Genomic DNA, 55,761 nt, shown 5'->3' on the forward strand with positions numbered 1-55,761 from the left:
CCATCATTACTGGTTCATTCAGAACCACCTGCTGATTAAAGGATCATCTGGGTCAACCAGGCTTCATTTTCCTCTTCTTTTGCACTCAGTTCTGACCACTTTGGTCATGTCGTCTCATCAGAGACACAGCCAGAGAACATCTCTGATGACATCACGATCACGAGCGTGAAGTGGCCCGCACAACTGTGAGAGCATAAACGCCTGCGGTGATAGAGACAGGAGCGAGGGGCATCCTGATACGTCAATGGTTTAAGCCCCGGACTGGGTACGGACATGGACAGGGATGCTTGTCACTTTTCACTGTGTCGTTTTGGATTATTGATTACTGATCTGATGTCACAAACATGTGAAACATCTAAATACGTTCACAGGTTGGTGTAAAATAGGAGTGCGGTTGGGCTGCTGGAGCCTCACTTTCTTCCCTCTGTCAGCGACTTCTTAAAAAGGCTGAAAGAGTCGAGGTTTCATGCTGCTTATTTGTCTCAAAAACTCTGTGAACTCTGTGGCACCTCATTACTACACCGTCTCCCTGCTGAGGTTTGGCCTAGTCGAACGAGAGGCAGAGGGGAAGAGGGTGTCAGCAGCACACGGGGAGCCTTCTGAAATTTGAATATGTGATAGACACACCTAGCGGGAATAGATGTCTGGGTCTTCTGGGACAAATGCTCTGACAGATATTATGTTAGAGGAGGAACTTTCTTCTTCGTGTTTGGGTCTCTGTTTCTCTGGGGAACCTTCGCTTGTACAGTTTGTGTTCATAGAGGTGAGTGCACTCGGAGCTAAACCAGTTTTTTCCAGCATTGAGGCGCCAGAATAAACAAACAGGCATAAACATGTGTTTGACTTGCTTTCATTGGTTCCCATGTTAAACAGATATTTGGTGCATCTGTGTCAGAACTAAAGAAGTTCAAATGTTTTCATAATATCTGCTTTATTGTTCATCCTAAAAAAGGACTTAATGAAATTAACAGAAGAGACCTTCTGTCACCTACACCCACCTGCAGCCGCTCAAGACTCTTAATTAAGTGATTATGTAGAAATATGGCTGCTTCAGGACGCCGGCGCCTTTTTTCTCACAGAAACAGGAACTTCAGCATCTGCTGGCACTCGATCGTGTCCCTGTCCAGTTTCAATTTCATTCAGACAAAATTCTCCAACTGCATTGATATTTTCTTCTTTCTTGCTCTTCATTAAAATTTATGACAACAAACACAAGAATGAAATGATGAAACACCTTCCAAGTCAGGTAAACATTTCCACAGAAGCCATTTCATTTAGTTTATTACAGCGATGCTGCTGAATTATTAAAAGTGAGCATCTGTCAGTGGTGCAGCATGTTGAGGGGCTTTAGAGCCCTTCATGCTTCAACGACACGTGTGCAGGATGGAGGTGGAGGTGTGTGAGACAGACGGTATCAAAGACCAATGGAGTGAAAAGCAAAGCTGAGGCAGAAGTGCCTAAACCTGCATGCTCCCCTCATGTCCAGCAGGGGGCGACTCTGCTGGTTGTAAAAAGACTTCAGGTTGCAAGGAGAAGGCTCCTTTTTGTAAAAACTGTCATTAAAGGAGAGACAGAGGAGCATTGTCCACTTTATGTTCACTGGCTAACAATCAACGAATCAGAGAGCAGTATCCAGTTTGTCAGTCAGCTCCACCCCTCACCTTCTAAACACCTAGACAATGATAGGAAATCACTCAGCCTGGGGTTTCATAGCACAACAGTTTTTTAGAGGTAACAGAGGCAGAGGTGAGTAGTCAGGCTCATTTCTACCTGTGCAGGTTTCTACAGTAGAATCACCGTGACGACCGCTCAAAAGTCTGTTTAAGATGGTTTCATCATCTTTGCTTTGAGTTCATAGGTAAAAACAAAAACAAACTGTAGCCTCAGGTTTATACTGTTAACTGATAATTATGAGACAGTTTCATTTTATGGAGTAATGACAAAATAATGTGGCAAAGAGGGTAACTAATTACTTATCGAGGTGAGTAATAAAGTAACATACTGCATATTACTTTTAAGAAAAGTAAGGAGTAATCTGTAATAGTAACAACTGTCGCCACATGGTGTTTTCTCAGGTGTCCACCATGTTTGGTACCAGGTCTAATGACTCCCTGCTTCAGTCTCCTTCAAAACTGTGTTTAGGACCCAAGGAGACTTTCACGCAGCTTATTTATGGTTTCGTTTGGTAGTAGAAAATAAATGAATGCGTTTCACCTGTTATATCGGTTAAATCTATCATAGCCTTGGATGTGCAGACTGTGGAAGTTCAAATGAAAGTCATGTTTGTAAAATGTGCCATGGCTTTATGTTATCCACTGAAATGTTTTCGAATCATTAAAGAATCAGATATTTATCATCAGTAAATCAGAGCCGAGCTGGCCTCCATGATAAGACGCCTGTGCCAACATCTGTTTTCGGAAAAGCAGAGGAAGCGTTTCTCCACTCGAGCTCCCATAAATCCACGAAGACAGAGCCCATCATTCAGTCCTTTCCTCTCTGAGTAAAGCATAAACACATTAAGCATAAATCATTTTCTCTGACTTCTAGTATTTTTTCAGCTCATTGTCTGTGCCGCTGTAATTCTCAGCTGTTTGACGGGTTTTCTGGCTGCTTCGTTTCAGCAGCAAAGATGTTGAAAGACTCATTCAGGAGCTTTCAGAAAATCCTGGAGGGCAAACCAAATGCTTTCAGCACCGGCCAAATCGACAAGATTCTCTACAAATAAACAACCCACAATGCAACCCACAAACAGTCTCTGCAGAACACATGTTTGATGGTCTGAGCACATCAGCAGGTCCTTAAATACAACACTCTACTTTCAACCTCATTTCTGAAAAAATGGCATAAAGTATGAGACAGAAATGTGATGTTGATCGGTGTACCTGTCGTGCATCAGCTGACCCGCCCGTCCCTGCAGGTCAGACGATGGAGTTTGATCTCTGCTAGAAAAATCGGTGACAGAAACAAAAGGAGAGACAGCCAAATTAGAGAGAAACGAACAGCTGACATTTCTACTTCAACACACCAGGAATAAGAAAGGAGCGCTGAGCTGTTTGCTGCCGTGACATCTTTCATTCATGTGACAGCGTTTGGGTCTTTTTCTTATCTCGTCCTCTTTCATTGCTCTTTTCTCCTCTCGTCTCTCCCGCTCAGTGTAATTTCAGCTTTTCAAACTTCCCACTGCCCTGCAGCTGCTTTCTCATTTGTCCAAATCCTCAGAAACAGACTGTTCATCTTTAAATGCTTCCCAGTCCTCTACAGAAGATTGGCAGAGGGGGTTTATGGGTATTTATCATGCCCGGTGGAGTGGTTGGGTAATCACTTTAAAGCTCAGTGTAATCTATCACATCGATTCATACGGCTTTCCAAGTAGCACAACGTTATCTCCTCATTGCCATGTTTCCTCTTTATCTGCTCCTTCTCTTTGCTTTCAGTTTGCTGCAGAGGTTAATAATGTCCTTGCTGTTTCTGGGCGAGATAACGCTCGTCAGTATTGGGCAGCAAGGACGGGGAGAGGGGATTTTTAATTCTGCCAACGAAAAAGGAAAACATAACTGATTACATTTGTCTCCTGTTGAAGGACTGAGCTGCTTTCATGTGTTTCAGGAAGTCCTGTTCTGACCACATGCTAAACAACTGCCTTTCAACACAAAATTCACTTTGGAGGAGATAATGAAGCTGCAAGAATCAGACCAGCAGGCCCAGAAGTCAGCGAAGATTTTGCTGGTGGCCAGAAATAGCATGTGCAGTGAACAAGTGCACACACTTAGGGTGGTTTGTGCTGATTTGTCCCCTAAAAAACTCCCCCTTGGTGCTGTGTTCGGGCCTGGATGTCTACGGATGTTCTTGGATGTCTCCAACATGAAAGTTGGAGACACTGAAGGTGATGTTTCAGGGGAGGTGGTCAGAGCTCCATATCCCGGTGGTTTTCTTAAACCTACAGCTGAACACAGCCAAACTCAAATTAGGTGCGGTTTTCTTACAGGTGGAGCTGCTTATTGAAATAAAAATAAAAAGAAGACATTAAAAAATATCCTGATCCTGTGAAACACTTCAGCACAAAACTCTATGGACTGACTGAGGCTGTGATCTGCAGCGCCTCACCAACACTGAGCCTGCTCAGGTCTGACTAATGATTTCCACACCTGGGTTAGCTGGCTTTGTGGATTTTGCCCAGTTTGTGCTGAGAATCCATAAATCAGGGGTCTCAAACTCGTGGCCCGAGGGCCACACTCTTGAACCTTCCTCCTGCTGCCGTCTCCGTTTGAGCTGCCGCAGAAACATTTACAGGCATTTTAGATAAAGTTATTTCAGTAAAGCTTTTCTCGGATCTCTGTGTTCTCGCATCCGACCGAGGCTGTGGCAAGACCTCACGAAAGAGAAGAACAAGAACACGATGCCAATGACGTTCCAGCGTGACACACAATCAACGGTCTCACACACAAAGCAACACAGTTAATCAGAAGAGCTGCTTTCCATCTGCTTCGTTAAACATGTTAACTCTCTTCACTGCTTTGATCCCAGCCAACACACTGACATTAAAGAACCATCAGGCTGTTTCTTTCAGTCCTGAATGGAAAATCAAAGATGTCCTCCTTAAACCCGGTGTACAAGAATTGATTCATAATCTTCTTTTAACATTTAGAACATAATTAAAACACATAAAAAGGATATATTTTGACTCAGTGGGGACTCTGTTCGTCTGAAGTTTGTTCACTCACTGAGCTGAGTGATCACAGCTTTATGATAATGATCTGATTATTGTGACAGTCCGTCCATAATCATGTGCTCACATGAAATAAGCTGCTCTGTGTTCGTAGAGAGGACGTACCTTTATTGACCAAAGCACTTGCAGATGTTGTTTTGTTTGTTACATTAATCTGACGGATATTTCTGTTTTTTAAAGACACGTTGTGGCTGTACCGCGAATGCAAATGCAAACAGCATCAGCATGTGTCCAGAAATCGTCTCACCATCACACAGCGCTTTTCAAGTCTTTTACAGTTTTTCTCGATTGGTTTGGCTCATTTCTTGAAACCGAGATGACATTCCCAAAATAACATGGACAAATCTCCAAACCACCTTGCAATTGTTCACAACAGAATGTCATTTTTCATTGGTTTTATCAAATTGCAAATGCTTTAGTACATGTCTCAAGTGACTCTGTGCTTCTTTTCAAATGATTATGTACAAGTAGCTACAGTTAGCACAATGAGCCCACATTTAGCACATTTTCCAAATAAATAGATCTTGGCGATCTAAACTGATTAGTTGATTTTTCAGTGAAATGGTTACTCACTCCAAAACATATCAGCATGGTTTCATTGTGTAAGTCATCATATGCACAATTGTCTGTTCAACTGTCAAAATTAGTCAAAGATATAATACCATGAAAGAATATCTTGGAACATTTGATAAAGTTATGACAGTACTTGACAATCAATCAGGTGAAATTAGAACTAACGAAGGAGCAGTTTCCCACATCTCAGATGACCAATCAAACAGGTTGTTTAGATACCTGACAGGTGTTGTCTATGATTATGACTGCTGCCAAAAGTATATAGACAGAGCTTGGCCCGGGGCCAGTTTCATTTGCAGTGTGAACATGGAAGCACCTCGCCAAGTACAACAGCAACTTCCTGCTCGAGGAAGAGGAGGAAGAAGAAGAGGAAGAGGAGGAGTGAGAATGCGTGGAGGAATAGGGGGAAGAGGCCGAGGAGCACGGAGGCACCATGATGTCCCAGATGAAATCCGGGCCACCCTTATTGACCACGTTATAAACCATCGCCTCAGAATGGCAGAGGCAGGTCGCCGAGTGCAGCCTAATGTGCCTCGGTCTACAGTCTCCTCCATCATCCAAACCTTTCGCAGGGAAAACAGGTACAGAACTATGCTATTGAACTATTCAGTGTTGGTGTGTGTGTAGGCCTAGAGTACTGTAATATCTTCATGTGATGTTATATGATACTATAAAAATGACAAAGAAAAAAAAATGGAGAAAATACTGTGAATAGTATTCCAGTCACTGTGCAGTGCATCACACTTTTAGTACCATAAAACAGCAGTACAATTACATTGGTAACTCATTTTGTAAAAAATTTACAGTGTTGACCTTTGACTTGTATGTCTAGGATTGGACGACAGCCTTAAGTGGGTGGCAGAAGAAAACTTCTAAATGAACAGCAAGAACGAGAAATATGCAACATGGTCATTGCAAATAATGCCATCACACTGAGACAGATTCGTAATGCAATCCTGCTAGACAATGTAATGTTCCAAAATATAAACTCTATCAGCATCTCCACAATAGACCGGGTATTGAAGAAACATCAGATGACCATGAAACAGATTTACAGGGTACCATTTGAGAGAAACTCTGACAGAGTGAAAGAGCTGCGGTACCAGTATGTCATGTAAGTCAACTACTGGTTGTCTATCATTGTAACACTATTACAGTAAGACATGGTTACCACTGTTTTTTTTGTTTTGCGTTATCCTTTTTACCTTCAGAATCCAGCTTTGTGTGACTAGAGCATTTTGCCTAGAAATTGTCTTCAGTTTTCCACTCCCTGTTTTTACAGTACTTTAGATCCTCCCTGCAGTATCTGTCTCTACTTGACTGATTAGATATATTTCTATTCTATTGTAGAGAATAATGGCATTAGAAGGCAACGAAACCCCTCACATCCTAGTGTTCGTTGATGAAGCTGGCTTCAACCTGGCCAAAGGTCGAAGGCGTGGCCGTAACATCATTGGCCACCGAGCCACTGTGGATGTCCCAGGCCAGCGAGGAGCAAATATAACAATGTGTGCCGCTATATCAGAAAGAGGTGTGGCCACACACATTCCCAGTTTAGGGCCCTACAATACACAAAAGCTCCTCAATTTTTTGGACCACCTTTATACTGATCTGATCCCAGAAAATGAGAGAGGTGAAGAAGGACCTCAGCTACCACATTATGTCATTGTGTGGGATAATGTGAACTTCCACCGCGGCCCACGCATCAGAACCTGGTTCACCACCCATCCCCGGATGCTAATGGAGTTTCTTCCACCTTACTCTCCTTTCCTAAATCCAATTGAGGAGTTTTTTTCAGCTTGGAGGTGGAGGGTGTATGAGCATCAGGCTCAAGACCAGAGGGCCCTGCTGCATGCAATGGATGCTGCATGTGAGGACATCACAGGGGATCAATGTAGGGGATGGTTGAGACATTCACGCCGTTTCTTCCCTCGCTGCATCGCAAGAGAAAATATCCGTTGCGATGTGGATGAGAATTTATGGCCTGACAGAGAGCAGCGCGTCGATGGCCAGGGGGATGAGGATGGTGGCCAGGAAAGAGAGGGTGACAATGGCGACCACTGAAAATATTACTGTACTATAGTTCTGAAACTTTATTTACAGTATGGTAGGCTAGAGGTTTTTTTGGGTTTTTTTGTTTTTTGTTTGTGTTTATAACTGTTCACATTTACAGAATCCTGTATATGTTTTCTTTTCACAGTATGTTCTCTAATGTTAACATTTCTTTGTACGAATAAAAATGTTTACAGTTTCCTTGAGTATGAGTGGTTTATTGGAGGCTGATTTTACTGTAAAATCTTTTAGTTTTATTCATAGTGGTATTCTGTTGCTAGACCTGTGCCTCAGTGACAAAACGTCTAAGCATTTTGACTTGCAGTGCTTAAACAATGCCGAAGGTATAATGCATTTTGGGGGCATTGACTATTTATATGAGAAGGATATTTAGTTTTGACACATGGATAAACTCTTTTGGGAGAGATATGAGCTTTTGCAGGGGATCCATGGTGTTGTGCTAAACCATCCAGGTTATTTTGACAAAAGCACTAAATGAATGCACATGTGCCAAGGCAATTGAGAAGGATCTGTGCTATTTTGACTGTACTGACCTTTTATATGGGAAAGGAATCTGCTTTTGAAGCATGGACGAAGAGTTTGGGGAAAGATATTTGATTTTGCTAGTGAGCTATAATGTTGGGCAGGACTGTAAGACTGTTTGGCCAAATGACCTTATGGTTTTGAGAATGTCATCTCGGTTTCAAGAAATGAGCCAAACCAATCGAGAAAAACTGTAATCCAGCAATGCATGATTTTATCCACTGGATGGATGGACGGATGGATGGACGGATGGATGGATGGATGGACGGACGGACGGACGGACGGATGGATGGATGGATGATGGACGAATGGATGGATGGATGGATGGACGGATGGACAGACAGACGGATGAATAGATGGATGAATGGATGGATGGATGCATTGACTGATGGATGGATGGATGGATGGATGGACGGATGGACAGACAGACGGATGAATAGATGGATGAATGGATGGATGGATGCATTGACTGATGGATGGATGGATTTGATCCCGTCACCATGACTACAGACACCGGACTTTAAATTGGATCTGCATAGGCTGATTTTAATTGCACTGAATCTTCATAAAAACAAGTGAGAGAGGACGCTGAGAGATTAGAGGGTTTATCGTGTCTTCTGGGAGCCCAGGTGAGTCATTCTTTATTGACACACAGAGCCGCAGGTTAAAAAAGAAAAGGGCGAGACACCAGAGGCAGTATCAGAGAGAGCAGCTGCTGTCTGTCTGTCAGAAGCTGCAGATCAATCAGCTCTGCTCTGAGGACTCAGAGCAGATCAATCAGCTCTGCTCTGAGGACTCAGATAAAACTCTTTATTGTGATGTCATTCAGTCATGCTGAGAAACTGGTTCACCTGTCCTGTTCTTTGATGGTAATGTGTCGTTAGAGGCATCCTCTCATCACTGCATGTGAACACTTGATTATATGCAGACCGATCTGGGCATTTAGTGCACAACAAACAGAGAAATGTGACATACTTCAGATAAACTCTGAAAAAAATCTGGCATTAATAAGAAAAACCTGAGAAAACCAAGGTTTCCACACAGTGTGTCTGTAAATTTTACTCAGCACGTTTAAAATATGACGCATATATGAAGTGTGTCTGCATGGAAGCTGGTAGAAATATACCAAGCTGCAGCCACACAAAGTGGGCTCAGTCCCAGCTTTCAATCAGCTCACTCCCAGCAGCCTGAAAGACTATTACCCTACTGGGCGTGGACACCCCACTTTGTGAAGAGCATAACTCGAGAACAAAGCAAAGCAGGATTTTTCAAATTAATACCGTAGGTGCGTCTCCTAAAAATCTCAGACGAGTCTGAAAATCTTGTTAACTAGAGAACGAGGTCACCTGGAGTTTTGAAAATGTGCTACTGGTGTGCTTGCACAGGAAGGATCATCCAGGCCTCTCTCACACTCGGGACTTTGGCAGCCTTCATATGGTTCGTGCATTTTTTATTTTGCAGGTCTCTCAGCGACCCACTATGATATGAAGCTTTACCAATGCCAAGTCTCTTGATTAATGAAGTTCAAAACTTTTTCCCAGGGGGTGCTGATGGCTGCCCGATGAGTGCACGAGTCCTCTTCAAAGGCATCTTTGTGAAATCCGGTCAATAACATGTGAACCAAAGCATGAGGACAATATACTGCACACATTTATCTTCATGTTGGAGATGCTTTTGTTGGATTCTTTTATTTAGTCGTGCCTCCCTTAAGTCACCTTTAATCCTGTTGTCAAGACTCCATCTCTATGTTTAGCTAGTGACTTCCTGTTTTATTTTGGTAGTCTTAGGTTTACTTCCCCTGTTTTTGTAAGCTTGATTAGCTTCAGCTGTTTCCTGTTACCTTGGTGTGTCTCTCAATTGCACAGCCTAGGCTTGTCAAATCATCTGTCTCCCTGTATGTTAATTTAAAATGAAACACTCAGCACTGAAACAGTGACTTTAACGTAACCAGGTACATGAAGAAGTAAGAATAAAAGTATTAACTGTCCCAATTAATGTCATCGAGCTGTTTGTTAACAGCGATGCTTTCTTTTAACCTCCAAAACCATCACCACACACACTAAATTTGGAGAGTTTGGTGACAGCCAGCTTCATGAGAGCTCTCGTTTGGAATAACTGAGACTAAACTTTATGTAACCACTGTTTACAGTGTTTGGCATTTGACCTTTTCTGGTGTAACGCTCCAGTTTATACGTGTGCAGTCATCCATCAGACGCTGACAGTTAAACAGTGAACGCTATCTCAGTGCAGCAGAGGGCCGGTATCACTGGACAATGCTGGCCTTAGGTTCAGAGTGTGTGTGTTTGTGCGTATGTCTGTGTGTGTGTTTAATTCCCAGGGATACCTGGTCGCAGGGATTTCGATCGTTTCATTCGGTCCAAGCAAAAGCGTTATCTAAGCTGCACAGATGAACAGTGGAGCGCTGCAGACATGGAAGGTGCTGAAGAGATAAAAACAATAGAAGTAAATAGAAATGTGCAACGATGAGTTTTATTTTTGCACGCGGCCTTTGAAGGAGTCATCTCTGTATGTCTCATTCCTCACACTTTCATCCCAAATCTGACTTCGATGTGGTTTTTAGCTCCAAATCTGGGGACTGCGTGTCGGTGGGTAAAATTAGACCGTCACCTCGGTCATGATTAGAGATTACGCTGCAATCAGGCCATGCACTAATGATTTCCAATTCTCGGTCTCAGATGATTTTAAAGGGAAATGGGGATGACATTAAAGAGCCAGTGTGGGTTTTTTAGTGCATAATGAATATGAGTCGATTATAAAGTTTAGTGAATGAGTCCGTGGTGCGTTTGGAGGAAGCTGCTGGCATTTAAAGCTAAATTTGATTTGTAATTATATAATTATGAGATTTGACTGGAGACATGTTCAGAGCTCAGTGTCAGCTTTTTTTCCAAATTACTGTCCTCTCAGGAGGCCTAGATATGTAAACCATATTTTATTTCTCGCTCCATTGCTGAGTTCAGATGGTTTTGATGTATTTCAACTTTAGATTTGATGCATTGAGAGATGGAGACGGGCAGGCAGGTGACCGTCAAAGGCAAAGCCTGCACAAGTGTCCAGAACAGCTTCAGCGTGCCCTAACATCAGCTCTCCAAGTGGAGCATTGGTGATCGTCTAGAAATCTAGAAGAGTCTGCCACACTCTTCAGGTTTGTTGTAGCATGAAGGACGCGACGACTGCTTGCTCTCACTTTACATTCGTGGACCACATTTGATGTGAACTATTAGATAATAACATAATAACCTATGAAACACATTTTTGTGTGAAAATGTTCACTCATAAGGAAAAGTCAGTTTGCAGCTGACCTGCAGATACTGACCTAACTGAGAAAAACAGCTGGAATGTAGTCAAATCTACAGCAGCTGCACCTCTAGAGTTTGAGCTAAAAACAGCAGTCAGTATTTCTTTATGGAAAATATATTACAGGTGGAAGCTAATTTAACTTTTCTATAGTGTCTGTGTCTTTTTTTTTTTCAATAGATTTCAATGTCAATAGTAACAACAGTCTGTCCACATAGAGAGACAAAAACAAACAAACACAACACACACACAAAACAAAACACAAATGACACTCTATGTCTCTTTGTCTTCACTGCAGGCACTATTTTAATAGCTTTTTATTGTGTGTGTTTTATGTGCATGCTTTTATTTTGAAAATTTAGCATCACATCATACCTGCATGTTTTCCAATCAAGAAAAAAGTTCTGATAACTTTATGCATTTTTGGTCAAACTAAAAACTTTACCTTCACCACACTGTTAACTGAAACGTGCATGTGAAATCTTTGTTAACCAGCTAAACCAGGTTTAATCCACATGTCTATTGTATTTCTTCGTGAAAGTAAGAAAGAAACGATGGAGCTCTGAGCCGTTCGGCTGACCTTTGCGGGTGGTTTACAGCCTGGACAGACCTGTAGCAGCTCCACCTGGACCGCAGGACCCTGAGCTGTATGTAGACTCTTATCTCTTATCTGGATCTTAAATAGTTTGGAGTAACCTGAGATGTAAGCAGAAACACCCCGGTAGCATGTACTGTAGGATAGCAGATACAGTCAAGAGACGAAGCACAGTTCAAACCAAAAAAACAGAAAAAAGCAAATAGTTGTATAAACAGTGGGCCCATGGCCTCCGTCACATAAACACACTGAGGTTTGAGTTTACTTGCTGAGCTGTGAACCATTTTTAGCGGTGCAATCCCTGCAAGCATCTCCTGGATCAGCTGACCTGCACGGTGACCACAGGTAACGCTTACCAAACACTGAGGTTTACTCTAAAAAAAGACCTGTCTGTGATTTTAAATGACAGACTGGATCCTCCAGACCCAGCCTGACGATGTCTGAAGGTGAACAGTTTCATCACGTAGATAAAGCGTGGACGTATAAATTCCAGAGTGACCCCGCCCTGCCGCTCTGTGGTCCTGTCACGTCCACACCATCCTCTCAGCCTCTGGCTCCGAACGATGCTTTTCGTAAGTCAGCGTACTGACACGGGCTGCAGAGACTTGCCTTTGGCCCTCAGAGGACTGCTGCGACAGCTCTGCTCCCATTACTTACACGGTTTACACGTGAGCTACAGATGTGTACAGCTGTGGTCTGAGACATCAGGAGTCCAGAGATAACTGAAGAGCAAAACTGAATTCATGTGTGCAGGAAACTTGGGATCACTTTGCTCCTCAGACACTTTAACACAGTCGCGTCCACTCCGCCTCTGCTTCAGGCTCGTCCTCGTCTGCAGAAGGTGAAGCTGCTCAGAGCTGGAAACAGGAAGCTCAGAGGGTGATTCGTTTGATCTGTTTCACCTGCTTGCTGTGTGTCTGTGCACTAACATAGAAGTTTTAAAGTCCATTCGTTACTTTTCATGTTATAATGTTGGACACAAGATCTTCACTTTGATCCTGGTTTGTAGGAGAGGCTGAATCCACAGACCAGAAATAAACTAGATTATTGTTCAAATGATTGTTTTAATATTCTGTTGTGGGAAATCATATTTTTCATGTTTTTCTTTCTGCCCCCGGGTAATCTAAAGGGTCAGTCCACCCAAATCACTCAGCAACGCACCCGTTTGCTCGTTAACTTGGAACTGCAGGATTTTTAAAATGAATCAGAGTAATTGTGTTTGATCTCGGGGTGACAGGAATATATTACCAGTTTTTACACTGCCCTCTATTTCATCACCGATCTGTGGAAACGGATGTGTGAGATCTTGAATGAAGGGAGCAGGCTGCTAAAGTTTAACACGGAGAGTGAAACATGGAAATCAGCGGCATGTAAAAATGTGTTTTCCATAAATATTTGAGCTGTTTTCCTGTTTTGATTCAGCGCCCTCCTCTTCCTCCCCGCCGCTGCTCCTCACTCGTTCACTTCACAAGGACACACCACTGAACCACAAAGCCATCTGGCTCCGTGTAATCTACTTCAGAACAGGCCGATCTGATGCAGTTTAGACAGATGTAAAATGGTCCAAATCAGACGAGGAAGCCAAACAACATGAGAGGGTCATTTCACAGAGAAACACAGCGAGCAGCCGTGGCCTCGGGGCTCAGATGCCAGCTTGTGACCAGAAGGTCGCCAATGAAATCCCCCGATCTGCACAAGATGGGAAAGGGGAGCGTCCAGTCCCAGAGGATGCTGCAGTGCAGAAATTAGCACTCGGATTAAAGTCAGAGGAAAAAAGAGGAACGCTTCGACTCAACTGTTTGACTGGCGGATGATCTGATATCCTCGTGTTGGTGTTGTTCCCAGACCATCATGAAAATGTTTTTCCAGGTTCAACATTGCAAGTGACCAATCACATTGTTGTGACGTTATTCTTTGCGCGCCAAGCCATTCGTGCATTTATGAAATTCCAATGTTGCAAGGACAATATCAATTCTGCTTACTGTTTATTAAAGGGTTACGGTTAGGGTTAGGGTCAGGGTCAGGGTCCGTTGATCGGTGGACAGAGGCGGTTTCTCGCAGCTTAAGTACAGTTTTTTGTTTTACGCCGGTTTTTCCCGAAGTCGCAAAAGTATGACGTCACAACATTCTGATTGGTCACTTGCAATGTTGATCCTGGAACAACATTTAGTATGATGATCTGGGAACAACACCAACACGAGGAAATCAGATCGTGCTTGACTGGCAGCAAGCGTGTGTGCAAACAGAAAAGACTGACACAGAGGAGAGACGAGTACAGAACGAGACTGAGCAGACTCCGGTCTGTTTCTGGCAGCATGCCAGAGGATTTCCAGGTCACCGCGTCTTCCACAGCGATGGGAGTATGATGAGAAATGAAGGTGAAGTAATAATCAGCATCCCCGCTGCTGTCTGGAGAAGTGATACCTCCAGACTGATGCTTGCATTCCTCAGAGATTTAACCTCTGAGGTCATGTGACATTCATACACAGAAAACCTTCATGTAGATTTTTACACCTGAGATCATTCAGAAAAAAAAAAATAAATTACCAAAGTCCTGAATTCAGGGTGAAAACCAAGATCGTTCCTTTCCAAACGTCTGTCAGTGTCTGTGCTGACAGCGGGTACAGTCTACTCTAGGGGTCCCCAATCCCGGTGTCCTGCAGGTTTTAGATCTCACCCTGGGTCAACACACCTGAATCACAGGATTAGTTCTTTACTAGGCCTCTGGAGAACTTCAAGACATGTTAAGAAGGTAATTTATCCATTTAAATCAGCTGTGATGGATCAAGGACACATCTAAAACCTGCAGGGACACCGGCCCTCGTGGACTGGGATTGGGACCCCTGGTCTACGCCCTCTCTGGCAGCCACATTTCTTTAAACAGTCAGTGAGGTGCTGGTTGTGTCTGACTGATGGGGAATTTCTGACTTTTGTTGTGTGCAGGTGTGTTGCTTGTGCAATACTGATGTGCAGAAAAGCTCCACACACTCAGCAACAGCCCAAAACGTTTTGGCTGATGGTGTGTAACCTCTAAACACTGATGGGAAACTGTGTTTTTGTGGCTTACAGTTGAGCTGGAACGCTCAGACGTGACCTGGTGAAATCCTATTCCTCCACGGGGCATGCCTGCTCCCCACATTGTTTCAGTCCAATAAAAACCGGGGCAGAGTGCTGTTAAACACCAGCTTCAATGTTTTTTGACAGACCGGTGAGTCACCAAGCAGCAGAGGAGCTGCCGTGGCATTTACGGTCTGATGGAGGTGGAGAGAGAGCCAGACAGAAAACTCTGAAGCTGGACTCCTCGTTTAATCGAGTTTGGTCTCACATTATGAGATGCTCTGCTTATGGGTGACTCAGGCAGACGTGCACTCAGATGACGGGCGTTTTTGATTTGATGGTGTTGCCCTTTTCTGTTTTCTTCAGTTGTCTGTATATGCTGTGATCTTATTCTCCTCCTAATTTCTGGTAACTCTGGTACATGTTCATGTCAAATATAGCCGAGGTTTCTATTTAAACACAAAAAGATTCAAACGCAGGACACAGTCAAGGGATTTAAAGCTTTCATACTCAGGTCGAGTCTCCTCGCAGCAGATGAGTTTCTCCTCATTTTCTCCAGGAAAGAGTTCCAGGTTTCCAAGCAGGTGAGCAAGTGAAGGCAGGCGGGGTGAGACGGGGTAAGGCAGGTCGCAATGAACAATCACCAACAGTTGTCCTGAGAGGAAGGAGGAGACGGGCAGGTAAGCACAGGACTCAGGTCTGCAAACACACAGGTAAGTTTTCACAGAGTAGTAAGCTGTACAGCAGCTCTCTAACTACAGTTAGACACCCTAACCCTAACTACAGTTAGAGAGCTGCTGGATTCCTCTCCTTAAATGGTGCATGTTGCTGCATGGGGATGGTTACTTTCAAATGTAATAGGCTACAGATTACTAGTTACTTTGTCAAAAAGCTAAATACTGGTGCACCTACATTCTGATTACTTTTCAAACAAATGAATTATCATGTTTTTTAGCTTGTTTGTTTAATTTTTATTCCTCGGTGGAAATAAATTCCTGCACTGGCATATGATTATGATCCAGAAGGAGTCACTGCTAAAAGATGCTCCTGATCTTTGAGAACTTTCTTCTGCTCTCACCTTTTCTCACCTATCCCACCTGCTGATGTGAGCCCTGAATGTTTAACCAGAATCCACTTTGTGAAGGTTCCTGCAGTGAATTATCTGAAACAGATTAAACATAACGCTGGCTTCCGCTCCACTACATCACAGACATGAAGCTGCTGCAGTGTATTCAGACCCTGATGGATCCATCACACTGATGATCACAGCTGCTCAGAGAACACAAACCAGCTTTAGTCTTCAGACTGGGACTCTTGCAGTAAAAATCATTTGGTTGTAGTTTTTTAAAAGTGTAGGTAAGCCAGTGTAAGAGTCATCTGTAGATGAATTAGGATTAATATTAATGTAATGTGTCTTTTACTCAATTGTGCAATACTATTATTCATCTGTTTTATTTTATTTTTTATTTTTCATTTTATTCTATTCATGTGCACTCATTTTTTTCTTTTCTTTCCTCCTGCCGCAGTGAGCATGTTCATGACAAAAGAATTTCCCTCAGGATAAATAAAGTTCTTATCTTATCTTAAATGTGTTCTTCAGAACTGAAAATTTCACGTACCTATCATCTGTATGTAGTTGGAGTGCGTGTAAATATTCACAGAATGAATGTAACATTTGCATGGTTTCATTAAATACATTACATTTATAGAGTAAAGTTTCCATGAGGGGCACAGGGGGAAACTTATTCCAGATTTGACTAATATTGTTAATTACAACCCGTGGTTTGACAGAGTGTAATGGAAACGCACTAAAACTACAACTCTGTTCTTCTCTGTAAAGCTAAAATCGTCATTGTTTTCAGCCTGACTGAAGAATACAAACCTTCACATGACCGCAGTCTGTTATTAAATTCCGGCAGTCTGTCTCCATCTAGTGTACGAGTAATAGAAAAACAACGTCATCGCTGATTGGCTTAAATTGCGATGTGCTCGTTTCTGATTGGCTAGCAAAATCTTTACCGTCTACAAAAACCTTCCGTATGGGAACGCGGACAGCTTAACGTTTCATCTTCGTCATTATATTTTATTGTATCTCACCAATCAAAGCCTTTGTACCTGTTTGGTTTTATATTTAATGAGTGCAAATTTCAAAGCATGGAGAATGACGCCGAACAATCGTCGGGGTGATTATAAATGTGGCATTTTGTTGTTTCAGTCCGGATGAGAACAGCGGACGGACTAGTTTATGGAGTTTAGAGGAAGAAGCTTGGCGGTGAGAGTTTCTCTCGGTGCTGTTCGGGTAAAATGGGAGGCTGCAGAGCGTTTCGGGGCTCAGCGTTGCTCCTCGTGCTGCTGGAGCTCTCTCTGGTCTGCTGTGACATCACGGACGGAAACGCGGAGCACCTGAAGCGGGAGCACTCGTTAACGAAGCCGTACCAAGGTAGGGGCGTTAGCCCGGGAGCTAGCCCGCAGACTCGGGGACGTCTCCGCGGCTTCTCGGGCCCAGCGGAGGCTCCGAGCCGCCTGCATGTACACTCATCTTACATTGCATGTTTACGGGCTTTTAAAGACCGTGTGGCAGAGTGTCCTCCTGCGGGGTTAAAAGCCCCAAAACATTCGCTAGTGGGGAGCTGGAAGATCGATAGTTCCTGACAGGAAAACACACCAAATATGACTCACTTGTATCAGGTAGCTACACACAGATTATTAAATGATAGGCTGCAGTCAGCATGAACTAGTTTCTTCGCATCGCTAAGGTTAGAGATTTGCGCAAGTGAAGAAAATCTGTCCTACATATTTGTGTAATGGCGCACTGCGAGACATATCCTAGCATGTCTGCTTCATCGCATGGAAATATTAATATTCACAGAAACGGGAACAAATCGAAGATCGTCTCGGTGAATACTAAAATCGTTCTGCATGTCTGAGGCTGCTTTTAATCGAGTAATTCGGACTTCACTGAAGAAAGTCTGCTGATATGCTGATATTTACTGGATCTGAGCATGTTCACCTGTGTACAGTCTCTCTCTCTCTCTCTCTCTCTCTCTCTCTCTCTCTCTCTCTCACACACACACACACACCAGTCTGTGGTCACTCAGGTTCATGTGCAGATTTATTCTCAGGCAGGATCGATCTTCTGGTGGGCAGGTGTAAGATGACAGGTGCTTTGAGTGCTCAGAGTAGCAGTGTCCTTTATAAGAAGCAGGAGACACCTAACTGCTTGTCAGAGCTGCTTCATGCTGATCTCCCTCCACATCTGAGTTTTTACTTCAGCGGCTCTCCTGCAGCCACGCTTCATTTGGCCTGCCAGTATCTGTCAGCTGCCTCAGCAATGTACGTGAGGAACATGGTCCACTCAGACTCGCTGTCCTTCAGAATGCTGTTGAGGTTCTGCTGGCGCTGGGAATTGTAGATCCCAAGGACCAGGACCTCTGCCAGATGCTCACAGCATACCCTGACTATGTATATGGGTATGAGCATCCTCCCCCACCACCTGATCCAACTCAGCACCAGGCGGTGATCAGGTGACAGGTCAACTCCTTCCTTCAGCCAAGTGTCCAGAACATACGCCCCAGATCTGATGATACGATTACAGAACCAATCACGGACCTGCAACGTAGGGCGCCCTGGTGCCACATGCACTTACGGACATGTTTAAACATGGTGTTCAGCACAGACACACCGTTTTAGCACACAGGTCCAGTGACAGATCGGGCTGTTCCTCCTGATCATACTGCTTCAGCGCACAGCTGCCCTTCAGGTGACTGATTCCAGAGCCCATGAAGTGCTCTAACATGAGTCAGACACATTATAGCTGACCCCTACAGCGCCTCCTGCAGACAGCGATGCTGCAACCGATTAAATAAATAAATAATTCTGCATATCATCAGCAAACAGTTGATTTTCCTTTCCAAGTTTATCAGGCGCGTGTTAGTTAGTTCTTCTACAAAATCAGCTCCACCCTCCCTGTTGAGCGTGTAAGGATGTCTGATTACAGAGTTCAACCAGGAGTCAAGAGTCTGAATGTGTGGGAAGCACACAGTTTAGAGAAAGTGTCTGAATGTTGTATAGAGTACTTTGAGTAATCTAGGTACCTAGGAAAGTGTTATATAAGAGTCAGTCCATTCACTGTCTGAACAGAGTTTTGTCATGTTACTTTTGCACTGTTTTGCATGTTCTGACAACTGGCAAACATTCCCACCTATGGACAATTTAGAGTTTGCAGTTAACCTACCCCCACTAACTGCATGTCTTTGCACTGTGGGAGGAAGCCCGAGAACCCATGCACGGGAAGAACATGCAAACTCCACACAGAAAGACCCCGGCCTAATGGTGGAATCAAACTCAGTACCTTCTTGCTGTGAGGCAACAGTGCTAACCACCGTGCCGCCCTTGTTTGAATTAGTGGGTAAATAAACACTGGGATGATTATCCAAGATCATTCTTTGTCACCTTCCAGTTATTCCATAACACTTGATCTCCAGAACATCACCTTGCTGTGGTGAAAAGTTATTAAACCAACACATTCTGTTGATCCCTGAGCCGGGGTTGTAATGATAAAAGTTGGAAATCTGGACGAATTATTCACCTCTGTCATTTATTCTTCTCGCTGCCTCCTCAGATATCTGATCACTCATCCTGTCCTCTCTTATCCCTCCTTTTCCTCCCTTCTCTTCAGTAGCCTCATCTCCTTAATTTTCTTCACGGTTCTTCTCCTGCATGTCCATTTTTCTCCTCTCTCCTGCCTTTCTTGTCCTTTCCACTTGATTCATCCTCTCCAACTTTTCGTCTTTCTCCCTCTCTCCAGTGTCCTTTTTTCCTTCCTTTTCAATGATTCTCCTCTTCATTGCCCTTTTCTTTCCTCCTCCTGTCCCATCAGGTCTCTTATCTCTCAGATTTTCTCCTCTCGACTGCATCCTTCTCTTCTCTCCTGAGGGTAAATGATTCACCTCTTTTCTCCATTTTTCTGCTCTCCCTCTCCATCTACCCTGATCACTGGTGTTACACTTCATCACCACATCTACACAAGCCCGACAGATTACCTTCATTCCTAACCTGCAAACTCTTCTTTCAGCTGCTCGTGCTGAAAAAGAAGCAGAGATTTTATATGTAAAGTAATTTCAGAGTTGGGCTGCTCTGCTCAGGTCTCAGAGGGACTGTTCAAACATGGGTGGAAGCGCAGTGTATCAGCGTCAAGGGTTACTGGCTGACTGCCCAAACGCTACCTGTTCAGCTCATTTTCTGGCTCTGAAACTGTGCGCTGTGTCCAGCAATCAGTTTGATTGAGTCAGACTGTCCTGTTTGATCTCAGGTTCAGAACATCAGCAGAGCTCAAACTTTTCTGAGAACAGTCCCATTGGGCCGGAGCAAACCACACAAAGCTGCTTCATTCATGAATCTCATACATCTGCCCTTCATTAGCACTGCAGACGCAAATGCTCATCTCAAATATTCACGAGTAACAGCTCCAGTACAAAATGCTCTTACTGCAGGAAAAACATGTGGACATATCTGCAAGTTCACTCACAGGTTTCAGAAGAAACTCTGACGTGCTTTTTTATAGGCTAGCCTGGAGGTTAGCCTCACCCTGGATTCATTAGCAAAAACAACTCAATTGGATTTTGCATTATTGCTAAAAAAATGCACTGTGGATAAAAATCTTCAGGATATGTTTGTTCAGGGAGATTAGGCTAACTTTAGGCTGTGGTCACATGACTTCCATGATGCTAAGTTTCATCTCATTAAGCCTCCTACTCTCTGGGATCTGCAAAACCTTTATGAGTCCGGTATTTAATAGACATGCGCACAAATACCATGACCATGCACAGTGTGGGGGTTCAAATCGCCCAGCTTCACCCAGGGTGGAGTGTGCATGAATGAATTGAATTGCGCCCTGTGGAGTTTTACTTTTCTCCACTAAAACACAGTTCAAGGATCTTTACTGCACAGCAAATAAAATATTATTTTTTTATGCTCAAGCTAGCAACGCTTAAGTAGAGTAAATTTGGAGTGGAGTCAGGGCTATGCCAGGTTTTCTGCTTCCTTCAGACCTCTAATGTGACCATGAGCTGTGGTCATACAGCTGTGAGGATACAAGGGCCAGAAACGAATCCTCTAAAAGGTGTCCTAGCTCATCCTCAAAGGCCAGGTGAGGAGCTCTGTCAGAGCCGGCTGACTTGCTGGACACCACCTTCCCAGATAGCAAAATTGGTATGGCCCGGATCTGGCCCACACAACGTGCTTACAAATGGCTCACAAAGAATGACTTCCCTTTGGTGGCCCAGATCTGGTTTGCAAGAGGTGGCCCACACATGGGCCACCACAAAGCCAGTTGCAGACATACTGCCAGAATATCTTACTATTCGTCACTGATTGAAGAAAATAAGAACAACCCCAGGTTTCTCTTCAGCACTGTAGCCAGGCTGACAAAAAGTCAGAGCTCTTTTGAGCCAACCATCCCTTTAACGTTAACTAGTAATGACTTCATGAACTTCTTCACAAATAAAATTTTTATCATTAGAATAATCATCCCACAGATGTAATATTATCTACAGCTACTCTTAGTACCATTGATGTTAAGTTAGACTCTTTTTCTCCAATTGATCTTTCTGAGTTAACTTCAATAATTACTTCCTCCAAACCATCAACGCGTCTTTTAGACCCCATTCCTACAAAACTGCTCAAAGAAGTCCTGCCATTAATTAATTCTTCGATCTTAAATATGATCAACCTATCTCTAATAATCGGCTATGTACCACAGGCCTTCAAGTTGGCTGTAGTTAAACCTTTACTCAAAAAGCCATCTCTAGACCCAGCAGTCTTAGCTAATTATAGGCCAATCTCCAACTTTCCTTTCATATCAAAAATCCTTGAAAGAGTAGTTGTCAAACAGCTAACCGATCATCTGCAGAGGAATGGCTTATTTGAAGAGTTTCAGTCAGGTTTCAGAGCTCATCACAGCACAGAAACAGCTTTAGTGAAGGTTACAAATGATTATTTGGGGTCGGGAGACCCAAGATGGCGCCGGTGTACTTGGCTTGCCATCCGTCTCGCCGCTTTTTACCCTCCCTTTTTCCCTTACCTTCCCTTATGGACCTCGGCACTGTGTTTTTTTTTATCTTTATTTTTCTAGTCTTATGTTTATCTAGTGGTTGTGGACTGATTACATATGACAGGCAAACACTTTTAAATCTTCGTTCTTTTCATTCGTTTCGGGCCGACCCCTGCTGGAGTGTGGGCAGCGCTAACTTACCACAACTGGATTCGTCCTGCGGCTTCTCCTACCTACCGCTTCCTAGTCTCCACAAGAAACGCTACAGGAAGCGGGGAAGACGGAGTGGCCGTCGCGTCCGTCTCAGGGCCTTTCTCAGAGCCAGAATTACGGACCATGTACATGTTAATCTGGACACGCCATCATTTTTTCCCTCCTCCCTGGATTGCCCGGACGCTAAACTGCTTACTTGTCGCTGGATTTACCCGGCTGATCACCAAGCATCTGCCCGCTCTGCGACACGCTTTCCTACTCGGATTTGGATAACATCGCGCCGACGGGGAGTTTGTCGAAGCAATCTATGCTCTTCACTCTGCCTCGTGCTTCTAGAGGTGACTTAGTACCCTGGCCACGGATGGCACTGCTTAATGTCAGGTCGCTGGTAAATAAGACCTTTATTTTAAATGACTTATTCTCTACTAGTGGCCTTGATGTTTTATTCCTTACAGAAACCTGGATTCGCCCTGGTGAGCTCATTCCTTTCTCTGAACTTCTTCCTTTGGACTGTGCCTTTTTTAGTTCACCGAGGCTTTCTGGTAGGGGAGGTGGTTTAGCCTCGGTTTTTAAAAACGTATATATAATGTTCGGCAACTTTCCTCACCTAACTTTGCTAGTTTTGAAGTCCAGTTATTGGAGATGACTGCTTCCATGACCACTTTATGTGTGTTGGTCTATCGACCGCCCAAATATAACAAGTGTTTTATCTCGGACTTTGCCAACTTCTTGGGTTCCGTTCTTTTTAAATATGATTCTGTTCTTATTCTTGGTGATTTTAACATACACATCTGTTGTAAGGATGACCTGCTTGCTAAAGACTTTCTTGCTTTAATGGACTCTTTTAACCTCCTTCAATGGGTAAATGAACCAACCCACGTTAAAGGCCATATTTTGGACTTGGTCTTTACGTATGGCCTGGATATTTGTATTAAGGATATAAATGACGCTGGGATTTCAGATCATTTTCTAATTTCCTTTGATATTGGCTTATCTGCCGCTGGACTGCAGCCTGGAGCTCTTTCTCGTCCGCTACGCATACTCAGCTCTGAAGCTGTGTCAAAGTTTGCTGTGTCTTTTTTAGATTTCGCGCCTATAATTCCTGACTGCTGCTCAGTTCGCTCATCTGATGGTTATGCTGATACTTTGCTATCATTATTTTCATCTACCTCTGATTTGGCTGTACCTGATGACTGTTCTCTCTGTTCGGTTGATGGTTGTGCTAATATCCTGTTATCTGTTTGTTCTTTTATTCTTGATTCTGTTGCTCCCATCAAAATGAAGCGCCCTAGAACCTACTCTCATTGCTGGCTAAATGATACTACACATGCCTTACGACGTGTCTGTCGCCGTGATGAGAGGAGGTGGAAAAAAGATAAACTTCAGGTTTCTTATGATATGTTACGGACCAGCCGCTCACAGTTTCAAACTGCTGCTAGAATGGCTAAGGCATCTTTTCTTTCCAAAGTCATTGTGGCTAATGGTCATAACCCCCGTATGCTATTTAAAATTTTTAATTCTGTTGTTAATCCCTGTCCTGATATGCCTTTACTGTATTCACAAGCTCTTTGTGAGCGTTTTCAAATTCTTTTTTTTAGATAAGGTTTCATCCCTTAAGCTTTCCTCTTCGTCTGCCTCTTATCCTGTCTTTTCCTCTGAGTGTAATTCAACTTTTCATCAATTTGAGCCCGTGTCGCTTTCGACTCTGAAGCAGCTGGTTGATCAACTGAAAAACACCAATGCTGTGTTTGATATTCTTCCATCACGCATTGTTAAGGGCTGCTTTGATGTAATTGGACCGAGCATTTTATTCTTAATGAATTTTTCTCTACTCTCTGGATCTGTCCCACTGGCCTTTAAGCATGCTGTAGTCCAGCCTATTCTGAAAAAGAAGAATCTTGATTGTTATGATCTTTTGAACTATCGACCAATCTCTAAGCTTCCGTTTCTGTCCAAGATCCTGGAGCGACTAGTTCTCTCTCAGCTTCAGGCATACTTAGATGCGAACAACATTGCAGAGAAATTTCAGTCTGCCTTTAAGCCACGGCATAGCACTGAAACGGCCTTGCTTAGAGTTCTCAATGACCTATTTGTAAGCACTGACTCTGGACGCTCTGTGGTCCTGGTTTTATTGGACCTTTCCTCTGCTTTTGATATGGTTGATCATAACATTCTTCTACTAAGACTTGAGCATACTGTGGGTATAAGAGGCACTGCCCTCAACTGGTTTAAATCTTATCTTGCTGACAGGTCTTTTTCGGTTAATTTGGGCAACTTCTCATCTTCCTCGGTACCTGTACGCTGTGGTGTGCCTCAAGGATCTGTATTAGGCCCTATTCTCTTTTCGCTATATCTGCTCCCTCTTGGAGCAATTTTTGAGAAGTATAATATTGCCTTTCATTGCTATGCTGATGATATACAGATTTATTTTGAGATTACTGACGATCTTGCTATGTCTTTTCACTATTTTCGTGAATGCATGCGTGAGGTTAAAGGTTGGTTCAAGAGTAATTCTCTTGTCCTGAACGAAAAGAAAACGGAGATCGTGGTGTTTGATAGTAAAATCCCCCGCGACCAACTGTGTGCTGCTCTGATGCCTTTTGCTAGCTCTCCTTCTGATTATGCCAGTAATTTGGGCATACTACTGGATAGCTCGCTTAAATTTGACAAGCAAGTGTCTGCTGTTGTGAGGTCTAGTTTTAATCAGCTGCGCCTCATTTCTAAGGCTAAGCGCTATATTCCGCACATTGACCTGGAAAAACTCATTCACGCATTCGTGACTTCCAGGTTGGACTACTGCAACTCTCTTTATATTGGCCTTTCCTCCACCCTTCTCGTTAGATTGCAGACTGTCCAGAATGCGGCGGCACGCCTTTTGACAGGTAGCAGGAAGTTTTCTTCCATCACTCCTGTTCTTGCTGGCTTGCACTGGCTTCCAATTAAATACCGTTTTCAATTTAAAATATTACTTTTCACCTACAAAACCATTAATAACTTGGCGCCGAGCTACCTCAATGAGCTTCTCAGGTTACACACTCCTGTCAGAGCACTTAGATCTGCTACCCAAATTCTTCTGGAGCAACCTCGTTCTCGGCTGAAGTCTCGTGGTGACCACGCGTTTGCTGTAGCTGCCCCGGTCTTATGGAACAATTCAATTCAATTCAATTTTATTTATATAGCGCCAAATCACAACAAAAGTCGCCTCAAGGCGCTTCATAGATACAGAGAAAAACCCAACAATCATATGACCCCCTATGAGCAAGCACTTTGGCGACAGTGGGAAGGAAAAACTCCCTTTTAACAGGAAGAAACCTCCGGCAGAACCAGGCTCAGGGAGGGGCGGCCATCTGCTGCGACCGGTTGGGGTGAGAGAAGGAAGACAGGATAAAAGACATGCTGTGGAAGAGAGACAGAGGTTAATAACAGATATGATTCAATGCAGAGAGGTCTATTAATACATAGTGAGTGAGAAAGGTGACTGGAAAGGAAAAACTCAATGCATCATGGGAATCCCCCGGCAGCCTACGTCTATTGCAGCATAACTAAGGGAGGATTCAGGGTCACCTGGTCCAGCCCTAACTATATGCTTTAGCAAAAAGGAAAGTTTTAAGCCTAATCTTAAAAGTAGAGATAGTTTCTGTCTCCCGAATCCAAACTGGAAGCTGGTTCCACAGAAGAGGGGCCTGAAAACTGAAGGCTCTGCCTCCCATTCTACTTTTAAATACTCTAGGAACAACAAGTAGGCCTGCAGAGCGAGAGCGAAGTGCTCTAATAGGGTGATATGGTACTACAAGGTCATTAAGATAAGATGGGGCCTGATTATTTAAGACCTTGTATGTGAGGAGCAGGATTTTGAATTCAATTCTGGATTTAACAGGAAGCCAATGAAGGGAAGCCAAAACAGGAGAAATATGCTCTCTCCTTCTAGTCCCTGTCAGTACTCTTGCTGCAGCATTTTGGATTAGCTGAAGGCTTTTCAGTGAGTTTTTTGGACATCCTAATAATAATGAATTACAGTAGTCCAGCCTGGAAGTAATAAATGCATGAACTAGTTTTTCAGCGTCACTCTGAGACAGGATATTTCTAATTTTAGAGATGTTGCGCAAATGGAAGAAAGCAGTCTTACATATTTGTTTAATATGTGCGTTGAAGGACATGTCCTGGTCAAAAATGACTCCAAGGTTCCTCACAGCGTTACTGGAGGCCAAGGTAATGCCATCCAGAGTATGAATCTGGTTAGATACCATATTTCTAAGATTTTCAGGGCCGAGTACAATAACCTCAGTTTTATCTGAATTAAGAAGCAGAAAGTTAGCGGCCATCCAGGTCTTTATGTCTTTAAGACATTCCTGCAGTTTAACTAATTGGTGTGTGTTATCTGGCTTCATGGACAGATAGAGCTGGGTGTCATCTGCATAGCAGTGAAAATGTATGCTATGTCTTCTAATGATGCTGCCTAAGGGAAGCATGTATAATGTAAACAGAATTGGTCCTAGCACTGAACCCTGTGGAACTCCATAATTAACCTCAGTGGGTGAAGAGGACTCTCCATTTACATGCACAAATTGGAGTCTATTAGATAGATATGATACAAACCACTGCAGTGCAGTACCTGTAATACCTACAGCATGTTCTAATCGCTCTAATAGGATATTATGGTCGACAGTATCGAACGCTGCACTGAGGTCTAGCAGGACAAGCACAGAGATGAGTCCACTGTCAGAGGCCATAAGAAGATCATTTGTAACCTTCACTAAAGCTGTTTCTGTGCTGTGATGAGCTCTGAAACCTGACTGAAACTCTTCAAATAAACCATTCCTCTGCAGATGATCTGTTAGCTGTTTGACAACTACTCTTTCAAGGAGTTTTGATATGAAAGGAAGGTTGGAGATTGGCCTATAATTAGCTAAGACTGCTGGGTCTAGAGATGGCTTTTTGAGTAAAGGTTTAACCACAGCCAGCTTGAAGGCCTGTGGTACATAGCCGACCATTAGAGATAGGTTGATCATATTTAAGATCGAAGAATTAATCAATGGCAGGACTTCTTTGAGCAGTTTTGTAGGAATGGGGTCTAAAAGACACGTTGATGGTTTGGAGGAAGTAATTATTGAAGTTAACTCAGAAAGATCAATTGGAGAAAAAGAGTCTAACTTAACATCAATGGTACTAAGAGTAGCTGTAGATAATATTACATCTGTGGGATGATTACTGGTAATTTTTTCTCTAATGATAAAAATTTTATTTGTGAAGAAGTTCATGAAGTCATTACTAGTTAACGTTAAAGGGATGGTTGGCTCAACAGAGCTCTGACTCTTTGTCAGCCTGGCTACAGTGCTGAAGAGAAACCTGGGGTTGTTCTTATTTTCTTCAATCAGTGATGAATAGTAAGATGTTCTGGCTTTGCGGAGGGCTTTCTTATAAAGCAGCAAACTATTTCTCCAGGCTAAATGATGATCCTCTAAATTTGTGACACGCCATTTCCTCTCCAGATTACGAGTCATCTGCTTTAGGGTACGTGTTTGAGAATTATACCACGGAGTCAGGTACTTCTGATTAGAGACCTTAGTTTTCACTGGAGCTACAGTATCCAGAGTCGTACGTAGTGAGGAGGTGAAATTATTAACAAGATAATCAACCTCTGTTGGGGTAGCGTTCAGATAGCTGCTCTGCTCTGTGTTGGTACAGGGCATTGAAGATGATAACAGTGGGTGGATTATATTCTTAAACTTAGTTACAGCGCTTTCAGAAAGACATCTACTTTGATAAAATCTACTCTCCACCGCTGTGTAATCAATTATTGTAAATGTAAATGTTATCAGGAAATGATCAGACAGGAGAGGGTTTTCAGGAAACACTGTTAAATGTTCAGTTTCTATGCCATATGTTAAAACAAGATCTAGAGTGTGATTAAAGTGGTGGGTGGGTTCTTTTACATTTTGAGAGAAGCCAATTGAGTCTAATAACAGACTAAATGCCATGTTGAGGCTGTCATTTTTAGCATCTACATGGATGTTAAAATCACCCACAATAATTATTTTATTTGAGCTCAGAACTAGATTAGATATAAAGTCTGAGAAATCAGACAGAAACTCTGTGTAAGGCCCAGGTGGACGATAGATGATAACAAGTAAGACTGGTTTCTGAGTTTCACAGCTGGGGTGGACAATGTTAAGCATCAGGCTTTCAAATGAATTAAAAGTCTGTCTTGGTCTTTCATTAATTAATAGGCTGGTGTGAAAAATTGCTGCCACACCGCCCCCTCGGCCTGTGCTTCGAGGTTTCTGGTAGTTAGAATGACTCGGGGGTGTTGATTCATTTAAACTAACATAATCATCCTGCTGCAACCAGGTTTCTGTAAGGCAGAGTAAATCAATTTGTTGATCAATTATTAAGTCATGTACTAACAGAGACTTGGAGGAGAGAGACCTAATATTTAATAATCCACATTTCACTGTTTTACTCTTTGGTTCAGATGTGGATACTGTATTGTTCTTTCTTTTTGATTGTTTATGTTTAAGTTGTTTGTTGCTGGTTTTTAGTTTGTTTTTTGTCTTTTTGGAAGCTGACACAGTCTCTATGGAGATGGGTTTTTGGGGGGGTAGCAGGAGGAGAGAAGCTGCAGAGAGGCGTGTAAGACTGCAACTCTGCTTCCTGGTCCCAACTCTGGATAGTCATATTTTGGGGGGTTTAATAAATTTGTCCATATTTCTAGAAATGAGAGCTGCTCCATCCAAAGTGGGATGGATGCCGTCTCTCCTAACAAGACCAGGTTTCCTCCAGAAGGTTTGCCAATTATCTATGAAGCCCACATCGTTTCTGGGACACCACTCAGACAGCCAGCAATTTAAGGAGAACATGCGGCTAAACATGTCACTCCTGGTCTGATTGGGGAGGGGACCAGAGAAAACTACAGAGTCCGACATTGTTTTAGCAAAGTTGCACATCGATTCAATATTGATTTTAGTGACCTCCGATTGGCGTAACCGGGTGTCATTACTGCCGACGTGAATTATGATTTTACTGAATTTACGTTTACCCTTAGCCAGCAGTTTTAAATTTCCTTCAATGTCGCCTGCTCTGGCCCCTGGAAGACAATTGACTATGGTTGCCGGTGTCTCTAGCTTCACATGTCTGAGAACAGAATCACCAATTACCAGAGTTTGACCCCCGGCGGGTGTGTCACCGAGTGGGGAAAAACGGTTAGACACATGAACGGGTTGGTGGTGTACCTGGGGCTTCTGTTTAGGACTATGCTTCCTCCTCACCGTGACCCAGCCGCCCTCTTTCCCCAGCTGCTTGGGGTCTGCCGGGGAACAGCTAGCGGGGCCTACGCTATCTTCGGCTGCACCAGCTACAGGGGCCTGGCTAGCTACGGGTGAATGAAGGGTGCGAAGCCGAGTCTCCAATTCAGTAATCCTGGCCTCCAGAGCTGCAAATATGCTACATTTGTTACAGATATCATTACTGCTAAAGGAGGCCGAGGAGTAACTAAACATCTGACACAATGAGCAAGAAAGTGCAGGAGGGACAGGTGAAGTAGCCATGGTGCTAACGAGTCGGCTACGAGCTAGGCTAAGCTAGCGAAACAGTACAGAGACAGTGAGTGAAAACTTTGGCTATAAATTAGGTAGTGAGTACACAGAAAGTGTGCTTCGGATGAAGCACGTGAAGATTATACTATGAAAGAAGAATGTATTTAAAAGTTGTTAATTAAATTGCTAAGCAAATAAGCTACTCAGAAACACCACTGTGTTTGAGCAGGAACAGGAAGTGATACTCTACCGCAGAGCGAGCGAACACCAAGTGACAGCGCCACCAACAACCTTCCTGTTGCTATCCGGACATCTGACTCTATGCCACTGTTTAAATCACGGCTGAAGACTTATTTGTTTAATCTTGCCTTTCCACCTAGTTAACACTTGGTGTGCGTTGGTACATTTTTATCCGTTATGCTTGTGAACTACTTTTATATCTTATGATTGTCAAGGTTTTTATAATTGATACGTGCCAGGTCCTTTCTCTTTTCCCTCCCATCTCCCTTTTCCTATTTTATTTTTGTCAAGCACCTTGGTATACCCTTGGTTTTTTAGTGTGCTTTATAAATAAAGTTTATTATTATTATTATTATTATGCAAGTTTAACAACATTATGATTACATCTTAATCCAAGAGTGTAGCCACACTGGTATGTGTAGTGTAGCCACATTATTAGTGAGCTTTAGAAGGTGTGAATGTTTGGTGAGTGTGAAACGGGTGTGACGGTATTGACACAGCAGCGAGTGTGTGTGCTTAACCTGCTCATGTGTGTCTGAGCGTTTGCCTGTTTTTCCCGCAGGTGTCGGCAGCAGCCCATCCAGCCAGTGGGATTTCTCTGGAAGCACTTTGGTGACGAGCTCGTACGTCCGCCTGACTCCAGATGAGAGGAGCAAGCAGGGATCCATCTGGAACACTGTGGTGAGGCGAAGCGCGATCACAGAGAATCATTTAAAGTAAAAAATGTCCCCTCTCTGTGGCTGAAGCCTCCTCGCTGAGACGAGGAGTTGTAGGCTTCGGCTCAGTAGCGTCTAACCCTTGGCTCGTTTCTGTGTTAGCCTTGTTACCTGAAGGACTGGGAGATGCACGTGCAGTTTAAAATCCACGGCTCGGGGAAGAAGAATCTCCACGGTGACGGCATCGCTCTCTGGTACACGAAGGACAGGCTGCATTCAGGTAACACCGGGTCTTCGCTGCGAAGGTCCGGCTGGTGTGAAGGAGCTTCATATAGAGTTTGGATCTACCCGGAATTCTCTGCTGCAACCAAACTGAGGCCTAAGAAGGCAAAGTGTAGATACTGAGCAGCCTGACCTCCCTGAAGGTGGAGCTCTTTCTCTTTGTAAAAGACATAACCCGGCATAGTCGTTCGAGTCGGGCTTTGCGGCGTGTTCGCGGTGAGTAAACGTAGCCCTACATGCAGCTCTGTGAGGCTGAGGTACTGCGGGCCCCTTCTCGCCGGTTAACCGCTTCACGGTCAGGAGGAAAAAGCATGTAAAGTGTTGCAGCTCAGAAGGACGGCTGTAAATCCAAACCTGTGTGTGTGTCACTCCATACGTGTCTGTCATCTCATCACTGCTGACCTCACATAGCATCTCGCTCACGTCTCGCCTCATCTCTGCCTCCATCCTAGGCCCTGTGTTTGGAAACCAGGATCAGTTTCTTGGCCTGGCTATTTTTTTGGATACCTTCCGCAATGACCTCCATGGGATGGATGTAAGTGTGTGTGTGCGTGCATGTGTGCCGAAGTGACTGACCAGCTTGTTTCTTTGCAGGGCCCGTGTTTTCCAACAGCGCCGTCTTCCACGGGCTTGCCGTCTTTATAGATACTTACTCTAACGATGATGCGACAGATGTGAGTGGCTGCAGGTTTTCCCCGTCAGCATGCTGTCTCAGTGCACAGTCTGTCTCCTCGTTGTGAAACGCTGCAGGCCTGTTGAAGTGGACCTATTCGCCGTCCTCCTTTTCAAGTCTGATTGGCCGGGGTGGGGGGGGCTATAATGACATCTCCCCTCTATGACATCACACGGGATTACTTGTGCATACACTGACCTTATCGTTAGGAACTCTGTTCATGTTTAATATTGAAAAGAAGATATGACAGGACATAAGGAGAAGCAGAAAAGGTCCACTTCAGCGTCAGTGACAGAATATTTGTTTGTTGATGTGTCACCTTATCGCTGTTCTGTGTCACTCACATAGAAAAGGCCCCGGTTTAAATAGAAATACAGTTAACAGCCATAGCGAGTCTGCAAATGTCTGAAATACAGTAAATTACATTTTTAGAACTAAATGTCTTTGATATATCTTAAATTGGACTGGATTATGATGCTAATACTGATGTTTTAGACAGTGTGTGTGTGTGTGTGTGTGTGTGTGTGTGTGTGTGTGTGTGTGTGTGTGTGTGTATTGATCAGACCAAATCGATAACAATCTGAGCTTTGCAGCCCGGTCAGTGTTAGAAATCTTTCTCTGATTTTTAAAAAAACAGTCACGAAATGCTTCACAGAGGGAGCAATAAAAAAGAAACGGCTTGTGTGGGGTCAAAATGAACGCAGAAGAAGCAGGAAGACGACACAGAACGCAACCCTAATCTGAACAGCTTTCAGAGCTAATGTTGGGAATGCCCTTAGTCCAGGGGTGGGCAACTCCAGGCCTCGAGGGCCGGTGTCCCTGCAGGTTTTAGATGTGTCCTTGAACCAACACAGCTGATTCAAATGGTTCAATTAGCTCCTCAACATGTCCAGAGTCCTGGTAATGAACTAATCATGTGATTCAGGTGTGTTGACCCAAGGTGAGATCTAAAACCTGCAGGACACCGGCCCTCGAGGCCTGGAATTGCCCACCCCTGCCTTAGTCATGTAGTGTCAGGGTATTATCGACCTGAAACCCCAATGCTCGCTCCAGCGTACGTGCCTCTCTGCAGCCCTTCTAGTGGCCGAGGTGCGGTCATTTTAAGTGCCTCTGAAAATGTCAGAGGATCCTCTCCACTCGAAGCATAAGACAGAGCTCTGTAATCAGAGTACTGTGACTGTAACGCCCTTGTTGGTGAGCAGTACGGAGGCTGGATGTGCTCGGCACCTTGTTCTGTCTCCTAAACAAAGACACTGCTCCCAGAAGAACAGCTGAGGTTTGTGACTTTGACCTGATACAGGCTTCAGTTCAGTTTTCCCTGTTTTCAGTCGGATCAGAGCAAGGAGAGAAAAAGCACTCGAGTGTTTAATGAGACCTTTACCCTCGTCAGAGCTCAAACGCTCTGCAGGAAGTGAACATCACTGTAACCACAACCAACTGCCGATTACCTCAAATGTGTCATGTTGACATGTTTTGTTTTTATGTGACATATTTGTTGGTCCTGTCGAAGCGTGTAACGCCTGTGTAGGACTCGTGTACTGATCATTTCCTGTCCGCCGCCAGCGCTCTTTCCCGTACATTTCAGCCATGGTGAACAACGGCTCGGTGAGTTACGACCACGGGAAAGACGGCCGCTCGTCTGAGCTGGGAGGCTGCTCTGCCGAGATCAGGAACCGTGATCACGACACGTACCTCGCCATCCGCTACTCCAAAGGGCGACTGACGGTAAGTGGCCGCACCTTCAGTTTCTGCTGCGACTGCAGTTTGAGGTGGAGCGTTTGCAGTGTTTTTACCTTTGGTCCTGCCTCCCCTCTGTAACCCGGCAGGTGATGGTAGACGTGGACGACAAGAACGAGTGGAAGGAGTGCATCGACATCGGCGGAGTTCGTCTTCCCACGGGATATTTCTTTGGGGCTTCGGCAGCTACGGGCGACCTGTCAGGTAGGTCTGAGCTGCCGGTGAAGGAGGAATACTGATTGTTAAAATCGCATTCTTAAACCTCGAAGTGTTTTCACCAACTCTTCACAGATAACCATGACATCATCTCCATGAAGCTCTACCAGCTGATGGTGGAACACACGGCTGAAGAGGAGAACTTGGACTGGACGAAGATCGAGCCCAGCGTCAGCCTCCTCAAATCCCCTAAAGGTAGATTCAAATACCCAAAACTTTATTTAGAATAAAGTGCTTCAGAGTGTTTCAGCAGGGCTACAAGTGGGAGGGATGTTTCTCAGACTTCTAAAACATTCCAGTTAAAAGCACAGTTAAAACCAGATGGAGTAAACTGATGGTGGATGTTCTTCCTCCTTCTCAGACAACATCGATGATCCCACCGGAAACTTCCGCGGCACGCCTCTCACCGGCTGGAAGGTGTTCCTGCTGCTGCTGTGCGCCCTGCTGGGGATCGTGGTGTGCGCCGTGGTGGGAGCTGTGGTTTTCCAGAGGAGACAGGAGAGGAACAAAAGGTTTTACTGAGGAGGAGGAGGCAGAGGAGGACGAGACTGGTGTTCTTACTGGAGAGGAATAAACTGTTTCCTGATCATGGATTGAGCACTTAATGTGAATTTGTTTTCTACAGATGATCTGAATGTTTGTATCTGTGAAGCACTGCGGGGGGAGGTGATGATTGCAGGGTTCGATTTCCTTTCATTGACAAACTTTGGGGTTTTTTTTCTTAAAGAGCGTGTTACGCCGGCTTTTTGTTGATCAGGTGTGTTCTGCTGCAGAGAACGTGAACGTGGCTTTGATCCATGAAGATGGTTTCTTATTACAGAGGAGAGCTGGTGCTGGTTTAGTACCGACCTGTGAGGAACAAACTCGTGTAAAGAAGTCATCACAGCCAACGGGAAGGCTTCAGATTATAGTCGGAGCCTCGGGCTGCGGTTCAACAGTTCACAGACATCCCTCATTTGTTTGGTTTTGCTGGACGTTAAACGTGACGAGTCTGACCGCTCTCACTCAGCCGGCGTCACAGCGATGGTGGATGGTGTTAACGTGGGTCTGCCGTGGAGACGAGAGGATCATCTTACACACATCCAAATCACGTCCCTTATGTTAGGGTCAGTTTCTCGTGTTATGTTCTGCCGCAGACACGAATCAGCCTTGTCGTCGCCTCCTAGGTCTCCTCTGCCGAAGGAGGTGATAAAGGATGCTTAGAAGCTCCTTTCCTTAGTGCTGGTGGGATTCAGCGGCTCTGGTTGTGTCTGCAGCCTTCAGGAAGTTAGAGACGCATGAGGGAATAGAAAGGACTCTTTGGCCGCGGCCTGATCGATTTGATTCGTCGTTGTTTTATCCATCCAATCAGAATCATTCAGTTCAATCCAGGATTTCCTGAATGTGTTTTTTTTTTTTCTATTTCAGAGAACAACTTTGTGTGTGTGTGTGTGTGTGTGCTCTGCTCTGCTCTGCTCAGTCTCCATCAGCCTGTCGACGCCCCCTGGTTTACTCGATGGCGTCTGTGAAGCTTCGTTCTGATGGTTAGCTGACGGTTTAGTTTAACGTCAGAGGAAACTGATAAGCTTGCCTCAGAATAAAATATTTACTGTTGCGTTCACCCATCAGGACTCTGCTCATCGCTTATGACATAAACACGTCAGGCTGTACAAACTTTAAGGGGACGGCGAGCAGCTCGGAGGGATAGTGCGGTCACTTCCTGTTTTAACTGAAGTAGACATCGTCCTGGAAACAGACGGTAAAGTTCACAGCGAGTTGAAACATTAGAAACATTAAAGCTGTTTGTGGAGAGCAGCTATTGTCAGAGTTCACGTAGAGTACGGCCTTCTCTGTCTTCAGTTTATGTGACGGGGTGTTTGAATCATGCTCTGAGAACAAGTGTGAATAATAACTGATCATTTCTCATTTTCTCCTTTTTGTTCGTTTGGGTTTTTGCTTTGCTCACGTTTTTCCGTCATCTTTCATTCAAAGCGTTTTTATTGGTTTGGTTTGATTTGATTTTTCTGCAGAGACAGGAAACTCTCCTCTCGTCACAAATAATATACTAAAATAAAAAAAATTAACCGTGAGACTGTTTGTGATTATTCCACGTCTATGACATCATTACTTTACACTCTGCTGATAGTAAAGCATCCTCCTGCCTGCAGCTCCACCCTCTCTCCTCCGCACATGCTCAGACCCTCTGATCCTGCTCACTAGAGTTGGATGTCTCCAGACCACTTTTACGTGGTCTTGGTCTTGTCTTGGTCTCGGATCCCTCGGTCTTGTCTCTGTCTTGCTGTCTCAGATCGACATAGTGGAGATTTGGAGTCAACAGTATCCATGACGCACAACGTAACGTTCGATAATGTGTCATGCGCATAAGCATCAGCTCTAAGAGCCGTGTTTAGAGTGCTTTGTAGTGAATCAGAAGGGTCGACTCCCATTGAGCGAGAGCCGGCTCCTCACTTGATTTCCTTTCACTGCTCAGCTCTCACACAGTGGCTCAGCTATGCTCCAATCCCTCCATATTGTGGCCAATCACATGTGAGGATATAGGATAATATCATTATGTGAAAAACAGAGGGTGAGAGACACGACAGTCAAGTGGAGCGTGCGTCTGTCCTCTCAGTAAGTGAGTGAGACAGTAGACAGCGGTGAGGAGGGCTGTGCGAGTGTATCGCAAAAACATAAAAATATGCCTGACACCTGTAAACGAAGCAGCATCTGGCTGCAGTTTAAAGACTTTTGTCTCGGTCTCGACTTTGTCTTGGTCTTGACTCGGTCTGTCTTGGTCTTGTCTTGGTCTCGATACCCTCTGGTCTTGGTATTGTTTTGGTCTTGGTTTAGGCGGTCGTGACTACAAGTCTACTGCTCACTGAACATCTCAGCCTCCGCCATCTTCAACCCTCACAGCAGGTCTCACCTCCATATTTAACACTTCTCTTTCTGTCATAAATCACACCTGACACTCATCTCCTGCACTTTCTCCGCCTCTCTGTGGATGTGTTGACTCCGGGTATTTAAACTCCACCCACCGTCACTACCTCCACCTGCGCCCCTGCTCTCACAGCGGTTCAGTTTTGGGTTGTTTTGTTTATTCAGATTGAATTTAAAGAAATCAAAAGTTCAAACATTTTTGTCCGTGATTAGTTATTTTCAGAATAAAAGCAAGTTCGTTACAAAAAAGTTTTTCATATAAATCCAGAAGCTTTGGTTTCCTGCACAGGAAAACTTTCTTGTGTTTAGACAAACCTCGGGATGGGCTCAGTTTAACCTTCAAAGAAGTTTAAATTAAACTTCTTTTATTTGCAGCACCGGCTTCTCGCCGTGCTTTCTTCAAAGATCGCCAGCTTTGTGCTGGAAATCTGAGGATTCGGGAAATTGTTTTAGGTCAGCACTTCAGGCTGTGTTCATGATAACCACAGGAGACGTGGCTTAATGTGTTTGCCCCTCCCCTGACATGACGGTGAATGAGGTTGTTCCTCCTGTTAGCTCTGCTCTCCTCGTCCTTTACGTGAATCTTACACGAGGTCTTATGATCACCATCAACGGGTCCAATGAAGAGTGCCGCTTTATCTCGTTTAGTTTTAATAAATGCTGGAAACCAAAATTGTAACTGAAGTGAAATTGAATTGTTTCTATTATCTGTCTTCATGATGTTGAAGTCAAAAATGCAGTGAAACATCTTTCCAAATTATTTTTATATGAATAAAATCTTTTTGATAAATATGGCGGGGATAGAGGCCCCCCCCCCCCCCCCCCCAAGTGGAAGACTAAACTGTCGCATTAACAGCAGGTGGCAGCACACGCCAGGGGCGAGCAGGACTTACTGGGAATAAATGAGTAACGAAAGCTGTTCAGTCACGGCCTCAGGATCAGGAAGCACCGGCAGAGGACGTCTTTCCTCTGTTTGGGGCTCTGGGATGTGCTCAGAGCAGCAACGCCTAAAGCTGCGAGGCTCTGTGCTCGTCCATGCAGCTTCCAAACACCGCCTGACCATGAGCCTGGACTCGAACCCACACTGACTTTTGCACAGCTGCACAAAAGTCAGAGCCCCGCGGTGACATCAGCCAAACACAGGACATTTATATCAAAAATACAAACAACCATGGGCTGCTGCACAGAGTTTGTTTTAGTCAGTTTTATGGTCCTGATTTTATGGTCCTTTTCATATTAAAAGTGACCTTAAACTGCACACAGGGCCTCACAGCAGCACAGAGGGCTTTTATTCTGTGTAAATGAGGATTGTTTCCTCTGCAGGACTGAGCTTCATATTCTCTGCTTGTTTAAAACGGGACAAACCTACCTCTCCCCCCTCCCAGCCTTACATCAGCTGCAGTGACTCAAACTTCCAGTAAACCTTCGTCTGTTGGATGAAATCGCTGCTGTGCTCACAGCTTTTTTTCCCCCTGCGGCTCGGCGGCGGGCCTGGAATCTTTGTGGACGAGGCGAGGCTGTTGTTTCACATACTTGACGCTGGAGTCTGGATGAACGGGTGGAGATGGTAACCGGGTGCACCACCTCTCCCTCTCCGGTCTCCCGGGGGACCACGAGCAGCTTTGCAGACAGTCAGCAGGCACGCAGCTGCAACTCGTGCACTCACGCTGCGAGTCTGTGAGCACAAGCCTGCACTCATGCTCCGAGCTCACTCCTGTGTTTTAATGAGTGCAGTCTAAAGAGAGGCCTGTAATCGTCTGCATTTTCACAGTGATTTCTCTAGTTTAGTCTCATTTTCAGCTTTTATGTCAAATAATTGTTAATAAAGTTGTAGTCCTCATGTGGCTTTGATATGATACCAGCTGTAGGAAAAATACAACACAAACCCTGCAAATGTGAAATCAGAAGGTTTCCGTCTGGAGATTCAATATCATTGGATCATTTCAGACGTTCACCTTGTCTAACAATAATATTTACAGCTGAAGAAGTCACACTTTCAAATAGGTTTTGTTTGTTTTTGAGAAAATAAGACAACTTTTGAGTGAAATCACAGTAAAAAGGCCTTCGGTGCACACGTAACCCACAGCTGGATTAAATTGGAGATACTGAATAAATATTGTAAAATCCAGCTGTTTCTGTGGTTCTCCAAAAATATCTACCTGATACTCGGCACCAACCTTTGATGCATGATGAAAGCCACCAGGGAGCGATAGCTGTGGTTTCAGCTTTGTGACCCCTGTAGACTGTTTTGGGTCCCACTGAATAAAAAAATATAGCCTGTTTTGAAAATCCTAATCAGACTTTATTAACTGTGACATCAAACCGCTCACTCACGACTTGTCAGTCACAGGTGAGTAGCCAATGAGCACGATGCACGATGTCATCACATCCAGGTCTTTCTGCCGCCAAGATGGAGATGGTGGAGATGGTGGAGACGGTGGAAACGGCAGTGTGGTCAAAGCGGTAATGCTCCCACTATAGCTGCTATAGCCATCTTTTATATACAGACTTTGCATGTGCCTAATCCTGGACCGTCTGTTCTTCTTCTTCTTCTTCTTCCACTTCACAGCTGGCAGCTCTGATTCTTAGGGCTTCAGGTCATTTGCATGATGCGCTGCAACGTTTTGGCTAAAAGTTGTTCATCGCCAGAGGGACTGGGGTCTGCTCCACTCTACTAATCCTCCACACTACTCATAGTGGTGGTGAAAAAGTTTAAACTGTTTACTGCATCGGGGGCAAAGGGAAGACTGCAAAAAAAAATTTTTTTTAAAAAGAGGGGGGTGTAATTGGGAATCAGAGTATTTAAAGCTGCTAAAGGCGGAGTTAGGAGACACCACAGAGGACGTCCTTCTCCCGAAAACGTGCCCATAAACAAGCGGATCTCCTCGTGATTATTTATCAGACGGCTTTAGTAAAAGCTCCAGAGAACGGGAGAAAGAAATGCAGATACGAACGCATGCAGAGATGTTCAGATCTTTTCATAGTCTTTTATTCATGGATAAGAGATCGCTCCGGCTCTCAGCGTCAGTAGAAACATGAGAAAAACTCTCAGCCTGCGAGATTTTCCCCTCGTCATAACAATATATCCTCTTTATTGCTTTCAATGTACTGGTGTAGCAGTAGTCATAAGATCAAAAACCAAAATACATCAAATGACAAAAAAAAAAGAGAGTCCACCACCGAAAGAGTGCAAAAACTAAACAGCTCATTTTAGTAGGAAGCAAGCAGAGGGAGCATTTATTTCCAAACTTTATTGTCAATTTACAGCTATGTCCGCTCACAACACTTCAAAGCCATCTCCAATTAAAGCCCCGAACACATGGCAGCATGAATACAACACTGGCAGCACGTAGATTTATATCAGAGGTCTTTTGTTTTTTACAGGAGCTTTTTGTTCCACACGTGGACGATCCAAAGATCCGTGAACACATCGGGTTAGTACAGGCTGTGCACATTTCTCTCTTCTAATTGATTTTAGTGGTATAGGTAGGAAAGGCCGTTATTTGAGAAATAAAAAATAGAAATGCAATTAGCACCGTTACTGTCATTTGTTTGTTTAACTTAGGGATCAGCACCTTTTCCCGTTAGTAGCGACTAAGAGACGTCATACTGCTGCTGCGGGTCAGAGCGACTCAGATGATGAGATCTTTGTCCACATCCTCTGCAAACACAAAGACGAGAAACACAGAGAGGACACGGTCAGAACAGTGAGCTCGTCGGGTCACGCCCTACCCACTCAGAGACCAGCACACTCATTCCAGTGGTTTGGAATGTGTGCGGTGGTACTAACCCCCCACCCGAGACTCAGAGACGCTGGAGCTGCATCCACACAGGAGCCGGGACCACAGGAAGTCACTCGGATGCTATGAGTGTTGAGCGAAAGATTCCCTGTGTGGACGCAGACTCCTGTGATGGGCACCTTTACTCCAGGTAAACACGCTCGGTGCAGATGTGTTAAACACTCATGCGTTAAAACCCCGAAATGCTGATGAGCTGCTGAACGTCACCTCATAAGCGTTTTCTCTGTTTGTACAAAAACTCTGTCCCACAGTCCGAGGGATCGTATTAGATTTGTCAGGTGTTCGGTACTCACGGTCCTTGAGGCCAAAGCAGGTGGCCCACTCCTCCAGGGCGATGTATTTGTCGGCATCAGCATCGCACTGCTCAAAGAAGCGGGTGGTGCAATGCTCCATGGGAATGAGAGGCGCGCGCAGAGGGGCGAGCTCTGTGTGGGTCAGATATCTGGAAGCACACAAACAGGACAGCAAGGATAAGTTTGGCCTTTAGTTGGCGAGATGCAGCATCATCTCCCCCTCCCCATGACCCCTACATACCCGTCAACGGGGTGCTGGTCAAGCTGGCCAAACTGCCAGTGGACGGGGAAGATGTACATGTTGTAGTTCTTCTCGAAGTCGTGGGCGAGCAGGTCCAGGGAGTGATCACCGGCCTGAAGCCTCTTCTCGTTCTCGTAGATCTTCTTCACCTGAAACGTCAGACGGAGGAGTTCACGTCGGCATCATGTTGGAAGTGGCAGACGTGCAACAATAAAGAGCCTAAAAGCTTTTTTCTGTTTTATCATGTTTGTAGGTTTACTACTTATTTCCTCAGGCTGAGGTTAAATCCTCAAACTGTTCGACCGCATTTCAAAGCACTCGAAGCACAAATGTGCTTAAAGACACTTCTTTAAACTTACGTTTCATCATGAAACCATGAAACCTGAAACATTTGTGTCTGTGACTGCCGTCTAAAATGATGACAGTTTGTTGTGAACAGAATAAAGGACAGATCAACAAGCCGGTCTGTTCTCACCCTGAGCTTCTGCTTCTCGGTCAGCAGGTTGTTGTCCTCGTCACGCTCGTACAGCGTCACCAGAACGTTCTTCAGCCAGTCCCTCATACGCAGCGGGAACTCTGTCAGCTCGCTGTCCAGACAGGGCTCGATGACTGCAAGACAAAAGCACCATCAGACACAGACTCACACTGACTGCTGGGCTCTACACCTGCACAAACGTCTGTGATGCTGGAAATCAAAGCATGAGTGTTTCAAACAGCAATGATGCAGGGTTAGAAGTGACGGCTACACCCAGGTGTACCCAGGTGTTCAGGTCCATTCTTCCACAGGTGTACTTTGGTGTACTGAACAGTGCCGTGATCTCCATTTAAACCCTGGAGCCCAAACACTTCTCCTCGCGCTGAGCTTGTGTATCGTGTTCTATAGCTCGCGTGTTGGGACACGTCTGAACGCCGCCGAGCCACAGCCACAGTCAGACCCACCCATCAATCACTAGCGTGCTCTGACACACCTGAGCTCAGCCTATTGGCACCCGGGGAGGAGGCAGGGGAACTGACTGGGAACTAAACTTCAGATACGTCTGAACCATCAACACCGAACCAAAAAACAGAAACAGGAAGAAACCAAAACGCACTATGTCAAAACAAAAGATGGGAGCAGCGATACAAGAATATCCAAATTCATGAGCTGGAAATCCAGATGAGATAAAATTCCAGTCGAGTTGTCAGATAAACTTAGGAGAGGTTCTCCCTGAAATCTCAGAAAAGCTGCACTCCTTTTACTGCAGAGCCACTTCAAACTCCTCTTTGTCCTCATGCATCCACAGATATACTTCATATCTCAGTTTCATCTTTGTTTCTGTGCGTTATTGGAGGTTTGCAGCTCATCCTTCAGATCTTCTAGAATTATTTTAAATGCTGCAAACAGGTTCAAATAATTACGTGCTTTACACGTGATTAAAGAGGCTTTTTCCCCGAAGCCAACATTAACGTTTGGGTGTGACCAGGGTGGAGGCAGCACGCCCTCCATCCCGTCCTTTACTCAGTGACTCAGACTCACTCGAGACCACCCGAAGGCTCAGCGCTTCAATTCCTGCTGTACCCACTCAGATTAAAGGAGATAGCGTCCTCCTCAATTCAGTTTTATTTATATAGTGCCAAATCACAACAACAGTCGCCTCAAGGTGCTTTATATTGTAAGGTAGACCCTACATTAATACATACAGAGAAAAACCCAACAATTATATGACCCCCTATGAGCAAGCACTTTGGCGACAGTGGGAAGGAAAAACTCCCTTTTAACAGGAAGAAACCTCTGGCACTCCACTTAGCCGCGCTGTGAGCTTACTTAATGCTCACTGATACCATCTAAAATACTTACATGCTGATTCAGGACCGTTTAAATCAGAAATGGAAACAAACAGTTTGTTTCCATTTCTGATTTAAAACTTTGTTTAACTGGACAAATCTGTGAAGCCAAGTTCAGACTGTGCTAAAGACCTGCATCCAGAGAACACAACGTGTTAGTCTGTTAATCTGAGTCCTCGTGAATGGAGGAAAATCTCTGCATGGTCTGCAGATCATGTGTTTTTATACCCTGCCATAATGGATCATTGCCTGAACGGTTCCATGCAGAGTGTGAGAGCTCACGTTTGCAGGAGCCGATGTAGTCGAGGTGCAGCTTGTGGCCCTTCTTGGTTCCCTCCAGGGTGCACTTGGTGGCAAAGAAGTGGCAGGAGGACTCGTAGGTCTTGTTGTCAGTGCCGCAAACCTGCAGGAGAGAAAGCAGAGCTCGGTCTGCAACGCAGTGACATTGCAGGGACAGACGAGTCCTCACACGTGTGCTTCTGACCAAAAAAGCCCTTTAGTTTGAAAATATGATTTTCCTGATTTCCTGAAACAAACTGAACTAAAAGCTCGGAATTCTTTTTTTTTCTACTCTTTGCTTTGCGTGATGTCACAGACACCAGATAGCCCTAATAGAGAAGCTCCGCCCACCGGTGGCTCCTCTGCTTTGCTTGCAGGCCAATCAGATTACAGTTGGCCTAACGCTAAAATTCTTCTTTCTGCTTGCAGAGAGGACAAAAGCTCTTCATGCAGAAACACGCAGAGCTGCACAGCTTCAGCTCCTGCCGCAGATGCCAGTCACACTTCACTCAGGTCAGGAACAGTCGGGCTGATTTTAAACTCACATGCTCAAAGTCTCCTTCCACTGGTGGGCAGGTGGAGGGGTCCTGGCACACACACATGGGAGTGTTGCTCTCATCCACCTCACACACTTTGCCCTTCTTGCAGTGGTAGTTCAGACAGGCATCTGTGGAGAAAACAGAAGTGAAACAGCAGGTTTTAGCTTCAAGGGACAAAATGTAGTTTTTATTTAAAGTGGACATAAAGAAGGCAGATCTGCATCATTTTTGCATTTCCATCTTTCCTTCTTTACGTCTCTTCTGTCCTTTTTGGTTTTCAGAATCAGAATACTTTATTAAGGGAAATTATGAGAGTTACGGTTGCTCCAGTACAGTAACATTAATAGAAACAAAAACAAAAACAGACTAGACTATTAGCAATACAATATGTTAAGATATAAGGAGCAGCACAATATATACAAATCATCAAATAATCACCAAATTGCTGTCAGCTGTTGCAGTGAGAACACAGCGGCTTGTAGCAGACCTGCTGTGCATTATTAAGTGAGGGTGTGCAGCTCATAGGCTGAGCTGCCTCTTAAAGTGGGTGGAATGTGTAATTACAGAGCGAGGGAGTCTGTCATTACGGCCATTTGAGTTGCCAGTTTGGGGCTTTGCTAAACTCAGACAGCCACAAATGCAGTGAAATCAAATCCTTCATTCTAATGTTTACAGCAGGTTTGCAGGAACATCTGCTTTGACTTCAGCATCTCAACATCTTTCATGTCCACGTTACCACCCATCAGGGGACAGAAGGACATTAACTGTGACATTAAAGTTTTGATCGGGAGTGAGTGTGTTTGTGAACTTACTCTCAGTGACAACATCCTCAACAATGTCGATGGCCTCGTCAAACTCTCCGATCTCAACCTGCACTGGATTGGCCCCCACTTCGGTCTCCTGAAGGACACGAGAGGTCAGAGATCAGATCATAAAGCGCTCAGATTGAGGTCTGAGCTGTGTTCGGGTCTATTTCTGCCTGACGTCCACTTAAACCAAACCGCCTAAATACGTCTGGTTTCCTGAAGACGAGAAAAACAAGCTGAAGCATCACCGCTAAAGAAGGTTCCTCCCTGAAGGCCAAACAGAGTCTGGGAGCAGCCAGACCATAATATTCAACAATAACACGCAGCTGGGGCCACATGTGGCAAAGCTATGGAAGGAGTAATGGCTTCCTGAGCAGCTAAAATTAACAGCTGTGGGATCTTTGGTCCCACTGGACCTCTGAAGCAGGAAACCATAAAACGTTCTCATGAAGACTCTATGCTCTGCTGCAGGAATGTTTCTGGAATATCACGGAAAGAAACCTGAGCGGATGGAACTGAAAGAATAGGCGCTGCCGTGTGTGACATGGCTCTTTCCTGAAAAGGCAAAAGCACGGACGTTTCACGTCTTCAGTCGCTGCGTGTCGGTTTTGGGTGGAATTTGCTTTAAAACCTGAGACGCCTTCAAGGATGAAACAGAAACTCCCAGGCTTTTTCGAAAAGCTTTGATGAGGCAAGAAGGTCACGACCCAGAAACAAAAGCAGAAGCACAGATGACTGATTCATTAAGCTGATCTTAGTTATTTTCTGACATGTCTCAAACATGTGTCAGCTCTTTGTAAAAACACTGCGTTGTGTCCTTTGGGCTCATGTTTTTAGAAAGCAACCAAAAAACAACAAGTTTTTGTTGATGATTTTATTGCTGGACTGATTTCTTCACAGAAGCAGTCTCTCCTGCAGTCACAAGTGGAAAAACGCCTCGAACTTCGGCTACGCTGCGGATGAGCCCTAAAGCTCCGCTGCAGATCACATCATCTCCGAGCAGCTGCGTGGCTCAGAAAACACGTCGCAGAGGCCAAATCAGACATACGGGAGAGCAAATGTTTCCCACAGACGTCACGGTCACACCGACACTTGCTGCCAGAGGATTCCTCTGCAGACTTTCACCCAGGGTTTCTCACAGCTCCACGAAGGCTGCAGAGGAATCCTTATGGAGTGTTTCATGGAAACTGAAGCTTCCTGTTTGTGTGACGGACGATGATCACAGACGGCAAGAACATCAACATCTGGACTCACCTCAACAACTGGCTCCTCAGTCCCAGGCTCTTCCACGATGGGCTCCTCATCAGCCTGACACACACACACACACACACACACACACACACATTAAACATTATTAAATGCTTGTGGCTGCTCATAGAAGTCATGTGAGTGCACCCACACAAACACACAGTAGAGAAACACTCACAGGGGAGGAACTGGCCATCAGGAAAACACACACACACATGGAAGGGAAACGCACACACGATAACTCACAGCAGAGGAAAGAAGAAAAGATGTCACGCAAAGACAGGAAGATGCTATCGAGACGTAAATATCTACACACGCACACACACTCTTACAGGCATGTGTGACTTACAGGAGCAGCCATGGCGTGGCCAGCCAGGCAAAGGAGGAAGACGATCCACACCCTCATCTTCAAAGTCTATGGAGACAAACAGAGATGATGAGCTGACAAAAACGCACACAGACACTTGATTAAGTACGCAGCTTTGTGTGAGTGCTCACTCAAAGTAAAGCAGAGTTTTTGTTGCTTCTTCTTTCGCTTGTTAGAATCAGGGTCTGAGTGTAAACTATGGCGCCTCTGGCAGAGAGCCCTGCAGTTCTTCTCACGACCACAGAAGCCTGTGGGACGATTCTGACGCTGATGGAAGCGCTCCAGATTCCCAAACAGAAGCCTTCACTGTCCGCTTTGTTTCCCAACACGCTGGGTTCAGATGGTCTGTGACGCTCTGAGAACCATCTCTCCCTCTGAGAGGCGTTTACTCTGCTGCAGGAGTCTGACCGAATGCTAACCGGGGTCCCCGTACGAGGACGGGTCGGCCTGTCGTCATGTTCTTCGGGTGGAAACGGCTCCGGTCTTTGTGCGCTCTCTCACAGCAGCCTGAGGCAACATTTGCACCAGCCAGTGTTTGGATTGACCAGCCTCAATTAAGCTCAGCTAAACACATATTTACACCCTAATGACAGATATGTGATAACAGGGCCCTGATATGTGACTTGGGGTCTTTTAAAGGGTGGGACAGGACTTGGCACCCACCTGTGAAACACTCGAGAGTGACATGAGGTGACGTGGATGTCAGAGAGGCCTGCAGAAACAGATTCGCTGGAGTTTTAGGAGGACTCATTCAAATATCAGTTGACCAACTTATTTTGAAGGATCTGTGCTGAAACCTAAAGGTGTGTCTGCTGCTCGTGTCCTCACACCCGAGCGACAGAGAGGCTCGATTATGGAGCGACACGCTGGCGTCTGTGCGTTTGCGGTGGCAACGCCTTTGGTAAGGACAAAGTGTGTATTTAGAGGTGGAACCAAACACAACACCAGCTGGGAGCTTTATTAGGTGCTGGTGACGGTGCCACCACCTTCTGCCACCTTCACGAAGAGAGGTCATTGTGCAGTTACCAAAATATGCTTGATACGCTGGCGTGTTAGGGCTGCACATGCTGCAGTAAGCTCTGTCACCCCGAGTGTGTCAAAGATAACAGACAGTGCATATTTCCTGTGAAAAAAGACTCTGTGTCTCCTCTAAGGAACCACTGTTGGAAACTCATCCCGGCTTCTGTCTCCTCTTTGTGTCACGTCTCGAGGACTGAATAAAGCCTCCTTTGTTTGCAACAGAGCGCAGCGCTGCTCAGTCTACTAGTTATCTCCTCCTGCACCTCCATCAAGCTTCTCCCAGACATCAGGGGAAGAATCTGTGAGATCAAACATATGAGAAGGAACAGACCGTACAGATCAAAGTTCCTCCCTCTGTTATTGTGTCTGGATTTTGAAAAGAAATGGAATTCGCCCCAAAACACAAGGCAGTATCTGCAGTTTTGAGCGGACACAGTTTAAAGGCTGCGTGAGATCAGCAGGGATAATAAGACTTAGCAAACAGAGCTGTGCATACTTGGAATTCCTGCGCCTCGGATAGGAGTGCAGCAGCTTGAAACCAACAACAGTTGAATAAAAACGAATGATCCCTCCTTCCTCTGCAGCTTTAAACCTCCCAGGATGTCAAAGATGGCTGGAGCTGAATGGCGTGACTGTGAAAACACTGAAGCTGACACCGTGCCCGGCTGATGAAAAGCACGAGGCCTGTAGACACGAAGAGGCTGAGTCGAGCGACGTATTGCGACACATGCAGAAAAGAGTAAATCTGTTTGAAGAACCTTCAGGCTAAACACGAGTCCGGGGATTGGCATTTGTCTGCGATCGGCTCCAAATGCTCACAGCAGTGCTCGTTAGGAAGGACGGACGTTGATTTTTGGTTAAATTTGCAGCTTTAAGGAACCAGATTTCCTTCTACTCCCACCATTTTCTATCAGCTGATACAGGGTGGTAATGTATCAGCATATAAGTGCACACATTCATGTAAAGTCACAAAGTCCTGCTGCTACCCCTCTGTAGGCTTCCTGAAGCTGGCCAAGAGGGAAATGGACTTTTAGCAGGGCTTTCTTTATTTAGTTTAGTTTTTTATTATTACATGTTGGTCATGCAGAAGAAATATATATAATAAATAAATCACAAAGAAAAAATGGTTCTAATTCTTATCGTTTTGCTTTCCTACTTGTCTGCAATCATAGCAACGACTTTCTTTTGTTCTTTAAACGTTTCCATGTGGTTCAAATTGATGCTGTCCTCTGGATTTATTTAAGAACATGAGCTTGCTCTGATCATCACTGCTGATGATGGAGGCCTGAAAAACCTTTAAGTTGGTGGGTGAGTTCACAGATATCACTTCCTGTTTCTGTTTCAGAGGATGAAATCGGTTTCCTTTGTCCTGAAGTCTAACGAGGGTTAAGCACTGCATCCCTTAGGGTCAAATCCTGACATGGATTGGGTCGTATTAGGAAAAGGAGAATAATTCTGATGTGTAGAGTTGCTCGTTGCTTCTGCAGCTGTAAAAGATCGTTTGCTCTAAGCTCAGAGTCCAGGCAGGACCGGCACAGAGGTGTCCTCTGTTTCAGAAGGCTAAGAAGTCATAAGCAGCTCAGATGTGGAAAATTACAGAAGAGCTGGCAGCAGTCGGAGAATGACCTGCACAAAGACACTTCTCTGCACCTTTTGAAAAGAAAGAAAAAAATATGTTCTGCAGACGGGACATAAGTAAGGGCCTCTGACACATCGTAAGCAGAGTGTCTGGGCTGAGTGTCATCGCAGCGAGAGGAGAAAATAAGCAGGAAAGCGAGTGTTTGATTTGGAGGGACGCGGTGTTCCCATTGCTTTTACTTATTCTCGTTTGGCCAGAGAGCCACTGGGCTTGGCTCGGCGGGAAGGGGGAGGCCGGACATGCTGATGTAACAGCAAAACAAATTATTTTATTTGGAAAGCCGCTCACATAATCAAACACGGTGAGGCTAAAAGGGAAACTTGAGGCTCATAAAGGGGCCTTTCTCCCTCCCCACCAGTGGATTTCAGCTGGGTAAGCGAGCGTAAACAGCCCAAGCTGGATCTTCCAGTGATGCAGACATTTCCCTCTGCAGCTGCTCCTCTCCCAGCAGGCCTTCAAAGAGAGCAGATTCACACAGGTTCTTTCTTCTTCTCCTTGGTGTCATAACGGGCAGGTTGGCGGGCCTGGATAAACAACCTGTTGCAGTGCGTCTGCAGACAAACAGCTGTACAAAGCAAACACTGAGAATGAACAGCGGTTTCCTCTGTGTGTGATGTGCTCTGCAGACACACACGCTGTTCAGAACGAGGAAGGTCAGCATTCATGATGCACGCAAAACACAGACGCATCCAAACTTTGACTCTGCTGCCTCAGCATGGCCTCAGATCATCTCGCTTCTAAGGTCTTCGCTCAGTGTGAGCTACAGCGGTTTCCTTCAATCTGCTGGCTTCTCGATAACTTCTTCAACTCTACAGGAAGACCCTCCCTTCCATCGAGACAGACACCTCAAGGAAAGATTCCTCTGTGATGGCTTCCAGCATTTGCCCTTTGACCTTTGGCACCACTGTCTCCCACCCCCGCTCCAAAAGACCCGTCCATCAAACAGGTGGCAGAAATCCGAGTGTGCCGTAAAGCCTTGCTGAGCCGTCAGTGCAGACCCTGAGTCAGGCTGTTAGAGGAAAACTGGAGGGTCTCCTCTATGGGCTCAGATTTTTTTCTTGTAAATCACACTGATGAGTTACAAAATTTTTTTGTTAAAGTTTGTCTACAAAAACCTACACATAAAACTCGAGTTCGCTCGCTGTGTGTGAGTTTCAACTTGCAAGTATGAATTTTTCTTCCTGTCAGCTGATTGATCAATGTCATGTCAATCACAAATGTAACAATCCAATCAGAGAGCAGATGGGTTTAACTGTGGGGGGGACGCTTCACTGAGCTTCAGGTCCCAGAAGGGTAATACATTTTGAAGATGGAGGACGGCGACGGCACTTCTGTAGCGCAGTGCGACTTTGTGTTAAAGTAATACTAAAATAATAATGGTATTTCTGACCATTGGTATACCACAACTATACCCTTTCATCTTTTATCGAACATGTGTTCGCTGTCCTCCATCTTCATAAAATTCATTCAACTCCATAAAGTTTTCAGATATTTTGGTTTACAAGGTCACAAAGCTCAGTTCACAACTATGCAGTCTGATTTACAAATACAAAATATTTATGACCACAATCTGAGCCCGTACTCCTCCTTCGTGTTTGGTTCAGGGAGGAAAGATTATGATTCTAACTTTAACGACTTTAAACAATCTGCTTTCTAAGTAGCTGAAATGACACACTCTGGTGCTGCTCTGCAACTACAGCTGGCTGACATGAAAACAACAACACTACAGATTTAATTGAGGACAGAAGACGTGGCTGATGCTGCAAACCCAGCTGTGACCAACAGAATCTGCAGCAGCAGTCACTGAGTCACTGATGGTTTCCAGTTTTCGTCAGTGGAAATGAGCAGAACATGTCCTAGAGGCACATATGAGGTGACGTGGAGAGCATCCACTTTCCTGACCTCTTAAGATCCACCACGTGACCCCTGGCCCATAGCAGATGTTACTTTTCCATTAGGACCTTCAGAATCCCATAAAAAAGCGTTGATTTTTTAATTCATCACACACCTAATGTGAGATGGGCTGCACGTCTTTGGATGATGAGGTAAGTAGTTTTTCCTGAATATGCATCAAATCTCACTGCAACCTGGACCAGTAGGACTGTTTCCTCTCTAAATTAACCAAATCTTCACTTATTGAATATAAGCTGCTGACATTAACTCTTTGCGGATTGCTTCATTATAGATTCTTGCATTACTTCAGGTTTAATCTTCACAGCCTGCTGCAGCGGTTTCTTTCTTCAGTCCGAGCTCACACCTGATGAATCTGGTTTCCAGGGAGTACAGGGACCTCCCAGCGACCTGCCTGAACAAAGAGCAGTTTTCACAGCGTCCCATTCACCTGCACCGCTGAGCACAAAGAGAAGAATGAAGGAGAACTCGAGTGGAAAAAGTCCGGATGTTTGTAACCCGAGTCCCTCGCCACATGACCTGTTTGACTCTATTTCATCCTTCTCTCCTTCCCTTCATAATTTTATCTTTGATATTCTTCTCTTTGATTGCTGTAATTTGAGGTAAAATAATATCACCAATCTTCATATCTACAGATCAGAGGGAGCACGCTGCTCCGTCACTGGGCACGTCGGCTTTAAGCGCTCCTCGCTTTCATCTCGGCCTCTTTTGTAACACTGAACTACATTTGCTGCCGCTTTCACTTCATCCAACGTCCTCGACTTTGTCCACAGCTCTTTCTGTCTGCACGCACACAGCAGGAAACCAGGAGATCCTGACTTTATGTGCTCGGTATGGTGGTCACAGACCCTTTACTTCAGTATTATTTATATTCTTTTTAAGGTTTTGGAAGATGATAAGAATAAAGCAGATGTAATCACACACAAATGTAACTTTTAATAAACTTTTAATGATTTAATGTTCACTCTTACAGCTTTACTCTGATTGGATAAACCACCAGACAACAGAAGGTTGCTCGTAGCTTGACCTGAAGTCAGACATTGAAATACCTGATCCACTCATATCAGTTAGCTTTCTACATTAGCCTTAGATAACCGTGGAAGTAAGCTAACGTTAACTCCGGTGAGGTGTCTTTCTGGCTGCCTTACCCTGGCTATAAAGTTAAATCTGAGCTAAGACCTCAGACAGCATAAAAGATGGTGGTAGCGTTCAGGTCTGAGACCTGCAGTTTCTCTAATGTCCACCAGAGGGCGACTGCTCTGCTGATAAAAAGAATTCCGAGAGACAGGGAGTGTACCGCTCACTGATGGCAGCGTCCCTCAGCCTGTCAGTCAGAGCAGCCCCTCTCACACTTCCGGTCTTCCTTCCCTCACCCCAAGGCGGTCGCAGCCCCTCCCTGAGCCTGTTTCTGCTAGAGGTTTCTTCCTGTTTAAAGGGAGTTTTTCCTTCCCATGCTCGCCAAGCGTTTCCTCATTGGAGGTTGTGTGATTGTCGGGGTTTTCCCTGTATTATTGTCTGGTCTTTACCTCACCATATTGAGCGCCTTGAGGTGACTGCTGTGGTGATTTGAGTTGTATAAATTCAACTGAGAAGTCAGCACGCCTGAACTCAAATGCTTCTTTAAACCGATGAATCAGTCACACCTCAGACTGAACTCTGAAGAGACTTTTCCCTCTAAGCAGCAGGAGTTGTTAGTCTGTTGGTGTGTTCTCATATTTCTTTATTCTTCTACTTTTATGTCTCCTTCTGTCTCCTTCCTCGCGTCCTTCTTCCTCACATTGAACTCCAGATTTTTCTTCTCCGCGCTGAGCACAGACAGTAGCACAATCCCTCCTTCCTGTCTGGGGATTAGTGTTTTTCTAGAGATTGCCAAGCTGGCTTTTCACAGCATCCTCAGCTCAAGCCCCTCCTCCACCACCTCCTCCTCCACCTTCCACTCCGGTCCAGACCTGCCACCTCAACAATTAAGCAGCCAGAGACGCTGTGTCTGCACTTCTCTCATACTAATGCTGGCACATTGTGCTTCAGCCTTTCCACAGAAATCTCAGACAAATCCTCAACAGGTGTGACGAACACACAAAACGAGACTGGAGACATTTTACTGAGACACATGTAACCGAGTGTGACACAAGAAGAAAGGACTGAGCACATTTCCTTAGACAGCAGCGAGTACTGAAATAACCCAAGATTTTCTAAAGATATAAAAACTCAACTCAGTTTGAGTCAAAGTTTCATTTAATCTGTGCATATCTGAAAAGTATCGCCCAGTAAAGCTCAGGTGTGACTACACGAAGGTTCCTGTGGTTAAAGAGCTCCTGTAGATCTTCAGTTATTTTTTCAGTTTTCCTCATGCAACAAAAAAACAAACTGCTGGGCGCAAAATTACATAAACGTCTCTTCTGTTGACCTTTTTTTTTTCCCCCAGGAAATGTTGCCATCCACGAAAAGGGACCAAAGGCAGAGCCATCCTCATTATGAGAGCTCACGTGCCACTAATGTTAAACTACTGATTTGTACTTTTACGTAAAATCACAGTGTAAGTTTTGGATTCTTGAAGTCACGATGGTCATATGTGCTGTGCAGCTCTCTAGTTTATCCTCAGGCTGCTGGGTGGATCTGGGGTGGGGGTCACGGCTCTATGGGCCCGGTCAGGCTGTTCTAACCAAACTGTGAAAATCTTTATGGAGCTCCATGACAATCCAGCTGCTGCACCATGGATCAGCAGTAACTCAAAGAAACAGCTGGTAACCGATCACCATGGCAACCTGCATTCCTTTACATGAGAGTAATCAGGGAGGGGGTCACAGAGGGGGTCAGGAGGAAACTGTGGAGAAACTAGAATCTGTCACAGCTTCACCTCCTCCTCGTCCGATTTTCTTTCTCTCTTTGTGTCTCTTTGTTTTTGTATTTTCACACATTTTTCCACATAATTATTTTTTACAGAAACAATAATTCACCAAAGAAAGGAAAGCAGAAAATCGAGAATCAGAATAACAAAAGTGTCCAATTAAAAAGGGTCTGAATCCCGCCTCCCCCTCAGCCCCCCCTCCTCTTATTGCCGATGTGGCACACAATAGCTCCACAGTCTGAATGCTCTCAGTTCGTTCACCTGCAGTCTGTGATTGAGCAGTAATGGCAGAGGAGCTGTGGCTGCTCTCAGACCACAGTCCTGCCTTTAAAAGCAAAATTCAACAAAGTGGAACAGAAAAAAAGCACCAGCTGTTGAATGTGCTGAAGTTAAAACGGACATCTGTGTTTGTGACAAGTGTGTGAGGAAAAGTGTCAAAGCAGAGCCCTTCTGCGTAAAGCCGTCACTCCAACTGACAGAGCTCTAACAGCAGAAACGTTTCACTGCATCTAAAAGTGTAAATGTGTCTGTACGAGTCGGAGGCAGAGCGCTTACCTTCAGCTTTCAGAGAAGAACACCAGAAGAGAAGTCAGCTGTGTGCGGGGCCCCGACGATCTAACTCCAGTACCGCTTTACGCACAGCTCATTTCCAATGGGACGTCCCAGCCTGGATACAGCCACCCCCCCTCCCCCCGCCTTCGGTCCATCACAGCCTCCCCCACCCCCTGTGGGCGGGTCTGTGATGTTAACCCTTACGCAGTGGCTTGAGGATAAATGAAGACTGGAGAACAGCGATGACACGAGAAGAAGCACGTGACCTGTGTCGTTACTTATTACTGTTAGGAAGATCAAAGACATAAAAAAACACGTTTTGGTAACTCTGAAGAAAATCATCAAATACAAAATACTTTAAATATCTGGATTGACGGGGTCCACCTACAGACTGTATATGGAAGATGGGCACACATTGATTAGCTGAGCATTTGCGCTTTGTGCAGCGAGAAGATCAGGATAACCCTCACAGTCCCAGCAGCTGATTCATGATGGAGCCTATCCTTGTTACCATAGGGCGAGAGGCAACGTACACAATTTGATCAATCAGGGCTAAAACAGAGAGACAGCCATTGGCACAGACAGCCATTGGCACAGACAGCCACTGGCACGTGCATTCAGTCCTTTTGGCTGTGGGAGGAAACACAAACATGGAGAGAACATGCATGTGACATAGAACTCTTTCCAGTATTTGGGTATATGGTATTTATTATTATTATAAGTGCGTGTCTGGTTGGTGATGGTCACTGATGGCTGCTGGCGTACACCTGCACCGGAAGCCTCTCTGTGTCCTGGGTTGTTTAAGCCAAAGCAGAATGGAGCAACAGCATAAACATGGTCCAGAGGTCCAGTTCAGGGACTTCAGGTAGCTGAGGTGAAGCCTAGCAGGCAGCTAGCAGCTACAGCCACCTGTGTCACTGTTCACCTGTCAGTCAGAGAGGCCATGCCCATAATAATGCAAACTGAAAACTATAGTGAGTATAAAAACATTGTTCTAAAGTTTGTCTATGGGGACTGACTCACTGCTGCCTCTGCTGGACAGACTGCAGCTATCTGAGTTCTTCTCCGTCTGGTCTTGAACCTCGGGTCCAAGTTCTGTGCAAGTAAATCTTTTTTTTCCGTAAATGTGCATCTATGCCTGAGTTAAATAGTCACGATCTCGCTCTGCACTAAAGCTTCAGTCTTGTTCCTGTAAAGTTGTAACTCAGTGACTTCAGTGCTTTGGGGCGTTTGTAGAACATCCGTGTCACCACAGCTCAGACTCATGGACTGCTTTTCCAGCACCTGCTGTCATCTGACAGACAGAAGCAATCAAGAACCATGTGCATGCCTCATGCTCTTTGGCTCGCCCTTCATTTTCTCTGTCTCATTGTTTGATGGACTGCTACTGTCTGTTCCCAGCATGCAGACCAGAGCTGATGTGAAGAACAGCTGGATCAGAGGGAGAGAGGGAAAATCCCTGCAATGCAACGTGGCGTTTTCCATTCTGTGAGGAAGCCACAGTCCAGCTGCAGATGGAGAGAAAAGAGGGGAGGAGGTGTTGTTACTCTTCAGTCTGCCCACCTTTTCTTCTTTTCTTCCCTCCCTTCTCTCTGCAAACGTGGCAGTCGTCTCTCTGTGTCTGATGAAACATGTCATTATTTTTTCCTCTGCTGCTAAATCATCCACGGGCAGCTCTGCAGGTCTGAAGATGTGAGGATTTAAACGCCCCTGTAATGTGGCAGCATTATTAAACAGGATTATGGAAACACACCCATCTGTGTGCCACGTAGTGAAACAAAGAAACACAGAAATATCTGAGGTCTGTGATTGGCTGATAGCTGTGTTATTTTTTAAATAATCCCTGTGATTTAATATCGGTGATGTTTTGGGGATAGCAGAACGAGCTCTGCTCTTCTGCTGTGCGATATGTTCATCACACTGCAGGATAATTTATTTTGTCTGAGTAAAGTCTTTGCAGGGACGTAACTGCAAAAGCATACTGGCATTTACACGCGCACACATTTCTCACATT

At 44.8% G+C, this 55,761-nt stretch overlaps 2 protein-coding genes across 3 annotated transcripts; one reads left to right on the forward strand and one right to left on the reverse strand.

Annotated features, from left to right (window-relative positions):
* The first annotated feature begins 17,007 nt into the window (after positions 1-17,007).
* On the forward strand, positions 17,008-35,530 carry lman2 (lectin, mannose-binding 2). Of its 2 annotated transcripts, none has more exons than XM_084952692.1 (8): positions 17,008-17,301; positions 30,460-30,578; positions 30,716-30,833; positions 31,288-31,370; positions 33,072-33,233; positions 33,335-33,449; positions 33,537-33,656; positions 33,823-35,530. In XM_084952692.1, exons 1-8 carry the CDS (start codon positions 17,166-17,168, stop codon positions 33,981-33,983), a joined length of 1,014 nt encoding a protein of 337 aa, XP_084808818.1. In that variant the 5' UTR covers positions 17,008-17,165; the 3' UTR covers positions 33,984-35,530. The 2 variants fall into 2 exon arrangements, with proteins under 2 accessions (XP_084808818.1, XP_084808825.1); XM_084952699.1 differs by lacking the exon at positions 31,288-31,370 and adding an exon at positions 31,430-31,509 and having other exon boundaries at positions 17,014-17,301.
* A 4,086-nt stretch (positions 35,531-39,616) lies between these two features.
* Positions 39,617-53,881, reverse strand: sparc (secreted protein, acidic, cysteine-rich (osteonectin)). Its single transcript, XM_084952713.1, has 10 exons — positions 53,751-53,881; positions 45,760-45,825; positions 45,417-45,470; positions 44,169-44,256; positions 43,363-43,484; positions 42,821-42,941; positions 41,190-41,323; positions 40,715-40,863; positions 40,474-40,622; positions 39,617-40,041 (listed from the first exon to the last, which is right to left on the reverse strand). The coding sequence occupies exons 2-10, from the start codon at positions 45,814-45,816 to the stop codon at positions 40,013-40,015; spliced, it is 903 nt and encodes a 300-aa protein (XP_084808839.1). The 5' UTR covers positions 45,817-45,825; positions 53,751-53,881; the 3' UTR covers positions 39,617-40,012.
* Between the last annotated feature and the right edge of the window lie 1,880 nt (positions 53,882-55,761).

This window comes from Perissodus microlepis, chromosome 2 (assembly GCF_051167445.1).
Source record: "Perissodus microlepis isolate ML-2025 ecotype Zambia chromosome 2, ASM5116744v1, whole genome shotgun sequence".
NCBI classification, from domain to species: domain Eukaryota; kingdom Metazoa; phylum Chordata; class Actinopteri; order Cichliformes; family Cichlidae; genus Perissodus; species Perissodus microlepis.

Coding starts and splice junctions, on each gene's coding strand:
- lman2 (XM_084952692.1), top strand. CDS start 17,166: ATGGGAGGCTGCAGAGCGTTTCGGGGCTCAGCGTTGCTCCTCGTGCTG. Junction 30,579..30,715: donor GATCCATCTGGAACACTGTG/GTGAGGCGAAGC, acceptor TTTCTGTGTTAG/CCTTGTTACCTGAAGGACTG. Junction 33,657..33,822: donor CCTCCTCAAATCCCCTAAAG/GTAGATTCAAAT, acceptor CCTCCTTCTCAG/ACAACATCGATGATCCCACC.
- sparc (XM_084952713.1), bottom strand. CDS start 45,816: ATGAGGGTGTGGATCGTCTTCCTCCTTTGCCTGGCTGGCCACGCCATG. Junction 44,257..45,416: donor CTGAGGAGCCAGTTGTTGAG/GTGAGTCCAGAT, acceptor CGTGTCCTTCAG/GAGACCGAAGTGGGGGCCAA. Junction 40,864..41,189: donor CCGAGAAGCAGAAGCTCAGG/GTGAGAACAGAC, acceptor CTGACGTTTCAG/GTGAAGAAGATCTACGAGAA.